The 52243-nt window shown below is 45.9% G+C and overlaps 4 protein-coding genes across 7 annotated transcripts; 3 read left to right on the forward strand and 1 right to left on the reverse strand.

Moving 5' to 3' along the window:
* Nucleotides 1-1756: 1756 nt before the first annotated feature.
* On the reverse strand, nucleotides 1757-39961 carry LOC129708800 (transcription factor ETV7-like). 3 transcript variants are annotated; one of them, XM_055654786.1, is made up of 9 exons: nucleotides 39828-39961; nucleotides 23994-24117; nucleotides 19389-19553; nucleotides 16930-17067; nucleotides 10071-10235; nucleotides 8130-8357; nucleotides 2998-3140; nucleotides 2287-2387; nucleotides 1757-2147 (listed from the first exon to the last, which is right to left on the reverse strand). In XM_055654786.1, the coding sequence occupies exons 2-9, from the start codon at nucleotides 24100-24102 to the stop codon at nucleotides 2033-2035; spliced, it is 1164 nt and encodes a 387-aa protein (XP_055510761.1). In that variant the 5' UTR covers nucleotides 24103-24117; nucleotides 39828-39961; the 3' UTR covers nucleotides 1757-2032. The 3 variants fall into 3 exon arrangements, with proteins under 3 accessions (XP_055510761.1, XP_055510760.1, XP_055510758.1); XM_055654785.1 differs by lacking the exon at nucleotides 39828-39961 and adding an exon at nucleotides 29342-29534; XM_055654783.1 differs by lacking the exon at nucleotides 39828-39961 and adding an exon at nucleotides 29342-29521 and having other exon boundaries at nucleotides 23994-24120.
* On the forward strand, nucleotides 29613-39891 carry LOC129708987 (coagulation factor V-like). Its single transcript, XM_055655115.1, has 2 exons — nucleotides 29613-29763; nucleotides 38572-39891. Exon 2 carries the CDS (start codon nucleotides 38656-38658, stop codon nucleotides 39889-39891), a length of 1236 nt encoding a protein of 411 aa, XP_055511090.1. The 5' UTR covers nucleotides 29613-29763; nucleotides 38572-38655.
* LOC129708803 (uncharacterized protein YxbB-like) lies at nucleotides 39892-45268 on the forward strand. 2 transcript variants are annotated; one of them, XM_055654789.1, is made up of 3 exons: nucleotides 39892-40321; nucleotides 43002-43114; nucleotides 44807-45268. In XM_055654789.1, the coding sequence occupies exons 1-3, from the start codon at nucleotides 39892-39894 to the stop codon at nucleotides 44828-44830; spliced, it is 567 nt and encodes a 188-aa protein (XP_055510764.1). In that variant the 3' UTR covers nucleotides 44831-45268. The 2 variants fall into 2 exon arrangements, with proteins under 2 accessions (XP_055510764.1, XP_055510763.1); XM_055654788.1 differs by having other exon boundaries at nucleotides 43002-45268.
* A 321-nt stretch (nucleotides 45269-45589) lies between these two features.
* LOC129708802 (arsenite methyltransferase-like) lies at nucleotides 45590-51788 on the forward strand. The gene is made up of 2 exons (XM_055654787.1): nucleotides 45590-46105; nucleotides 49357-51788. The coding sequence occupies exons 1-2, from the start codon at nucleotides 45670-45672 to the stop codon at nucleotides 49554-49556; spliced, it is 636 nt and encodes a 211-aa protein (XP_055510762.1). The 5' UTR covers nucleotides 45590-45669; the 3' UTR covers nucleotides 49557-51788.
* Nucleotides 51789-52243: the final 455 nt, after the last annotated feature.

Below are 52243 nucleotides of genomic sequence, written 5' to 3' on the forward strand. Positions count from 1 at the left end.
GCCAGCTGCAGCATGGAAGGCAGAAGCCACAATCACTTAGGCCTGTGTTTAGTTTAGTTTAGTTTAGTGATTCGGCGTGGAAACGTATTCGCAAGTCCGCGCCGACCAGCGATCTCCGCTTACTAACACCATCCTACACACACAAGGGACAATTTACAATTATACCAAGCCATTTAGCCAACAAACCTGCAGATCTTTGGAGTGTGGGAGGAAACCGGAGCTCCCAGAGAAAACTCACGCAGGTCACGGGGAGAACGTGCAAGCTACGTACAGACAAGGACCCATAGTCAGGATCAAACCTGGGTCCCTGGTGCTGTAAGGGAACAACTCTACCGCTGCGACACCATACCGCCCTGTGGTTGTGTGAGTGAGGGGTGTATGGGTGGAACCAGGTGTTGGTGACTGGGAACATGGTGAAATGTGGTGCAGTGGACCACATGTTGTCGTGGTGGTAGAGTTGTTGCCTTATAGCGGCAGAGATCCTGGTTCACTCCTGACTGCGGGTGCAGTCTGTGCGGAGTTTGCACGTTCTTCCTGTGGCCGCGTGGGTTTTCCCCGGGTGCTCTGGTTTTTTCCCAGAATCCAAAGACGTTCAGGTCTGTAGGCTAATTTGGCTTTGGTGAAATTGTAAAATTGTCCCCATTATGTAGGTTAGTGAATGGGGTGATCGCTGGTCGGTGTGGACTTGGTGGGCTGAAGAGCCTGTTTCCGCACTGTATCTCTAAAAGTCTATAAAAGTCAAACTGTGCAGCCAAAGGGAGTGCAGTTCAGTACACGTCTAGAACTAGACACAGACATGGTTAGATGTGTGATGGAAGCAGGAATTTGAGGCAGAACCTGGGGCTGGTGACTGGAGTTTACATGTAACATAGAACAGTAGAGTATAAGAACAAGGCCCTTCGGTCTACAATGTCTGTGCCAAACATGATGCCAAGACCATCACATATCTACTTGCACATAACCAATATCCCTCCTTTCCCTGCATATTCATATGCCTATACAAAAGCCTTTTAAATGCCACTAACATATCTGCTTCAACCACCACCCCAGGCAGCACATTCCAGGCTCTGGTGAATCGTGTGACTGCTGGTGCCTGTAGCTGCAACATTGATCAACCAACCACCTGCGTGTCTTCCTTTACGTTTCCGTATCTGGTTGCGTTTCCTATCGGGCTCACTCTTCCTGTTGCCCTTCCTCCCACCAGTGGGCGGGTAACCAGCGACATGCCCGATCAACATGCGAGTCTCACCGCTGACATTCTCACTGAAAGAGGAAGCTTCGCCTTCAAGATCCCCTTTTGAGGAGGGAAGTCCACCACCAAGATCCGCTATTGAAAAGGGAAGTCTCATCTTTGAAATACCCGTTAAACAGGGAGTCAGATAACGACTCATGGAGTCATACAGCGTGGAAACAGGCCCTTCAGCCCAACTTGCCCACACCGACCAACATGTCCCATCTGCCTGCGTTTTTGGCCCATATCCCTCTAAACCTATCCTCGTCATCCAGTGTCAAGGGTTATGGGGAGAAGGCAGGTAAATGGGATTAGGAGGCAGAGATCAGCCATGATTGAATGGCGGAGTGGACTCGATGGGCTGAATGGCCTAATTCTACTCATGGAACATGTGAACTATCCAAGTACCTGTCTAAATATAAACCAGCATCCTTCCTATATTTTCTCTTTGAGAACCCTCAGTTCCAATGATTATGGCTGTTGCTATAAATACTGGGTTGTCTGGCAGAATCAAGATAGATACAAAGTATTAACATTTTATTTGCCATTTCCCTTTCAGAAATGTTACAGCAAATTTCTCAATTTAATTTATATTATGCCAGTGCATAGACTGATGTAGTGCTAATATTTACAAAAAAAAATCACAATCCCTCAATGCAGGGAAAACTTCACATTAGTACCATTGGAGAGAAAAAAAGTTTGTTTTGAGCTGGTGTGGCCATGATTAAGAGATTTCAATCAGCGGGGGTGGGAACTGGTCTTGTGTCCCGGGTTCTGCAAAGAGTCGCCCACGTTTCATTGTCATGGTGACAGTTCAAATGTGTCCTCTTTGAAGTCTATTCCATCCTGCTCCTGCATCTCCAGTTGCTCCAACCTGTCGGGTTTATGGATGATTTCCTCTGGAGACTTCAGGAACCTGTTTAAAGATACAACAGCCAGATCTGGTTAGGACCATCGGTGGGGCATTTCAAAAAGTGGCCACAGCTACTATAGGAATAAAAAGGTGCAAGCCCTCGATCGAGATGGCCTGAGATGGGGCACACAAGCCCACCCACCTGAACAGCAGCTTCTGGCCAGGTTCCTTCTTGATGATGTTGAGTTTGTAGTAGTGGCGCAAAGCTCTTGACATCTTCTCGTAGGTCATGTTTGCTCGATTCTGCGTGGAACGGAAAATAAAATCTTTAAAAAGAGAGACTGTAACTCCCTGATCATAATCACTGTCTCACTGTCATATTTTTCACGGTTTTGAGTACTGACGATGATGTCAAGAGCCATTTAGCCGAGTATAAAGAAAAGGCGCAATGGTGCAGATGGTAGAGTTACTGCTTCACAGCTCCGGAGACCCAGGTTCAATCCTGACCACCGGAGCTGTATGTGCGGAGTTTGCACATTCTCCCTGAGATGCAGATCAGCAATGATCAGCGTCTTACTGCCATACACCATGGACACAGGCCCTTCAGCCCTACTTGCCCATGCCTTGCTCATGATATAGACAATCAGGTCCCAGGATATACATGAAATGGCATAGTCATGTTCCCAGGTCACATAGGCTGACTGTGCCATACTGCTATTGACACATTTCTATTAGACATCTTTAACTAATTAAATGCCTGAAACAAATGGCTCATCGGGGAAGGTTGGAGAGGTATGGTTTAATATTTAAAAGTTGTCATTTTACATTAAAACCCGGTCATAATCCGCTTTAATAAGGAAGCCACAATCCTCTTGGAGATGGGATTGTTCACCAAAAAGTTCAATCTGCTCACCTTGTGATTCCCCCAGAGACTTGCCAGTCCATTGGGATCCACCACCCGAAAAATCCTGGATTCCTTATCTTCCCACCTGATGTACTTTTGGTATCGATCGTCGGACAGTAGCTGATAAACATAATCCCAGAGTAGCCTGCAGTCTGCACAAGAATCAGTATCATTAGGAACTGGCACCAGCTCCAGCCAATCTTCCCAATAGTTTCCCCTGCTACCCAAAGCCCATGTGTTATTTCAGCTCATTACGATGGAGGATCCGAAAACAGGAACTTCCTACTTTCATCAGTTTCGAAAATTCAAGGGCTACTTTATCAAGTAAAAAATCAAGTCTCCTTTATTCTTACACTTACTTACACACACACACACACACACACACACACACACACACACTGTGAGTTAACATCAAGTCAAATCTGCCTCCCTATCACACAGGTACACACACAAACTTACGCACACACACGCACAGCGTGAACTCAGATGATAATGTCTTCCACACTCTTCATGTAATGCCATGAGTCATTCACATCAACACAAACCCAAGCAGGATTCACATCATATACATCGCACATGCGGTGGGGCAGAGCAAATTTTGCCAGATCTGTTATGGACTGGTTGGCCTGAGACTGTGCTGCATTTCCCAGGGGAAAGGTGGGTGGTGAAGACCACACATCTGCACCTGTGGGATTGTCTGGATGTAATGGGGGGTTTTACCTGTTCATCGATGTTCTGAAACATAATAGTTTCAGTAACATTTGCATTTATATAGCACCTGGGAGGCAGAAAAATATCCCGAGACATTCCAAAGGATTGTTATGAAACAAGATTTGACACCGAGCCACAGGAGGAGATATGAGGGCAGTTGGGCAAAGTTTGGTCAACGAGTTATGTTTGTCCAGATGCTTCCAAGATGACGCTCAACCCTGGCGACCATTTGCGTGCTCACCACAGAAGAAGATCTATAATCACATCGTACAATTGCTCCACACTTTTAAATCTCTGCACTCAATTATAATCGTTCCGCTGACTGGTTAGCACCCATCAAAAGCTTTTCGCTCTGTACCTCGGTACATATGACAATAAATGAAATGAAATGAAATGATTCAATTTATTGTCATTGTCAGTGTACAGTACAGAGACAACGAAATGCATTTTTAGCGGTGTGCCCGCGCCTGCCGCCGTAATTACATTCCATTACAGGCAAAGGTGGGTGAAGTGTCTTGCCCAAGGACACAACGACAGTATGCACTCCAAGCGGGATTTGAACCGGCTACCTTCCGGTCGCCAGCCGAACTCTTAGCCCATTGTGCTATCTGTCGCCCTCTAAACTGAACTAAACTGAACTAAACTAAACTAAACTGGACTTGTGAATGTAGTTGCACAGGTTACAGAGTCAGAAGATCATCTCGGGGTAATCCCTTCCATCGAGGGGATTTATCGCAGTCGCTGCCTCAAAAAGGCTGGCAGTATCATCAAAGACCCACACCATCCTGGCCACACACTCATCTCCCTGCTACCTTCAGGTAGAAGGTACAGGAGCCTGAAGACTGCAACAACCAGGTTCAGGAATAGCTACTTCCCCACAGCCATCAGGCTATTAAACCTGGCTCAGACAAAACTCTGATTATTAATAACCCATTTTCTGTTATTTGCACTTTATCAGTTTATTTATTCATGTGTGTATATATTTATATCATGGTATATGGACACACTTATCTGTTTTGTAGTAAATGCCTACTATGTTCTGTGTGCTGAAGCAAAGCAAGAATGTAATTGTCCTATACAGGGACACATGACAATAAACTCACTTGAACTTGAACTTTAAGAAAGCAGCAAGAGTGTGAACAATTTACTTCAACCTCAGGCAGTTGCCAAGGAGAGGCTTACAGTTAGAGGTAGGAGCGCACAATGATGGCATTTGTCTTTGCCATTTCGCTGTTGTCACAGCTGAGTGCGCCAGTACATATCAGCGTTCCCTGCGATAGAAGATGTGTGTGTGTTCTCATTGTGCGAGACAGGAAACATAAATTTGGATGTAAAAGACAGGGAGGGAATGAGAGAAGGAAGATGAGGAAATGAAAATTAGTTTCAGTAACATAAAGAAAACAAGAATTTGGTCTGCTACAACTCTGGTTTTGATGCTCCTATAAGAACAACCTTGCGTTATACATTGAGTAAAGGACACAGTGCTGGAGGAACTCAGCGGGTCAGGCAGTATCTCTCGACGGAATGAACGGGCAACGTTTCAGGTCGTGACCTTTCATCAGACTTAAGCCTGGGTCTTCAGACTCAAGAAGGGTCCCGACCTGAAGCATCGCCTGTCATGGTCCTCTGTTGATGCTGCCTGACCCGCTGAGTTACTCTAGCACTTTGTCATTTGCTTAAGGTTCTAGGATCTACAGTTCGTCGTGTCTTGCATTAAATGTTGCTGTTTGTGACTTCGGGATGTCCCAAGGTTTGTCTCATCAATGAAAGATACCAAAGTGATTACTGAAATGTGAGAAATATGCCAATCAATTTAGACCCAACACATTGTCACAGGAAGTAATGTTTGTGTCGAACATGATGCCAAGTTCAACTGATCTTCTCTGCCTGCACATGATCCATATCCCTCTATTCATTGCACGTGCATGCGCATATCCAAAAGGCTCTTAAACGCCACTACTGCATCTGTCTCCACCACCCCTGGCAGTGCATACCAGGCCCCTACCCCTCTGTAAAAATACTTGCTCTGCACAGTTCCATTAAACTCTCACCTTATATCTATGCCCTCTACTGTTGGACATTTCCACCTTGGGAGAAAGGTTCTGTGTCTACCCTATCTATGCCACTTATAATTTTTGTATACTTCTATTAAGTCTCCCCTCAATCTCTGACGTTCCACATAATTCTTGGACTTCATTCACTGAGGTGAGATGTGAGATTGGCTGATCATCCAAATTCAGTACCCCCTTTCAGCATTTTCCCCATATTCCTTGATTCCTTTAGCCCTAAGAGCTAAATCTAACTTTCTCTTGATAACATCCAGTGAATAGGCCTCCACTGCCTTCTGTGGCAGAGAATTCCACAGATTCACAACTCATGGCTGACTAATGACCCCCCAGTTATTGTACGAGCAAGAGGTTGAACAAACACACCTCATCACTTGAGTAGATTTCTGCCAGGGCTGCGGTTTCCTTGGATAACCAATGATGAAACGGAATCCAATTGCCAGCTTCACACTGTCACGCTGACTAAGCAGGGGAGAAATCAAACCTGGGACTTTCCTGCAATTAATGGGCTGGTTTTCAGGTTATTTTCTGAAACTGGAAACCACAACCTCACACTTTTGTAAATGAGATTAAAAATATGAGCAGAAGCATAGACACAAAGTGTTTAATTTAAGTTTGGTTTAAAGATACAGCATGGAGACAGGCACTTAGGCCCATCAAATCCGTGCCGACCATCGACCTCCGTACACTTGCGCTTTCCTACAAACATAGAAACATAGACATAGAAAATAAGTGCCATTTGGCTCTTCAAGCCAGCACCGCCATTCAATAATCATGGCTGATCATCCAAAATCAGTACCCCCCTCCAGCTTTTTCCCCATATCCCTTGATTCCTTTAGCCCTAAGAGCTAAATCTAACTCTCTCTTGAAAACATCATGTCAATAGACCTCCACTGCCTTCTGTGGCAGAAAATTCCACAGTTTCACAACTCTCTGAGTGAAAAAGTTTTTCCTCATCTCAGTCCTAAATGGCCTACCTCTTATTCTTAAACTGTGACCCCTGTTTCTAGACTCCCCCAACATCGGGAACATTTTTCCTGCATCTACCCTGTCCAATCCTCTAAGAATTTTACATGTTTCTATAAGATACCCTCTCATCCTTCTAAATTTCAGCGAATACAATCCCAGTCGACCCATTCTTTCATCATATGTCAGTCCCGCCATCCCGGGAATTAACCTGGTGAACCTACGCTGCACTCCCTCAATAGCAATAATGTCCTTCCTCAAATTTGTAGACCAAAATTGCACACAATACTCCAGGTGCATTGTCATCAGAGCCCTGTACAACTGCAGTAGGACCTCCTTGCTCCTAAACTCAAATCCTCTCGCAATGAAGGCCAACATGCCATTGGCTTTAGTCACTGCCTGCTGTACCTGCATATTTACTTTCAGTGACTGATGTACAAACACACCCAGGTCTCATTGCACCTCCCCTTCTCCTAATCTGACACAATTCAGATAATAACCTGCCTTCCTATTCTTGCCACCAAAGTGGATAACCTCACATTTATCCACACTATAATGCATCTGTCATGCTTCTGTCCACTCACCCAAACTATCCAAGTCACCCTGCAGCCTCATAGCATCCTCCTCGCAGACCACACTGCCACCCACCTTTGTGTCATCTGCAAACTTAGAGATGTTACATTTAATTCCCTTGTCTAAATCGTTAATATATTGTAAACAACTGGGGTGCCAGCAGCAAACCTTGATGCACCACACTAGTCACTGCCTACCATTCTGAAAGGGACCCGTTAATTCCTACTCTTTGCTTCCTGTCTGCCAACCAGTTCGCTATCCATGTCAACACCCTACCCCCAATACTATGTGCTCTAATTTTGCACACTAATCTCTTGTGCGGGACCTTGTCAAAGGCTTTTTGAAAGTCCAGATACACCACATCCACTGGCTCTCCCTTATCCATTCTACGTGTTACATCCTCAAAAAATTCCACAAGATTAGTCAAGCAAGCTAGGGCCAATTTACAATCTTTACCAAACCCAATTAATCTGCAAACCTGTACGGCCTTGGAGTGTAGCAGCAAGGGGTGAACCCAAGCGTCATGGGAAGAACATGGCGTTGCAAGGCAGCAACTCTACCACTGCGCCACCACACTGGAGTAACTCAGCGGGTCGGGCAGCATCTCTGGAGAAAATTGATAGTTGTCGTTTCGGGTCGGGAACCTGCTTTAGACTTCATTTTCTCCAGAGATGCTACCTGACCCGCTGAGTTACTCCAGCATTTTGTGTCTACCTTTGGTATAAACCAGCATCTGCAGTTCCTTTACTATTCCATTAATAGAAGCTTGTTAGCCACCAATTTTGCCGCCTCTAAGTTGCCCCTCCTTGTGGTTGAAGCCCTCACCTGCGATCCTCCCGTTGGCGGGGGCTTGCGGCGCGGGAGGTAACGAACGAGCCGCGGAGTTCCTCGTGACCTCTGACCTGCTTGAGAGGTTTAGTGGTTCTTCCCAGTGGTTGCTTCTGCCCGGGGCGGTGTTGCTCAGCTTGTTGGGGGAGACCTGCATCGGTGCGTACGTGGTGGCCAGGGGGCTGCTACTCGCCACAGCGCTCACTATTCGAGGCACTCTCCAGTCTAGGAGGAGGAGGAGGAGGAGAATGAATGTAAGTTCCTTAAAGAGGTGGGGACTGTACTTGTCCCACAACCCTTTTGCTCCATACTTCAGGCAGGAGATGCTTCTTTTCACTTCAGGTCAAATGAGTTCAATGTTGTCCCTTATGGATGGGTAGCGCACTGGCTAGATAATCCGGACCATATCACCCTATCAGGACACAAGTACACATCTCCTGTCCACTCCCAGCAAGTGTCACCACCAGAGATAGACACAAAAAGCTGGAGTAACTCAGCGGGACAGGCGGTGTTACCACCAAGTAAATCAGTGAGGCAGTGGCGGTAAAGTTTAGTTTAGTTTATTAATGTCACATGTAAAGTAAAAAGTTAATGAGCTCTAGGAGCAGAATTAGGCCATCATGGCTGATCTATCTTTCTCTCTCAATCCCATTCTCCTGCCATAAACTCCGACTCCTTTACTAATCAAATATCTGTCAATTTCCACCTTAAAAATATCCATTGACTTAGCCAAAGCTTTTTTGTTGCATGCTATCCAGTCAGTTAAAAGACTATACGTGATTACAATCACGCCCTTCACAGTGTACGGATACAGGGTGAAGGGAATGATTTACTGCAAGATGAAATCCAGTAAGGTCCGATTAAAAATAGTCCGAAGGCCTCCAATGAGGCAGATGGCAGGTCAGGACTGCTCCCTAGTTGGCGATAACATGGTCTGGTTGCCTGATAACAGTTGTGAGTAAATTGTCCCTGAATGTGGAGGCACTTTTGTACCTCTTGCCTGATGGGAGAGGGGAAAAGAGGGTGTGACCGGGTTGAGAATCTTCCTTGATTAAGCTGGTGGCCTTGCTGAGGCAGGGAGATTGGTTGGTGTAATGGACTCACCAACAGCCTTTTAAACTAATATATCATAAAAATATATTTAATAAATACTAGACAGAGTGCAGACCTGCGGTGGGGGGGAGGGGTGGCTGCGGCTTCACACACACACTAACCACCCCCACACACACGGGGGGGGGGGGGGGGGGGGGGGGGGGGGGGAGGGGGAGACGGGGTGGGCGAGGGGGAGACCGCTGGGTCTCGTTCCCTCAACGTTGCGGGGGGGGGGGGGGGGGGGGGGGGGGGGGGGGTGGGGGTGCGGCTTAACACACACACTAACCACCTGCATATGGAATTAGCAGATTTTGTATTTATAAATATAGAAAAATATAGAAATGTATGCAAATGCATAATGGAATCCCTTTTTCTACAAAATCAGATTTATTATATAAAGTCTTGTACCTGTATTTGGTTCTATGACCCGAGGAATAAGGCTAACTCAAAGATCCTAACACAAGTGAGGTTAAAACAGCCACATGTAAATATTTGGACAATCCCTGAAGTAGCTATATATTAATTAGTAATAATGGATTTGACATTTGGATAATATTTTGAAATTTGTATTTAGCTTAATTTCATTACATTTAAACCAGGGTAAAACAATACCAATTACTACAACAAAAATATCAATAAACAGCAGCCCACTAATTCCAGTATTTTGTTTTTGAAGTGGCAATTTGAGGAGAGGTTTTAGCAGTTGACAATCTGCCTTGGGACAGCCCACCTGGGACTACTCTGGGATTACACCAGCATTTTTGTGTCTATGTACAGTAACTATAAGTTTTTTTACAGCATGAATCACAGTTGTCTCAGTATTTAAGCGTCACCTTTAAAACGTACCTGTGTGGAACTGGAACCTCTGACTTGGCACAGTGTTATTCTTTTCTCTTTCGTCCCAACAGATCCCAACTGGAGAATGAACGGATGAGGAGGGACAGTGGAATACAGTGGGGCTGCTGGATACATATCTGGATGATGGGATCATTGGCGTAAGTTCTTGGATATCTAAAATAACAAGCACAGAGAATGGGAGATCTTTGCAAATCACAACAAAAAGGAAGTTGTGCTTATTTATGAGATTTGACTCTGCTAACATTCGTCTTCCCATTGAAGACTTTAAAATTAACTCCAAGAACAATCAGTCATTTCATGCTCGAACCAAAACAACGTTTAAAGCATGCACTAAGGATCACCGAACTAAACTGAGGGGCCCAATTAAATTAGCAAAGCAAACAGGGTGGCACAGTGGCGCAGCGGTAGAGTTGCTGCCTTACGGTGCCAGAGACTCAGGTTCGATCCTGACTACGGGTGCTGTCCATACGGAGTTTGTATACTTTCCCTGTATAAACCCCCATGGGTTTTGTCTGGGTGCTCTGGTTTCCTCCCACCCTACAAAGACGTACAGGTTTGTAGGTTAGTTGGCTTTGGTGAAAATTGTAAAATTGTCCCTAGTGTGTAGGATAGTGTTAGTGTACTGGGATTGCTGGTCGGCACGGACTCAGTGGGCCGAAGGGCCTATTTCCATGCTGTATCTCTAAACTCTATAGAAAAGTAGGATCAGACATAAACAGGCCCATTCTAAATCTACCAGGTGGAGTTCTAACTGCTCCAAAACACTTCCTGCCACCTTTTCAAGGCACAAAGGGATACAGGATGCATACATTAATCATGTCAAAGCCATTCACATTATAAGAGAACGCAATTTATAAGCACATTCTTAATAAATAAATGTATGGGTTATTAGATATTTAGGACCATGACTGTCATCCAAAACTCATCACTTTTAGTTTAGTTTAGGTCATTATTGTCACGTGTACCGAGGTACAGTGAAAAGCTGTAGTTTGCATGCTATCCAGGCAAAGAAAGACTATACATGAATACAAGCAAACTGTCCACAGTGCACAGATATAGGATAAAGGTACAACATTTAGTTGAAGATATAACATTGAAGTCCAATAAAGTCCAATTAAACATAAGGTATCTAATGAGGTAGATGGGAGGTCAGAACTGCAGATCATTGTTAGCTGGGAGATAACAACAAAGCAGTCACCTTCTCCCAGCTAACAATCATCTATTCTACATGTTCCTTGATCTCCATCCCCTTTGTTCTGTTTTCACACCTTACACTTCCTTATCTATGTATCTCCCTCTCCCCTGACATCAGTCTGAAGAAGGGTCTCAACCTGAAACGTCTCGAGAGAGATGCTGCTTTTCCCGCTGAGTTACTCCAGCATTTTGTGTCTATCTTCAGTTTAAACCAGCATCTGCAGTTCCTTCCTACTCATTAGGGTAATTATTCCTTTTCTAAATTCAATTTACTCAGACTGAGCAATGGTATTCCAGGAGTGTGAGCAGCCCGAGTGTGGTGCTCTCTAGAGTGTAATATGGAATGGCTGTTCCTTCAATATCTGACTCTACCATATGTCCAGTACCCAGTGTGTCGACTCCACAAATTTGCCCATTTGCGTCTGAGCCGTTTGGGAAATAACATTTCTATTGTCTATTACTTTCTTCAGAGATTTGCACCCCCAGTTTATATGGCCCACTCTCTGACAATTACAACGCAGGGCCATCTTTAACCTTCACCCTGCGCTTGATACAACACCCAGAGCAATCCTATTGCATTAAGCACTGGTCCAGTCCCACTGGTATCATGCCAAGCCCATGTAGTATGGATGCAGCCAAGCCACAGGCAAGAGCCCGTCCCATCCCATCGTTGCTATCTCCGCTTGCAGCTCAGATCCCTGACATTTTTAAGCATCACCTTCACACTGGTGGCCTCAGAATCAGAGGACTTACGTTTGAACAGAGATGAAGAGGCATTTCTTTAGCCAGTGTGCATGTCTATAGGCAAGACTCCAGAATTCTTTAGTTTAGTATAGTTTGGAGATACAGCACGGAAGCAGGCCCTTCGGCCCACCAGGTCCGTGCCGACCAGCGATGCCCACACATTAACACTATCCTACACCCACGAGGGACAATTTTTAAATTTAGCCAGCCAATTAACCTACAAACCCTTTGGAATGTGGGAGGGAACCAAAGTTCTCGGAGAAAACCCACTCAGGTCACGGGGAGAACGTGCAAACTCCGCACAGACAGCACCTGTAATCGGGATCGAAACCGGGTCTCCGGTGCTGCATTCGCTGTCAGGCAACAACTCTACCGCTGCGCCAACGTGACTTCCCTCAAGAATGGTGGAGATCAGATCATTAGATATAGTTAAATGGAAATAGATAAATATATCCTCTGAAGAAGGGTGTCGACCCGAAACGCTGCCTTCTCATGTTCCCCTGTAATGCTGCCTGACCTGCTGGGTTACTCCAGCATTTTGTGTCAATCCTTGGTAAACCAGTATCTGCACTTCCTTGTTTCTAGATAACTATTCGAAAGATTGTGGGATCGAGGATTATGGCGGAACTGGCAGAGGAGATGAGTTGAGGCCTGCCATGAACATATTGAATGGCGGAACAGGGTCAAGGGGCCGAGTGGCCTGCTCCTGCCCCTAGTTTCTTGTAAATAAGGAGGTAAAACATGCACTTTGGCCTCCCTTTGAGATCTGTCAGTCAACGACCGTGCAAGCTTAGAACAGTTCTGCAAAGGATAGGTCAAAATCTCATTCTCTTCCCGTACCTTTGTTTACTGAATGAGTCACCTTGACAACAATCTCAACTTCCTGGTAAGGGTGGAACTGACAAATGTAGGGATGGGCAGAACTGGTTGGGTCAGGGGTGGGGATTTTGAATGGGGCGAGAGAAGTTTCCAGCAGAGAAATCCACCAGCACTTAGAAAGAAGCAACATGATGTTTAGCTTATAGTTTAGTTCAGAGATACAGCACAGAAACAGGCCCTTCGGCCCACCGAGCCCGCGCCAACCAGCGATCCCCGTACACTAACACTATCCTACACACTAGGGACAATTTACAATTTTACTGAAGCCAATTAACCTACAAACCTGAACGTCTTTGGAGTGCGGGAGGAAACCAGAGCAGCCGGAGAAAACCCACACGGGTCACGGGGAGAACGTACAAACTCCACACAGACAGCACCTGTAGTCATGATCGAACCCGGGTCTCTGGCGCTGCAAGGCAGCAACTCTACCGCTGCTCCACCGTAATGTCTGGTGGCTCATTTACTTTCAGCAGCAACCACTGGTTAAAGGGTCTGACAACTGCACAGGAACGGTTCAGAAGCCATTGTCAAATTGCAGTATTTGCTTCTCAAAAGTCCCTGTAAATTTTTCTGATGGATTACTGAGCTTGTGGTTTTTTTTTGCAAAACATGATAAGCAGGTCTGTATTTCGTCCAGGCCTGACTGTTCACAATCCAATGTGCCAGAATGTAGATAGACGACTGCCAGCCAGCGTGGGGTGTGTTCTCTCAACCACCCCAGGTGTTTGCCAGGGTTATAGTCCGTTTAGTCTAATGACACAGGAATCTTTCTAAAACTCCCTGATATCAAACAGCACCAGCCACACATCAGAACTGCATTCCAAGTGCTACGCACTGTACATTTCCACACTTGCTCTGCTGAAGGCATCAGCTCCTGGAAGCCCTGGCACAATGCCTCCAGATACACACGTGGGGAGGAACTGCAGATGCCGGATTACACTGAAGATAGACACGAAGTGCAGGAGTAACTCAATGGGTCAGGAAGCATCTCTGGAGAAAACGGTTAGTTGATGTTTCGGGTCGAAACCCATCTTCAGTCTGAAGAAGGGTTTCGACCCAAAAAATCACCTATTCCTTTTCTCCAGAGATGTTGCCTGACCCTCTGGGTTACTCCAGCATTTTGTGTCTAACCTCTAGATTCATGCTGTCTATTACACATAGACAAGTAACTTACCCCAGGAACATAACTCAGCTTTATATGAAAAGCATTTTGGAATTTGCGTCATAGAGTCATGCAGCACAGAAACAGGCCCTTCGGCCCTACTTCCCCATGCAGACCAAGGTGCCCCATCTACTCGAGTCCACGTTTGGCCCCATATCTGTCTAACCCGTTCCTATCCATGTACCTGTCCAAATGTTGTTATAGTTTCTGCCTCATCTATCTTCTCTGGCAGCTCATTCCACACACCCTCTGTGTGAAAATGTTGCCCCTCAGATTCCTATTAAATCTTTCCCCTCTATAGTCATTGAATCAAACTGTAAGGAACCAGGTTGAAGAAGGGTCCCGGCTTGAAACATCCCAGAGATGCTGCCTATGTCTATCTGTTTGTGTTTATGTCTATCTTTGGAATAAACCAGCATCTGCAGTTCCTTCTTATGACAAAGAACTATTGCATTTGGACAACTGCATGTGATGTGCACGTGACAAATAAAATGTACTTTGACTTTGACCATGTCTATGCCAACCAGTTGGCATCCATCCGTATTAACCCCATCTTCCAGCACTTGCCCCCTCGCCTTCTAAGCCAGATGGTTTAAGTGCAGATCTAGATACTTCTTAAATGCTCCAGCTGGTAACACATGGTAGCAGGACTTTTCTTAAATTCTTTGGTAGGCAAATAAGCTTGGTTGGAATTTCCAACCATTTATGCATTTTAAATATACAGAACGGTGGCGCAGCGGTAGAGTTGCTGCCTTACCGTGCCAGAGACCTGGGTTTGATTCTGACTACTGCCGCTTGTCTGAATGGAGTTTTGTATCTTCTCCCCGTGACCACTTGGGTTTTCTCTGAGATCTTCGGTTTGCAGGTTAATTGGCTTTCGTAAAAGTGTAAATTGTACCTAGTGTGTGTGTGGGATAGTGTTAGCTGGTCAGTGCAGACTCGGAGGGCTGAAGGGCCTGTTTCCGCACTGTATCTCTAAACTAAACTAAAATGCAAACATTTTTTTGTTGAGCAATTAGATGATCTTCCAGAACAGCATCATATTTCACATACCCTTATCATATAGGAGGCCATTTGGCCCGTCAAGATTATGGATAGGATGTTTCCAGTGACGGGAGAGTCTAGAACCAGAGAGCACAGCCTCAGAATACAAGAACGTACCTTTAGAATGGAGAAGGAATTTTATTAGCCAGAGGCTGGTGAATCTGTGAAATTCATTACCACAGACGGCTGTGGAGGTCAAGTCAGTGGGTATTTTTAAAGCAGAGATTGATGGGTTCTTGATTAGTACGAGTGTCAAAGGTTACAAAGGCAGGAGACTGGGGTTGAGAGAGATAGATCGGTTGTGATCGAATGGCAGAGTAGGCTCAATGGACCAAATGGTCTAATTCTGCTCCTGTGTTTCATGGTCAACTTGGATTATGTACTGAAGATAGACACAAAATGCTGAAGTAACTCAGCGGGACAGGCAGCATTTCTGGAGAGAAGGAGTGGGTGATGTTTCGGGTCGAGATCCTTCTTCAGTATTACTCTTGGGAGTGGAGCCTTAATGAGTTTCTGATTCAGAAGTGAGAGGCTGAAGACAATAGACAATACTTGCAGGAGTAGGCCATTCGGCCCTTCGAGACAGCCGATCAGTGATAATCGCTGATCATCCCCAATCAGTACCCCCCCCTCCTGCCTTCTCCCCATATCCCCTGACTCCGCTATCTTTAAAAGCCCTATATAACTCTCTCTTGAAAGTATCCAGAGAACCGGCCTCCACCGCCCTCTGAGGCAGAGAATTCCACAGACTCACAACTCTCTGTGAGAAAAAGTGTTTCCTCGTCTCCATTCTAAATGGCTTACCCCTTATTCTTATAAGTGTGGCCCCTGGTTCTGGACTCCCCTAACATCGGGAACAAGACATTGATAAGAATGTGTAGGAAGGAACTGCAGATGCTAGTTTACACCGAAGATAGACTAAATGCTGGAGTAACTCAGCGGGTCAGGCAGCATCTCTGGAGAAAAGGAATATGTGACGCTTCAGGTCGAGAAGAAGGGTCTTGATAAGAATAATACATATGGGGTAAATTTCTCATCTTCGTGTGAGCAGCAACAAAACATCGTTTTAAAGAGAAAGCCACACTCCTTCAGTTCCCTGTGTGGGTGTGGACACAACGTCATCCACATGAGATTATCTGAGTTGGACTTTGACATCAAAAGTGAAAGTCTCATTTTTGTTTATGTTTTCAAAAGCCCCCAATTAAGTAATTTAATTAACATCAACGGTGAGGAAATGCATGAAGGAAATGCTATCGGAGAACTTGGAAATCATAATAGCACTGGACAGAGTTAACTTGGACTCTAGTTCAATTTAGAGACTCAGCATGGAAACAGGTCCTTTGGCCCACCGAGTCCACATCAACCAGCGATCCCCGCACACTAATACGATCCTACCTATCCTGGGGACAATGTTTTAAACATTATACCATGCCAAGCCAATTAGCCTATAAACCTGTACTTCTTTGGAGTGTGGAAGGAAACCGGAGCTTCCTGGAGAAAACCCACGCAGGTCACGTGTACTAACTTTGTACAGACAACACCCGTAGCAACCATGCCGTCCTAGACTTATGTGAAGGAAATCTTGTTTGAAAAACCTGTTTGAATGCTTTGATGTAGCAACCTGCACAATAGATAAGAAGGAAAGAGTTGGTGTGGTGTATTTAGTGTGTAGGTGAGCCGAAGGGGCCTTTTCTACGCTGTATCTCTAAACTAAAAACTAACGTAATAAACCATTACCATAATGAATAGATGCCTGTTTTCCCAGCAGCAATAGGATGGGTGAACCATGGCTAATACAGATATAAAAGATAGACAGGATCTTACCTTCAAAGATGCTGTGTAGAGATGCAGATGCACGAGGGGTACGCATCGCCTGTCCTGCAGGTGGGGTCATGAAGGGATTCCTCTGTGCAAAGCTCCTGCTGTGATTAAACCGCTGCAGTATTTCATATAGCACATCTCCTGAAAGAGGATGGAAGCCAAACCATTTGAAACAGCAATTTATGGATTATTCTAATTTTGTCAACCGTAAATTACATTCGTTTTTTGCAGATCTTTGGAGAAAATAATTTTAGAAAACTATTTAAACTGTCCATTCGTGTGAACCTACAAATTAAAAGTTGGGCCGGAAGTAGAGGGTGCACATTGGGGATTTATCACAGTGGCGCAGTAGTAGAGTCACAGCGCCAGAGACCCGGGTTCGGTCCTGACTACAAGCGCTGTCTGGACCGAGTTTGTACGTTATCCCTGTGACTGCATGGGTCTTCTCTGGGTTCTCTGTTTTCCTCCCACATTCCAAAGACGTGCAGCTTTGTAGGTTATTTTGCTTCTGTAAATCGTCCCTTGTGTGTAGGATAGAACTAGTATACATGTGATCGCTGGTCGGCGTGGATTTGGTGAGCCGAAGGGCCTGTTCCCACACTGTATCTCTAATGCTAAAACTAAAAACAATATATCACCTTAACTTGCCTTCTGACCTGGCACTGCCTATTGGCACTTAAGTCTCAAAAGACATTTACCCGATCTATTCCTCACAAGGTTTTATACACCTCTATAAGATCACCTGCTCACATTCTCCTGCCCTCCAAGGAATACAATCCCAGCCAACTCAACCTCTCCCTACAGCTCAGGCCCTCGAGTCCTGGCAACATCCTGGTATATCTTCTCTGCACTCTTTCCAGCTTGACAACATCCCAGGGAAATCCATGGGTCACTGGAAGAACATGTGTACTCCACACAGGCAGCACCCAAGGTAATGATTGGGTTTATTTCAGCTTGTCCGTGTCCACAGAGATTGCTTGTGCACCACAGAGTGGTTATTCCCACATTCCCGAGAAATCGAAGACTAGCAATGCACAGCTGCTTACTCACTTCCAGGTTTTATCCAAGGCTTATTTACATAGAAACATAGAAAATAGGTGCAGGAGTAGGCCATTCGGCCCTTCGAACCTGCACTGCCATTCAATATGATCATGGCTGATCATCCAACTCAGTATCCTGCACCTGCCTTCTCTCCATACCCCCTGATCCCCTTAGCCACAAGGGCCACATCTAACTCCCTCTTAAATATAGCCAATGAACTGGCCTCAACTACATTCTGTGGCAGAGAACTCCAGAGATTCACCACTCTGTGTGTGAAAAATGTTTTTTTCTCATCTCGGTCCTAAAAGACTTCCCCCTTATCCTTAAACTGTGACCCCTCGTTCTAGACTTCCCCAACATTGGGAACAATCTTCCTGCATCTAAAATGTCCAACCCCTTAAGAATTTTGTAAGTTTCTATAAATCCCTCAATCTTCTAAATTCTAGCGAGTGCAGCGAGTATTCAGAGTTTAGTTTAACAAGCCCTTCGTTTAGTTTAACAAGCAAAAAAAACCACAAGCTCAGTAATCCATCAGAAAAATTTACAGGGACTTTTGAGAAGCAAATACTGCAATTTGACAATGGCCTCTGAACCGTTCCTGTGCAGTTGTCAGACCCTTTAACCAGTGGTTGCTGCTGAAAGTAAATGAGCCACCAGACATCACGGTGGAGCAGCGGTAGAGTTGCTGCCTTGCAGCGCCAGAGACCCGGGTTCGATCATGACTACAGGTGCTGTCTGTGCGGAGTTTGTACGTTCTCCCCGTGACCCGTGTGGGTTTTCTCCGGCTGCTCCGGTTTCCTCCCACACTCCAAAGACGTTCAGGTTTGTAGGTTAATTGGCTTCAGTAAAATTGTAAATTGTCCCTAGTGTGTGTAGGATAGTGTTAGTGTACGGGGATCGCTGGTCGGCGCGGACCCGGTTGGCCGAAGGGCCTGTTTCTGTGCTGTATCTCTGAACTAAACTATAAGCTAAACATCATGTTGCTTCTCTCTAAGCTTAGCTTATAGGAAACAAGCCCTTCGGCACAGCAAGTCCGCGCCGACCCCATCCACTAGTTCTAACATACACACTGGGGACAAATTACAGAAGCCATTTAACATACAAACCTGCACGATGGGAGGAAAACGGACCAACCAGAGAAAGTCCACGAGGTCATAGGGAGAATGTCCGAACTCTGTACAGACAGCACCCGTAGTCAGGATCGAACCAGGTTCACTGGCGCTGTGAGGCAGTGGTTCTACTGCTGCGCCACTGTGCCGCCCCTTTGTTAAGATCCTTTAAAATCAGGGGAGCCGAATCAATTCCAGCCTACAACTTGTTGACCAAGAAAAGACACAAGATTGCTGGAGTAACTCAGCGGGTCAGGCACCATCCATTTGTGTTGTAGCCACCGTTCCAGTGAAATGCTGTGTTATTCATACCTGCACCGGGAGAACGGTATCGGAAGTCATCCTTGGTGAGTAGACAAAGTGCCTTTCCGTTCATTTCGAACTTGTTTTCTTCAATGAAATGCAGTGAATACTCTCTCTCTGCCCACTTCAGCCACTGTGCCACGTCAGTCTTGCTCCAGAGTGAAGGCTGGGACTCTGTCACGGACCAACAGCACAATCAACGTTAAACAATCCAGTGACTGGCTCAAATCCATTTGCAAACACCCGTGTAAATGTAGGACCCAGATCAGAAAAGGAACCATGGAGTCATGCAGCATGGAAACAGGCCATTCAGCCCAACTCATCCATGCCGACCAAGATGCCCCATCTAAGCCAGTCCCATTTGCCTGCATTTGGCCCATATCCCTCTCAACCACCTCCTAACCGCAGGAGATGCAACACCTATCGCTATACCCCCTCCCTTGACTCTGTCCAGGAACCCCGACAGTCCTTTCAGATTAGGCAGAGGTTCACTTCACCTCCTCCAACCTCATCCACTGTATCCATTGTTCAAGGGCGTGGACTCTTATACATCGGTGAGACCAAACGTAGACTGGACGATCATTTCGTTCAGATCATTCGCTCAGTCCGCGTGGACCTACCTGATCTCCTGGTTGCCAAACCCTTTAATTCCCCATCCCATTCCCACATTGACCTTTAAGTCCTAGGCCTCCTCCATTGTCAGAGTGAGGCCAAAAGCGAATTGGAGGAACAGCACATCATATTTCACTTGGGCAACTTACAACCCAGTGGCAAGAATATTTGCATATCTTTCATTGATTTGTCCTATATCTCTTTACATCACCGTCTATAGTCCTTGTTTCCCTTCTCCCTGACTCTGTCTCCACCTGAATCGTCACCTGTTCCTTTTCTCCAGAGATGCTGTCTGACCCGCTGAGTTACTCCAGCCTTTTGTGTCTATCTTCGGTTTAAAACAGCATCTGTAGTTCCTTCCTACATATAGATAAGAGATGGTCTTGGCATCTTGTTTGGCATGGACATTGTGGGCTGAATGGCCTGTACTTGTGCTGTATTGTTCTATTTTCTATGTAAATTAAACTAAACTAGACTAGTGCTGAATCCATTTCACTTGCCCTTCCACCTGCTAGCATTTCACATTTAAGCCACTCATGGTGTCCTGGTCTTGGCTCTGACTGCACTCCCTCCAAGGAACCACCGCTTATCCCACATGTGAAGTTGGATACTGAGCCGAGATGTGGCCGCCCCCTGCCTGATCCTTCCAATTCATCTAGTGATCATCGCCCCTTCTTTGCCTCTGATCCTTTAAGCTGTAGTGTATCCTCTTTTAGTTTTAGTTTTGGAGTTGCAGCGTGAGACAGGCCCTTCGGCCCATTGCGGTCTAACCCTACAGATTAGAGACAACGTACAGAAGCCAATTTTCCATAAACCTGCATGTCTTTCGAGTGTGGGGGGAAACCGGAGCACCCGGAGAAAACCCAGGTGGTCACAGGGAGAATGTACAAACTTCATATAGACAGCACCTGTGGCGAGGATCGAACCCGGGTCTCTGGTGCTGTCATATAGTTCAAACTTGGAGTGCACTGTCCTGGGCAAGACACTTCACCCACCTTTGTGAGGATGTTGGCAACACCGGGACGCTCTGGTGCTGTAAAGGGAGATGCAACTCGTTGTACTACTGGACCAATTGTCATTTCATTTTTTTTTCGCATTTCGTGCTGCACTACTGGACCACCTCTCGAAATGAAATGTGTCGCCCACGTAATTCCCCAACCTCACGCAGATGATACCCAAGCTCCAAAACCTGAACCCCTCCAGCTGATGATATTTTCCTCATGTTCGTTGTGCAGCACTTGAGGAGTAACCACGTTTAATCAAACTTTAACATGCCCTATGGCAAAACATTTGCATACAATAACATGCACACACAGTACAGGTTTGATTATGCAGTGGGAAGTGCACTCTAGTTTACACATCATGACACAGCAACTAGAACCTGCTCGACTACCTTCAACGTGGTAAAGTGCCCTAAAGCACTTCCAAGGAGCTTCGTCAAACAAAATTCCACTCAGAGCCAGATAAGGAAATAGGGGACAGGTGTCCAGAACATTATGTAGGTGTTTAAGAAGGAACTGCAGATGCTGGAAAATCAAAGGTAGACAAAAATGCTGGAGAAGCTCAGTGGGTGAGGCAGCATCTATGGAGCGAAGGAAATAGGCAACATTTTGGGCTGAAACCCTCCTTCAGACTGAAGTAGGTAATTATGTAGCTATTGGCTTTAAGATGCTTTCTAAAAGGAAACAGAGGTAGGCAGTGAGAGAGGCACAGGCGTTTAAGTAGGAATTTGTTTTTGTGGTTCTCTCTCTCTCTCTCTCTCTGTGCCCTATCTTCTACCTGCTTCTTTTGCCACGTCCGCCCATAGTAGTTTCCGTTTCAGTTCCACTCATTCCTCCCCCAAATGGAGGAATTTAACTTATCTTCTCTCTTAAGACAGACACAAAAAGCTGGAGTAACTCAGCAGGGCAAACAGCATCTCTGGAGAAAAGGAATAGGTGACGTTTCAGGTCGAGACCCTTCTTCAGACCAAAAAGTCACCCATTCCTTCCCTCCAGAGAAGCTGCCTGTCCCACTGAGTTACTTCAGCTTTTTATGTCTATCTTTGCTTTAAACCAGCAACTGCAGTTCCTTCCTACACTTATTTTCTCTCTTCCCCAGATGTGCAGTAGGGTCTTCAACCTAGAATGTTGATTCTCTAGATGCTGATTCTCACAGATGCTGGCCTGCCCTGCTGACAATTTTCGGCATTTTTTATCTTTTTTTCCAGATTTCCAGCATCTGAAGATTTTTTTATTTTCACTTCCAGAGTCCAACGTTTTCATCTGCTACTGGTGGTGGAGGAGTTAGATGTGGGGCTGAGCAACAGGCCAGAGCTGGGGAGCAGCACACTCATCATGTGAACACAGCAGACACGAGGAACTGCAGATGCTGGTATACAAAAAAGTAACAATGCAAAGTGCTGGAGTAACTCAGCGGGTCGAGCAGGGTGTGGGGAAGGCTTTGTCTCACCCCCACCTTCACTTCCAGCTTCCTGCACCACAAGGAAAGGCAGCAACTGCATAACAATTGCAACTCGGCAACACAGTGGGCTCCACTCTGGGATACACATCGCACCGACCTCCTACGTCCTTGCTGAGTCTAAATCTCAGAATTCTCCAACCAAAAGCAATAGACAATAGGTGCAGGAGTAGGCCATTTGGCCCTTTGAGCCAGCACCGCCATTCAATGTGATCATGGCTGATCATCCCCAATCATTACCCCGTTCTTGCCTTCTCCCCATATCCCCTGACTCCGCTATTTTTAAGAGCCTTATCTAGCTCTCTCTTGAAAGCATCTAGATAACCTGCCTCCAAAGCATCCAAAAGCACCATGCAAGTATCTCCACACATGGACTGCTGCAGTTCAAGAAGGCAGCTCACCTCTACCTACTTCAGGTCTATTAGCAATGGGCAATAAACTTTTAGCGTGGCTAGTGGCACTCGCATCCTATATGTGAATATAAAATGTACTATACATATAATAAGAGACAGAGGATACTTGATCTTTATTTTTGAATTTGCCATAATGTTTTTGGCATTTTTTAGACTGGAGCAATTGTTACAGGTATTAGTACAGTACTGACAGAGATATATGGTTTCATCAGTCTGACAAAAGGTCCAAACCCGAAACATCACCTATCCATGTTCTCCAGAGTTGCTGCCTGACCTGCTGTGTTACTCCAGCACTTTGCATTCTATATGCCAAAACATCACGATTTAAAAACAGTTTCTAACCACATGCAATCCGAATTCTGAACACCCTATGACAACATCACATAGCCACCTCGTGCATGTACTGTATACTGTTTGTTGTTGTGTTTTTATGTATTCATGTTATGTTTGACGGGAATCAGCCTACTGTATAACATCCTGTACTGAACCTGAATTCCACCAGTTTGACTGTGTGGTCATTAAATAATCTAATCTAATCTAATCTAATATGGTTTCAGGAATGGTTACACTAAGGACTTTAAGCTTTTTGCGCTGGTATTGGGGTTCTTAAGTTATTGAATTTGTTTTTGTTTATTCCGTTATCTATGAGCACTGTGTTGATAGGCCCATTAAGACCAGTAAGGTCCTTACTTACTTCTGCAAGCAAGAATTTAATTGTTGTGTTGTCAGTAGATTCTTAAGTTATAAGAGCAGAATCAGGCCATTCAATGATGGCTGATCTATCATTCCTTCAACCCCATTCTCCCCATAACCTCTGACCTTCAGCCCATTGAGTCGAACCTCTGACACCCATATATAATCAAGAATCTGTCAATCTGCGCCTTAAAAATATCCATTGACTCAGCCTCCACAGCCTTCCGTGGCAATACATTCCACAGAAACACCACCCTCTGACTCAAGAAATTCCTCCTCATCTGCTTTCTAAAGGTGTGTCCTTTTATTCTCTGGTCTTAGCCTCTCCCACTAGTGGAAACATCCTCTCTATCCATGCCTTTCACTATTTGGTAATAGATATGACAATTAAACACTCTTGATTCTTCTACCGCAAACCCTACACGATGGTACTCACTCAGTTTCCGGGGCAAATGGATGAGGAAGTCCCGAGGACTGCTGTACACAGCAGTAGGGGGTCTGGTCTGAAATGGAGGGGATAGTTCGGTTGAGCTGCGGGGAGACATGGTACAACCTGGCTCCTGCTGGCAAAAACAAAAATCCAAATCTGAAGAAAACATCTGCAGTTCAATAAAACAAATCAAATGCAATTTTAAGGAACCTGTCGTTACGACACTAGTATCACACAATGGTACAGCTAACAGAGCAGCTGCCTCTCAACGCCGGATCAATCCTGACCTCGGGTGCTGTCTGTGTGGAGTTTGCATGCTTTCTCTGTAACCTTTTTTGTTTCCTCCGAGTGCAACATTTTCCTCCCACATCCCAACGACGTGCTGGTTGGTAAGTTAGTTAGCCATGCACATTGCCCTGATATGTAGATGAGTGGTAGATACTGGGGCAAGTTTATGAGAAAGTGGGAGACCAAAGGAAATGGGATTAAAGTAAATTGCTGACATCAGGATACTTGAAAACTCTGAATTCCTGCAATGCAAACTTCAATGTGATAACATTCTACAAACATATTTCATGATACGTGTATGATACAAACAGAGCAATGTAAATGTGGCTTTGTAGAGGTCCTATCATATTCCCTACACTGCCCTAACCCGTACAATGCCAACACACCTATTTCAAAGTGTTATCCCTGAATTAACACGAGTACAGAGAAAGATTGTGTTTTGCAGGAATTTATTGTATGTAAATTGTCCGTCGTGGTTTCCACATGGAACGGAGGGCTGAGGTGAAGAGCTTTATCCTGTGAGGTGATTAAACAGTCAGACACAAAATGCTGGAGTAACTCAGCGGGTCAGGCAGCATCTCTGGAGAAAAGTGATAAGTGACAGATTGAAACCCTTCCTCAGACTCCACGAGTCTTCTGAAGAAAGGTCTCAACAGAAAAGGTCACCTGTTCCTTTTCTCCAGAGATGCTGCCTGTCCCGCTGAGTTACTCCAGTATTTTGTGTCTATCTTCGGTGTAAACCAGCATCTGCAGTTCCTTCCTACACAGTTAATTAAACAGGTTGGTCTCGTACTTGCTGAGTTTACAAAGATGAGGTGAGATCTTGCTTAGATAGAAATTCTCCTTATGGGACTTGAACTGCAGATGCTGGTTTACAAAGAAAGACACAAAGTGTTGGAGTAACTCAGTGGGTCAGGCAGCATCTCTGGAAAACATGGATAGGTGACAATTCAGGTTGACACCTTTTTTCAGTCTAAAGAAGTCCCCAAATCATTTTTTTTAATGATTTTCTCTTAGTTGCTATGTTCTGAATTGGGAATCACAGTCTTAAAATAAATTGCTCATTACTCTGGACAGAGATAACAAAATATTTCTTCACTTGGAGTGTAGTAAATCTTCAGTACTCTCAACACAAGATCTGTGAAGGCTTCGTCACTGAGTATATTCCATTTTATGGCATATTTTATTTTCCCCTCTTGACATTAGGAGGCCATTCGGCCCATCAAATTTAAGGCAGCTCTTACAGCGCTCCCAGCAACTTCCACATTTCCCTGTAGCCAATTTTTTCTCACCTGCCCATTTAACTCAATGTCACAGCTGGTACATCTGCTGCCTCACAGTGCATGAGAACCGGGTTGAACATTAACCTTGGATGCTGTCTGTGTGGAGTTTGCACATTCTCCCTCTGACAGTAGGGAGTGGATGAGAAAATAGGATAACATCGGGCTAGTCCAAATGGGTGATCGAGGGGGGCCAAAGAGCCTGTTTACATGCTGCATCTCCAAACTAAATTCCAATGTGGTTCTTTTACCATCCACTCAAAGCCAATAAAACAAGGAACCAGCACATCTATGGGATGCAGGAGGAATCCAGTGCACCTGGAGAAAACCCACACAGGTCACGGGGAGAATATACAAACTCCACAGAGACAGCACCCATAATCAGGATCAAATTTGGGCCTCTGGCGCTGTGAAGCTGCAGTTCTAGTAGCTGTGCCACTGTGCCACCCCTGTGCATTCTCATTGTGCAGGAGGCAGCACTAATACAGCAGACAAAGAGTAGGCGAGGGTGCCAGAGAAAATTTGGAACAAGGACTGTTCCAAACAGCCAAAGTCAAGTACTCCACAGTTAAGGCCCATAGAAGTGTCCATAACTACATCGTTGATATGTACAAAGTGGGAGGAATAGAAAGAGAAATTGTTGAGCAAAGGTCTAGGAGAGTTTACAGGGCAGGTCTACTGATAGATCTCGTTCAGTTTGCTCTCACCTCCTGCAAAATCGGAGAACCTCCAAAGTGACTCCAATGCACAGAATGGGCCAAAATGTTTGGACCGAATATGATGCCTGGTTAAACTAATTTCATCTGCCTGTACATGATCCATATCCCTCTATCTCCAGCATTCCCTTGAGCCCATCTTAAATACGCAAACATCACTTTCATATCTGCCTCCATCACCACCCCAACACAGTGTAAAAACACTTACCTTGCACATCTCTGTTAAACCTTCCACCTCTCACCTTATACCTGCGCCCTCTAGTGTTGGACATTCCCACCCTGGGGAAAAGGTTCTGTCCAAAGATCTTCAAGAGGAGATCTTTGGTTCTGTCTACCCTATCCATGCCTTTCACAATTGTATATACCTCTATCAAGTCTCACCTCAACCTCTGACATTCCAGAGAAAACAAACCAAGTCTATCCTATCCTGTAGCTGCCTCTTTCAAACAATATTGTAACCCCCCACCCCCCTATCAAGTTTTTTCCCAGCTCAACCTCTGACATTCAAATATTAGAGAGCAGTCCTGAGCCAAGTCTTAATTGGAGATCCGAACTTTACCTGTAGACTGAAACCCCCTTAGCATATGTGTATGCTGTGAATGGTTGCGATTGTAATCACCTATAGTCTTTCCGCTGACTGGTTAGCACATGACAAAAAGCTTTTTGCTGTACCTTGGTACACATGACAATAAACTAAATAGCACCTTCTCCAAAGCCTCCACATCATTCCTGTAATGGGGCGACCAGAACTAGGCACAATATTCCAAAGGCAGCTTAACAAAAGTCCTATGGAGTTGTGTCATGACTTCCTGACTCTGCTATTCAATGCCTCTATCAATGAAGGCAAGCATAACATATACCATGTTGTGGTTATATAGTATTTCCAGCATCCCCGGTAGGTGGGTGAATGGAAGATCAGGTTTCAGGCAGACCAAGTTGCCTGACACTCCGAGATGAGGGAGTTTGGGGTGGGGAGAGGGGGGGGGGGGGGGGGGGGGGGTGTGGGGGTGGAGGTGGCGTGGAAGTGGGGTTGGGGGGTGTTGGGTGGGGGTTGAGGAAGTTAGAGGTGGGTGGGCGGGGAGAGGGGGGTTGAGAGGAGGTTGCCAGTTGTTGAAAGGGGGTTGGGAGGAAGGTGGAGAGGTCAAGGGACTTGGGGTGGTTGGGTGGGGAGTGGGGGCATTGGAAGGGGTGGAGGGATGGTGAGGTTAAGGGTGTTGGGAGGGGAGGTTGAGGGAGTTAGGGTGGTTAGGAGGGTGGGGTTGGGGGTGTTGGAAGGGGGTGGAGATTCAAGGGGATTGGGACGGGAGGTTGTGGGGGTTTTGGAAGGAAGGGGGGGGGTTGAAGATTGGGGGGTGAAAGAGGTTTGGGGATGGGTGGGGAGGGTTTGAGGGTGGTGGTGGTGGGCAAGATAGTGTGGAGGGAGAGTGTGCGGGGATGTTTGTGGGTGGGATTGGGAGACTGGGTGGGGGTCATGAGGGTTAGCTTCCCCACAAGAAATCCTCGCCAAGGGACATATAGAAGTTGGGAGGTCATGTTGCAGTTGTATATGACGTTGGCGAGACTGCATCTAGAATATTGTGTTCAGTTCTGGGCAGTTAGAGGAAAGAAGGTACACACAAATGCTGGAGAAATTCAGCGGGTGCAGCAGCATTTATGGAGCGAAGGAAATAGGCAACGTTTCAGGCCAAAACCCTCTGAAGGCCTGAAGAAGGGTTTCGGCCCGAAACGTTGCCTATTTCCTTCGCTCCATAGATGACCCGCTGAGTTTCTCCAGCATTTGTGTGTACCTTCGATTTTCCAGCATCTGCAGTTCCTTCTTAAACACAGTTATAGGAAAGATATTGTCAAGCTTGAAAGGGTTCAGAAAAGATTTACGAGGATGTTGCCAGAACTAGAGGATGTGAGCTATCGGGAGAGGTTGAGTAGGCTGGATCTCTATTCCATGGAGAGCAGGAGGATGAGGGTGATCTTATAGTGTACAAAATCATGAGAGGAATAGATCAGGTAGATGCACAGAGTCTCTTGCCCAGAGTAGGGGTATCGAGGACCAGAGGACATACATTCAAGGTGAAGGGAAAAAGATTTAATAGGAATCCGAGGGGTAACTTTTTCTCACAAAGGGTGATGGGTGTATGGAACAAGCTGCCAGACGAGGTAGTTGAGGGTGGGGCTATCCCAATGTTTAAGAAACAGTTTGACATGTACATGGATAGGACAGGTTTAGAGGGATTTGGACCAAACGCAGGTATGTGGGACTAGTGTAGCTGGGACATTGTTGGCCGGTGTGGGCAAGTTGGGGCAAAGGGGCTGTTTCCACACTGTATCACTCTCCTGACTCTGGCAGAGGGAGCATTGAGGGGGGGGGGGGGGGGGGGGGGCGGAGGGCGGGCCAAATGGCCTCCTCCTGTACCTATTTTCTAATATCTTAAATCAGACAGTGGTCCCAGTGGATCAGACAGGGGGAGAATGAAATCAGTCGGGGGTGTCCCCAATGGGAAGGGGGGGGGGGGGGATCAAATGGCGGTGGGGGGAGGGGAGTAGGAAGCAGACGAGGGTGTCCCACAAAGAGGGGGTAATAATAATATGGGGGCATCTGAAAATGTGGTTCCAAGGAAGGAGGTAGGACGATATCAGACGAGGGCGAGTCCGAGGAGGGGAAATAAGATGGGGGGTGAGGGGTAGGGCAAGTGGTCCGTGGAGGGGGGGGGGTAATGACCAAACAAGGGGGCACAGGGCAAGTGGTTAGCAGGCTTGTGGGGGGGGGGGGGGGTCAGATAAGCGGTCCGTGGGGGGGGGGGGGGGGTCTCACCAAAGAGAATTTAAGGAAGGGGGGGAATTGGATAATGTTGTCGGGTGGGGGTCAGACTGGGCGACGGGACAGAATAGGGTTAGACTGGGGGTGATCAGATTGGGGGACGGGACGGAATGGGGCTTAGACTGGGGGGGGGGCAGTGGGTAGAAATCCCGGGTGAAAGGGTTAGGGGACCCTGGGGCGCGGGGTGAGTGGGGGCTGCGGGTCCCGGGCGGATCGAGGCGGGGTTGGTGCCGCGGGGGGGGGATTACCTCTTACCTTGAGCCGGGGAACTGACTCACAGTCTGTCATGGTCCTTCCACAACTTCCAGCAGCGAACAAAAATAAATGAAGTTATCGGGGGCTCCCCGCTCGGCTCCGTAGCTCCCCTCTCGAATAACCCGGGGCAGCGACCAGGGCAGAATGGGCAGTTAGGAGGGAGAAGGTGCGAAGCCCCGGCTCTGGATAGTCACATCGCCCGCAGCCCAATTCTTCCGGGAAACAAAATCGAAAGCACCGGATCTGGAGAAGAGGCGTGTGAGAGAGCGACACTTCCTTGGGGAACGACACTGAACCATTCAACAGGTAGAGCAGGTCACCCAGAGCTGAACAAGGCGAGCGCCAATCCCCAGCCTCGGCGAGCTAAGTTTGCAACTTGTTACCTAAGCCTGGACTGAGAAAAATACTGCCTCTTCGAACAGGTAACGCGGCGTAAGTAGTGCATTTTATACACACACATATTATAGATACATACATGCACACACATATATATATAATATATATATATATATATATGGGTACACATACACATCGACCCACATACACACACATATAAAACCCATATACACACATATATATAAATATCACATGTGTCTAAAATATATATGTGTCTATACATTTATATTTGTGTGTGTACATATGTGTGTGTTTGTCTTTAAAATGAATTACTTTTAGTCCAAGCGGCCAGCTCGTTACCCGTTCTCTCTATCTATCTATAAATATATATATATATATATATACTAAATATATATTATTGACACACACGCTTATGTATAATGTCGATATAATATATATTAGATAGATAGATAGATAGATAGATAGATAGATAGATAGATAGATAGATAGATAGATAGAATGATCTTAGTGTTTAACTAACACTACGTGGGTCTTTTCACCATGTGTGATGTTTTCAGAAATAGAACTTTAACTGTAAGAACATTACTGGTGGGGAACTAGGAAGGGAAATGGAAGTAACAAAGCTCCACTCATTTTTGAAGTGAAACCAGAAGTTGCTGACAAAGGAGAGTTGAGGGTGTGAATTTTTTCACAGATGCGAGAGACCCGCAGCCTCTCAATTCCAGGGACCCGGGTTCGATCCCGGCCTCGGACACTCTTCATCCTTGCCTCCATCTCTTCCCTCCCCCACCCCCACCCCGGCGTGAATTTCACCTTAATTGGTACATGTGACAATAAACTGGCCTTGAAGGCGCGTGTTTTTGCGCTGTATGAACTGGAGAATGTTAGTGATAAAAAGACACAAAGTGTTGGAGTAACTCAGCGGGCCAGACAGCGTCAATGGAGAAAATGAATAGGTGACGTTTCGGGTCGAGAGCCTCCTTCAGACCCGAAAGGTCGAAACGTCGCCTATTCCTTTTCTCCAGGGATGCTGCCTGACCCGCTGAGTTACTCCAGCATTTTGTATCCGTCTTCGGTTTAAATCAGCATCTGAAGTTCTTCCCTACACAAAAAGGAAGCGGAGATGGCTACCTACTGATAGTAAATAATAAAAGGCATGCCCGGGAGATGTGCAGATAAAAGCAAGGGAATTAAATGCATGCCTTTGATAGTTACCAGCAGCAAGCAAAATGGCCCCTTTGTGGATTACAGGAGACATTATTAAATATCAAGAGATCTTTGGACAAGTACATGGAAAGGAAAGGTTGAGATGGATATGGGCCAAATGCAGACAAGTGGGACTAGCTCAATAGGCAACTGGGTTGGCCTGGACCAGCAGAACTGAAGAACCTGCCTCTGTTTGAGGCTGTTTGACTAAAGTAGCCAGGAACAAAAACTTCCTGATAGTCATTCAGTGTGGAAACAGGCTCTTTGGCCCAACATGCCCACACTGACCAACATGCCCCATTGCACTAGTCCCATCTGCTTGCGTTTTGCCCATATCCCTTTAAACCTGTCCTATCCATGTACCTATCTAATTGCTTCTTAAATGTTGCAATAGTACCTGCCACATCTCCTCCTCTGGCAGCTCGTTCCATACACCCACCGGCCTTTGTGTGAAGAAGTTACCCCTTAGATTCCTATTAAATCTTTCCCCTTTCACATTAAACCTATGTTCTCTGGTTGTGATTCTCCTACTCTGGGCAAGAGACACTGTGTGTATTCAAAGTATTCAAAGGTTTTTATTAGTCACATTCACATACACCGAGGTGTAATGAAGTGAAATGCTTTTTGCCATTTTGCAGTACACAAAAAAGAATACAGACATAACACCAATGAGAGTCTTAAACACAAAGAACATCCCCCCACAATGGCTCCCACCATGAGGGAAGGCACAAAGTCCAGTCCCCAACCCCAGTTCACCCATAGTCGGGCCTATTGAGGCCTCCACTGTTGCCTCTACGGAGGCCCGATGTTCCTGGCCGTTCTCGCCGGGTGGTGGTGCTCTGGCGTCGGGAGAGTCCTCACAGCGGCCTGGGAACCCTGGAACGGCCGCCTCCGCACTCGAAGCCGACAAGGCCACGCCGGATGGAGCTCCACAACTGGCGATGTCGTCGCGAGATCCCAGGCTCCCGGTGTAAAGTTCGGCGCCGCCACCTGCAGCTGGCCGCTCCACAGTCCCGCAGCTCCGCGATGTTGTTCCCGGCGGTCTCAGCTCACTGGAGCTCCAGCGCGGCGACCCAGGCAAGGCATCGCCCGCTCCACGATAGCGCTCCAGCGCTGTGCCGCCGCCGAAGCCGAGGTTCTGGGCGGTCCGCGACAGGAAGCGCCGCTCCAGGCCCGCTGGTAGGCCGCGAGGACGGGTCGAAGCTGCAGCCCGGAGAAAAGCTGCCTCTCCGACCAGGTAGGGACCCTGAAAGGCAGTTTCCCCCTTCCCCCCCCCCCCCCCACACAAAAAAGTCTAGACCTCCAAACAAAACACTTTAACTAACTAAAAATAAAAATAAAACGGTGAAAAGACAGACAACTGCTGGCAGGGCAGCCGTGCACAGGACAGCGCCCCCTGACATATATCGGATCTATTCCTCTCATGATTTTATACACCTGTATAAGATCACTCCTCATCCTCCTGCGCACCAAGGAATAGAGCCCTAGCCTGCTCAACCTCTCCCTGTAGCTCAGACCCTTCAGTCTGGGCAACATCCTCGTAAACCTTCTCTGTACCCTTTCCAATTTGACAAAATCTTTCCTGTATCATGGTGCCCCAGAACTGAACACAATACTCTAAATGCGACCTCACCAACGTCTTACAGCATGTATTTCCAACCTCTTTATGATGATGAGATGTGTTTCAGAATACTTTGAAGGACAACCAAAAAATTGATGAATAAAGGCAAATAGGAATATGGAAGAGCCCACCGCAATGTTTTGAGAATACGGCAATGTCTAGACTTTGATTGTGCCAGACTAATAGATTTTCTGAGCGACTGGACGCTGCTCCTGCTAATACCCAAACACACTATTATTTTACTTTTTTATGTTACACAATGGTTGAATGAATGTTCTCGTATCTCTGCTGAGCTTAAAGGGAGCTGCAAGTAAACAAGCTCTCTGGATCCTGGCTCTGACCATTAACCTACATGTGTTCCTGGAGACACTAGAAACTGCAGATGCTGGTTTGTCAAAAAAAAAACCCACTTGTGCTGGAGTAACTCAGCGGGTCAGACAGTATCTCTGGAGGACATCTCTCCCCCGACTAGTGTTAGTCTGAACATCTGCAAATTAACCCTCCCTCACCTGTGTACGGCTATCACTTGCCTGGCTTTGTCCCAACCCCAAAAGGTCACAAAGTATTGGAGTAACTTAGCAGGCCAGGCAGCAACCTTGGAGAACATGGATAGGCAACGTTTTAGGTCGAAACCATCTCACCCCCATCACTTTTCCAGCTTTGTCTCCTCTGCCACAAACAGTCTGAAGAAGGATCTCAACCCGACCCGAAACGTCGCCTATCCAGGTCCTCCAGAGATGCTACCTGATCTGCTGAGTTGGTCCAATACTTTGTTTTGTTCTTAAGCTGTGTTCCTGATCCCTGGCCTGTCTTTAACTGGATTTGGCTGCCCATCCAATCCATGTTTCAGATCCTTGCCAGGGCCACAGTCTTGAACTTCTGACCCTCATTCTAGACTAATGCGGAAGCCAAATGCCAAACCATTGGATTTTACCACCAGTCAGGTGGTGGATTGCTGGAGTTCTACTGTAATGATAAACAGAAAAACAAATCACAGAGCTTCTGAAAGTGAAAATGAAAGGACTAGTGACGGGGAATGTGGGTCTCTTACAGTTATAGACAGAAGAATGTTCGAAGGTTCGTAGGTTCAAAGATATTTTATTGTCCTGTGTCCCAATTAAGGTACAAACTCGATTTATCATACAGTCATACTGGTGAATATGGAATTAAACAACTATTTTGAGTCCGTTTTGATTAAAATATATGAAATATGAAAAATATGAATTCTGAGCAAATAAAATAAATATAATAGTAGTAAAGGACTAATAAACCCCAAGGATCTGCCCATCTACACCATAGACTGCGGGAGGAGATGGAGATGGAGGCAGTGAATGGTCTGGTTATCATGATCCAACATTCTACGGATTCTGGAGTGGTTCTTGAGTGAAGTGAAGCAAATGTGATCCCACAATTTAAGAAAGAAAGTAGAAGGAAACAGGGAGCTACTGATATGTTGGTCTGACATCAGAGGGGGGGGGGGGGGGGGGGGGGGGGGGGGGGGGGGGGGGGGGGGGGGGGGGGGGGGGGGGGGGGGGGGGGGGGGGGGAGTCAGTGTCAGAGGATTTAAAGGATATGATGTCATGACACATTAAAACAATTATATGATGGATTTATGAAAGGAAAATCAAGTTTGATTAAGAATCAGGAGTCCCTTGAGTAGAACTTCTGGATATGGTGTATTTGGAGTTTCAGAAGATTTTCAATAACGTCCCACACACGACATAAAGAAGCTGGAGAAGAGAACTTCGAAACATAGCACAGGAACGGTCCCATTATCCACAATGTCTGTGCCAAAAAAGACACCAAGTTAAATTAACGTATCCATGTTCTCCAGGGATGCTGTCTGACCCGTTGAATTGCTCCAGCATTTTATGTGTCTTTCCTTGGTAAACCAGCAAACCTAAACTAATCTCCTCCACCCACATGTGATCCATATCTCTCCTTTCCCTTCATTGCTAAGTGCCTATTTACAGTAAAAGCATTTTAAAAGCTGCTCTCCTATCTGTTTCCACTACCACTCTTGGCAGTGTGTTCCAGGCTTCCACCACCCTCGTTGTAAAAAAACAACTTCCCCCCCCACATTTCCCTTAAACCTTTCACTCCTCTGACCTTAAAGCTATGTCCTCTGGCCTTTGATATTTCCACACTGAGAAAAAAAATCCTGGTGCATGATTTGCAAGTGCAGCATGTTGCAACATAACACCCCCACTTCTAAATTCAATAGGTAGACACAAAATGCTGGAGTAACTCAGCGGGACAGGCAGCATCTCTGGAGAGAAGGAATGGGTGACGTTTCGGATCCCGCTGAGTTACTCCAGCATTTTGTGTCTACCTTCGATTTAAACCAACATCTGCAGTTCTTTCCTGCACATTCTAAATTCAATACCTTGACTGATGAAGGCCAATGTGCCGAAAACCTTCTTGACCAACCTACCACTTTGGTTGAAGGCTGGTACTTGTTTACAACCAATGGTTCCAATTACGGTAACTCCAATTGAAGCCTGGGTTAAATTGGGACTATGGAACCACACATACAGGGTAGCACAAAAATAGACCACTCAGCCCAATGGGACCATGTCAACATTCAAGCAGCTACCTTTTTGCACCATTCCTACCCTAACTCATTTTATTCACCCCACATTTCCATCAACTCCCTCCAGATTCTACCACTTACCTACAAGCTAGGTCCAATTTACATTGGCTAACTAACCCAGCAACCTGCACACATTGAAGGTGTGGGAGGAAACCGGAGCATCCATTGAAAACTCAAATAGTCACAGGGAGCGCACGAAAACTCCACGCAGTAAGCACCTGAGGTCAGGATTGAAGTTGTCTCAGTGGAGTTGTGAGGATGTGGCTCTTCCACAGTGCCACCCATGTTCCAGTAAAATTATAGTGACATGTAGCATGTCTACAGAAAATGGGTGGACAGGGAACTGGTACCAAGTTTAATAACTATTGAATAAGAAAAGAAAATATAAACACAGTATAATGTGAAAACATAATAGCCTTGTTAAATTAGCAAATGGCAAAAAATGGTGGAGTTACCGACAGTAAAGAAGGCCGTGAAAGGCTGTTTATTCACAATGGCGGTCTTGGGCTATTTAATTGATCAGCAGAGAGAAATCTATGTATAGATCACGTATAGTCTTTCAGCTACTAGTTAGCATGCAACAAAAGTTTTTCACTGTACCTCGGTACACGTGACAATAAACTAAACTAAACCTAATCTGTGGACTGGGGTGAGCTGTGCAGATGAAGAGAGTGGGTGCCAGCAACATTCAGACACAGTTTCAGACACAGCAGTGTGTGGTGGTGTGGAAGGCTGTAATTTGTACCAAGATTCTGATTCAGCAGCGGTGTGAACCAGGGTTCCATAATGCAGGGGGCAGCACGGTGGCATAGAGGTAGATTTGCTGCCTTTGCAGTGCTAGAGATCCGGGTTCGATCCTGACCATGGGTGCAGTCTGTATGCAGTTTGCGTGTTCTCCCTGTGCCAACGTGAGTTTTTCCCGGGTGCTCCGGTTTCTTCCCACACTCCAAAGACATACAGGTTTGTAGGTTAATTGGCTTCAGTAAAGATAGTGCAAGTTGTATGGAGATCGCTGGTGGGTGCAGACTCAGTGGACCAAAGAGTCTCTTTCCATGCTACATCTCTAAACTAAATTAAACTAAATGAGGAACCTTTGCAAAGATGAAGCAGTGCCATGTTTTTGTTTTGACTTACTAAGGTGGAGCTAGGGTGGGGTGGGGTGGGGGTGTTAGCTGAACACAACCTTGTCCTCATCAACAGGGATGCTGTAATGATGATCAACTGCTTCAGGTTTCTTGGCATCCATATCACCAGCAACTAAACCTGATCACTTCATACTAATGCAGTGATCCCCATTGCCGGAATGAGGCCACACGCTAACTGGAGGAACCGCACCTCATATTTCGCTTGGGTAGCTTACAACCCAACAGTGTGACATTGAATTTACAATTTTATCTAACTACATAATCCTCCCCCTCTCCCTTCTTCCCCCATATACCCCCCCCCATCATTTATCCTCCTGCTCTTATTTTGTCTGCTGCCCCCCCCCCTTCCCTGTGCTCCAACTGAACATGCACATATTTCTCCTCTCCTCCTCTCCTTCCACCTACAATCCTTCCTCTAGCTTCACAATTTGCAACTCTTCAATCCTTTTGTCTCACACCTCCTGTCTTTCCATGTCTAGCCTTTGTCCAATCATCTGCCTTTCAAATACCCACCTCACCTGTGTTGGCCTAATTTGGATTTCATTCAGGCCATTCAGCTCTGTCCAAACAGGGACATAAAGATTTATTCTCTAGCTCCCCACAATGTTCTCCGATATATCTAATCAGAACTGGAGGATTTATCTATCTTCATACACCTTAGGACGTCCAGTACCTCCTCAACTGTCTTCAAGGCATCTCCATGAATTGTCCCAAAGTTCCCAGTCTTCATACCTTTGTCAACGGTAAATATTAATTGAGGACCTTGCCCATTTCTTGAGGCTCCACACATAGGTGACCACTTTGGTTTCTCAGGGGCCCTATTCTCTCTCTAGTTACCCTCTTTCCCTTAATGTACATAAAATCTCTTAATATTAATTGCCAGAGTTGTCTCCGGGTCACTTTTTGCCCGCCTTATGGATTTACATGTCTGGTTATATTCAATTTGTGTAAGAAAGGAACTGCAGATGCTGGTTTAAACTAAAGATAGACAGAAAAAGTGGAGTAACTCAGCAGGACAGGCAGAATCTCTGGAGAGAAGGAATGGGTGACTTTTCGGGTCGAGACCCTTCTACAGACTACTGAACTCGGTCTAGCTGAGTTACTCCAGCTTTTTGTGTCTATATTCAATTTGTGACTGACAAAAGCCTAGTTTTACTTTCAAAGCCAGGTGACTGAATTTCTGTTCATCTTTTACCTGCAATAGTTTTCTTTGTTCAATTTCTACCCACGACCATAGGAGAACGGTTCCCTGATTTGATTGTTGTAGATGATTGTCTGTAAACAACAGCAGCACCCAGAGGATTTCCAGGGAAGTGGGAGTAAAACACAGCCAGAAAATCACAGCAGTGAACAATCAAATGAACAAGTCATCTCAGCGGCTTCAACACAATGCTTGATCAGAATGCAGCAAAGTGCATCTTTTTCATGTTAAGTTTTGCCCATTTAATATTTGATGAGCTTGTTTTGTTAACTAACCCTGTAGTTTATCTTTAACTTTAGTTAGAACCTTTCAGGCTTGTTCAGCAACATTTTGTGCTGAGATTTTCCTTTGCTCTGCACAAGAAAAGCAACAAGGCGGGCTGCTGTTCAGCACCTGAGCCAGAATAGACTATGTCAATGGACCAGGAAGAGGAAAGGTTTGTGGCTAGGACTTTGCAAGCTCAGTACAGCCAGGGAGCCTGTGGTCAGCAGTATAAAATAGCAGCAGAATGGAACCAGTGTAAGTGGGTGCCTGATAGTGTCAGAGAGACCATCATCCACCCATTAGCATTGATTAGTCATTGAGTCAGTCATAGAGCCATGCAGCACGGAAACAGGCCCTTCAGCCCAATTTGCCCATGCTGATCAAGATGCCCCGTCTATTCTAGTTCCACCTTCCCGCGTTTGGCCCATATTCCTCTAAACCTTTTCTATCAAAGTACATATCCAAATGTCTAGTTGAGGCTGGGACTATCCCATAATTTAAGAAACCGTTAGACAGGTACATGGACAGGACAGGTTAGGAGAGATATGGACCAAGTGCAGGCAAGTGGGACTAGTGAAGCGTAGACATTGTTGGCTGGTGCGGGCAAGTTGGGCCGAAGGGCCTGTTTCCACACTTTATCACCATGACTCTATGACTCTAAATGTTATTACAGTATATGCATAAACGACCTCCCCAGCAATTCATTCCATGTACCCATCACCCTGTGTGAAAAAGTTGTCCCTCATTAAATCTTTTCTCTCTTCCACATTAATCTCAACCCCAACACATTTTTAAAATTCTGCCCACATTCTTAACAACTCTACCATTCATCTACATATTCAGGACCTGCTGACTTGCACAACTTTGGAGGAGAAAACAGGAGGACCTTGATGGGCCGATGGGCCCGTTCCCGTGCTATATGATTCTATGTCGCCTGGAATATCAGCCTGCATTGCAACAAATAAGTGTGAGCAATGGTGTTGGTATCTGATACAAACCTGTAGCAAGAATTATTCCCACTTCCTCTGCTTCTGCCCTTGTTTTGTCTCCATTCCAGATCCCTCCCTTCCTGCCCTCTCTGCTCTCCTCCCTCCACTGCCTTCCTTGCCATGCAGTTTTTCTCTGCTCCCCTGTCCTTTTGCACACAATCTTCCCCTTCACCCGTTTCCCCTCTCTCTTCACCATCTCCATCCCTTTCCGTCTCCCCATTGCCATTTCCTGATCTTCTCAATCCCATTTCCTCACACTGGATCCTCTTTCCTCTTGCCCTACACCTTTGCTCATTTGCCTCCATCTTGCTCCATTTCACGGAGTCTCCTATCTCTTCCTCTACCATACTTCTCTACATTTTCACTCCCTCGTCCCCATCTCTCTTTCTCTCATCCATCTTTATACCCCTCTCTCTCTCTCTCCCTTTTCTCCTTCTCCCTCACTCCTTTTCCTCTCATCTCTCCCTCATTTTCCATCTCTCTCTCATCTCCCGCCACCCTTCTCACTCCTCCTTTCTCTCTAATTTCTAATTTTCTCTCTCCCCATCTCATCTCTCACCTTTCTCTCTATCTTTTACCTCTCGCCCCCTCCTCCCAATACCACACTTCTTTCTCCCATTTCTCCCTCTCCCACCTCAGCTCGCTCACTCCCACCTCTTTCTATCTTTCTCTCTCTCTCTCTCATAGCTCCCCCCTTGCTCTCTCTCCCTGTCTCACACATTATCTCTCCCTCGTACTCTCTCTCACACACTCACTTTCTCCCTCTCTCTCACACACATCTCTCTCCCCGCCTCTCCTCTCTCCTCCATTCTCCCCGTTTCTCTCCCTCTCACATCTCCTCTCACGTCTCCTCGCTTTCTTTCTTTCTCTCATACTCTTTTACACTCTCTCTCTCTCTCACGCACACATATCATCCTCTCTCTCCCACTCTTATTCTCATTCTCCCTCTCTTTCACACACAAGTCTAAAGCATCTAGAAACACTGCTACTCGCTTCACTTCCAGACCACTCTCACTTTCACCTCAGTGACAAGTCCCTCAACCAATCGGTCGTGCAAGTTGTGTTGGGACGTTATCTGGCTTTGGTGTTGTCGACGAGGCTGCCACTCACCCGGCAAGGACTGTTGTGCTGTGCAGCGGCAACAGGAACAGTGTGGTGTAGCTCTGTGGTTTAAATGTTGGTCGAACGGCTCACACGGCAGCTGGGGAAACCCACTCGCAACCTGTGGGGTTGGTTGGTCAAAAGATTTCTTGAGAGAAACAGATTCTTAGAGGCGAGTGCCGTGAAACTGTGCGACATACAGCCCGAGAATGTGGTTCTGGAGCTGGGCTTCGGTCCGGGGCTGGGGTTGCAGGAAGCTGCCCGGCGTCTAACACAGCCCGGGGGGAAACTGTACGGGCTGGATATCTCGGAGTACATGTATAATACCGCCAGCGAGCGGCTGCAGGCGGACATCCAGTCGGGGAAGGTGACTCTGTTTCTGGGCAGCGTGGAGCAGATCCCTTTGGCGGACAATGCGGTGGACAAGGTTTATCACTGCAACTGTTACTACTGGCCTGACCTGCGAGCTGGGAGCAGAGAGATCCACAGGGTGATGAAACCAGGTACAATGTTTACCGAGTCAGCCGAAAGCCGAGAGATTCCCAGAAGGGTTGAAGGAAAGCTGGAGAGCAACAGGGGAGATATTGTGCACAAACTGTGTTTCCAAAACACTGATGCATCTAGCTGAATGTCGATTAAACATTTATTACAAACCACAGTGGCGCAAATGGTAGAGCCACTGCCTGGTAGCACCGAAATCGGGTTCTATCCAGATCTTGAGTGCTGTCTGTGTGGAGTTTGCATATGCTTCCCGTCACAGAGTGGGTCAGAAGTAGGGTCTCGACCCGAAACATCACCTCTCCATGTTCTCCGGAGATGCTGCCTGAACAGGGCCGGATTTAGACGAAGAGAGGCCCTAAGCTGTTCCACTTGTGAGGCCCCTCCCAATCCTCCACCCCCACGACTAGAGGAAAGATGGTCCACCAGATTGACACCGATTTGTGGCCGATGAGATAAGGGGCTGGAAAGCTGCGCTATTTGTTTATTTATTTATTGCCAGTGCTAGTGTCGAGTTATTGGCTTATTATTGGCTATTATTCTGAAATGGTGGGCAAGGAAAATTACTGAAGGGTTGTTTAGAGACTACAGTGCGTTGTGACAGCATATGTAAGAAAGGCCTATGGCAGAGTGAAAAATATTATACACCTTACAGGGCTCTCTTAATTTTTTTCTCTGTTGTCAGCCGGGCAACCTCAGCAGCTTTTTAAGTTGCCAAATGGCAGTTTAGGTGGTCATTTAAGACAGTTTGCATGACGCGTGCGATAATGTGCTCGGACGAAGTGCGTAGTTACCAGTCAGAATTATGCTCAATGAAGCATTCACATATTATTTCTGCTTCAAATAAAGTCACAAACTAAACATATTCACCAAACAAGACATGATTTATACCACAATGACATGCAGCAAAATTATAATACAGTATCTCAACTCTTTCTACACGTTGCAATTAATGCAATTTCTATTATTTCTTTCCACTTCCAAACAAAAATGTGGTTGGATTATTCAGCGTATGATCAACCTCGGTGAGACCAAACACAGGCTTGGCGATCGCTTCGCACAACACCTCCACTCAGTTTGCAATAACCAACCTGATCTCCCGGTGGCTCAGCACTTCAACTCCCTCTCCCATTCTGAATCTGACCTTTCTGTCCTGGGCCTCCTCCATGGCCAGAGTGAGGCCCACCGCATATTGGAGGAGCAGCACCTCATATTTGCTTGGGTAGTTTACACCCCAGAGGTATGAACATTGGCTTCTCTAATTTCAGGTAGTCCTTGCTTTTCCTTCCTCCTTCCTTCTCCTCCCCCCCCCCCCCCACCTCCCCCCCCCCCCCCCCCTCTCTCCACCCTCTGTCCCCCCCCCCCCCCGTCTCCCCTCTAGCCCTCCCCCTCTCCCTGTCTCCCCTCCCGCCCCTCCCTCCCTCCCCCTCTCCCCTCCCACTTCTCACATCCTCTCACCCTCCCTCCCCCGCTGCGTGCTTGGGGGGAGGTTAGTGTGTGTGTGACGCCGCAGCCCCCCCCCCGCAACCGCGTGTTGAGGGGACGGTTTAAGACTGAGGGCATTTAAACCATCGGTGCTCAGGCAGGTTTAAGTTCTGCCGCATTCCATGCAGGGCTCGTTTTTTAAAAATTCGATTAAAGCTGCCTCAACTGGGGAATAAAGTAGGAAAAACTAGCTTTGCATGCAAGCTAGTGTGTTTTTGTTTTCTGACTTACTAACGCTATGAGACACATGTTGGAAGAGGCTTTGAGTGAATGCAGTTTATTTTGTAGATGGCAAACACTGCAGCCGTGGTGCATCTATGTCGGAAGGGCTGAATGGTGCATTTGGTGGATGGGGTGCCATTGGTATGGTCTCATTCATACTGGATAGTGTTGACCTTTTAAACCACTGATGAAACTATGTACTCATCCAGGCATTCCTGGCATGCTCCTGACGTGCCCTTATTGAAGGTTATCTGGTGGTGAATCATTTACTGCAGAATACCCAGTCTCTGATCTGCTCTTCCCACAATGTTTATGCAGCTGGTGTAGTTAGCTAGTCAGTTCTTGATTTGGGTTTATTCTTGTCACAAGAAGTAAGACACAGTGAAAAAACATGTTTTGAATGCTTTCTAGGCAAATCATACCATACACAAGTACGATCAAACCATGCATGAATAAATCAGATAGTGCAAAAGGCAAATAAACTGTTCAGCTCCCACATTTCCACCAATATGCACACTTGATTTAAGTTTTACCAGAGCAACTCCATGCCATATGTGGTCAATGTCAAGGACAATGCACCTCATCTTTTGAAATTTAGCTTTTGTCTCTCTTTAGATTTTGTACCCATTTGTCTTTTAGACCAAGGCTTTGATAGGCTCTGTAACCAAGTTCCTGGCAAAATCCAATCCGACTAATAGTGAGTAGGTGGAGCAAAAAACCCCTGCAGAAAGCAGAAATACGAGAGAAAAATACGAAAATGGTGGAAACGTTGAGCTGATAACCCAGTATCAGTTGGTGTACCCTAGGCCACTACAAATGGGACTAGCTTAGTTGGAGTATCCTTGATGGGTCCATCGTGTTCCAGATTCTGCAATATATTTCTGCCTATAGTGTTACTTCCGTGTTAATAGCTCTTATCATTGAAATCTCTTCAACGCTTCCAATAAAACCGAATATTTATTTATTTGCATTGGCCAGGAGCTTTGATGGTGACTGCCTTGCATCTGGAATACCTGCAGAAGTTGATTGCTGCCGGACTGTTGAAGGGGACAAAATGGCGCCCTGAGCCATATATGGAGGCGCTCCGTGAGGTGGGATTTGTTGACGTACGCATGGAGGAGCAGAGATTCAGAGGAGAATCTTTTCAGGCAATCTTCGCTGCAGCAAAGAAGGCCTGAGTGTGATGTTCCCCTGAACCATTATATTTCAGTAACCTGATGATTCATTAGTAATGTGAATGCATTGTGGAACACAATCACTTCCACCAATAATATTTACATCACCATTGACTTAAATTTAATATGTGCAGAGGAATTTTACAGTACTCCTTAGTGCCTCTTTTGTGAATCTATTCAATAATTGACTGTACAATTCTCTACTGCAAACAAATAGCAGCAAATAGGTATGTGGCCTAACTGCAATGTGTAGGGATGGCTGCAATAAATCTATCTGCCAGATGTTGAGGATGACTAGCGGAGTAGACCCGATGGACCGAATGGTCTACTTCTGTTCCTATGGATTATGAACTAACGCTAACAATCTTTTCACCAATATCTTGGTGAAACCCCTCAATAATATAGAACCTTCAATAGGATAAGAAGAGTTTAGCCAGGCAACTCATGGGCAGTATAAGACAGAGAGTACTGCAGATGCTGGTTTACACCGAAGAGAGACACAAAATGCTGGAGTAACTCAGCGGGTCAGGCAGCATCTCTGGAGAAAAGGAATCAGTGACGTTTTGGGTCAAGGCCTCTTGCTCCGTGGACTGTTCTATCAGTGCGTAAAACTTAGAGCTGCATGTTAAATCTTGATTTAATGTTTTTAATAATAAACCAAATGTTAACAAATCCAGCCCGCGTTTATCTCAGGCTGGTTGTTAATTACCAATTTGCTGTCATTTATTTCCATCATCTAGAGTTTGGACTGTTCCAATGTTCTTAATATTAGATGATCTTTTTTAACCCAAGAAGAGAATATCCTTGGTCTATTTGGTGAACCTCATTCAACGTTAGGCCATTTAAAAAAATACGAAAAGACAGACAGCCCGCTTTGTATGTAATGACTACAAACACGAATCGAGCATGAATAATATGCTGACTTCTCTCGGATGGGATACCCTAGAGTTCCGCAGAATCAGGCCATCAAATCTCCCATCATCAGAATCACTTATTGCAATTTACAAGGAGATTTACAAAATCACGCCATCAAGTCTCCCATCATCCCAGAGCACCAACTACCATGAAACAGGACAAAATAACGGTCCCTACGTCATCAACTCACTAAATTTCAATAAACTTTGCTACCAATATTCCCTTTACCCAAGGACGATAAGGGAATGGAATAGGTTGCCACCCAACACACGCTCCGCTCCCGATGTTAAGTCATTTAAAAAGGGGATTGAGCAACTAGATCTCCTCGACATGGTCAAAAAGGCCCACTTCAAAATTTAATCACCACTCTACTCACTCCGACCTGCACGAGATAACCACTGATGAGGTGTTTGCGCAGTAACCAACCAGACTGTTGGCGCGACTGCCATCATACGGCACCCCTGGTGGTAGATGCTGCCTGATCCGCTGAGTTACTCCAGCACTTTGTATCTAACTTTGGTATAAACCAGCATCTGCAGTTTTTGTGTCTCTACGTTTTCCTGTATGGTTCCAGTGTTTACCTTCTGTCCCCACCTACTGCCCAGATCCAGTACAAATGGATGTTATTGCCCATTGATGATACTATCCTGGTATCTTTTATTTTTAGGACAATTCCTTGATTTCTATTTCCAGATACGAAAATATGATACCCTTTGAATGGTTTGAGGAATCTGATATTACAACAAAAGAACACAACACAGTTATGCAAGAAAGAAGGCTGATCACTCTATCCATCAGTCTGAAGAAGGTTTTCGGCCCGAAACGTTACCTATCCCCTTCGCTCCCTAGATGCTGCTGCACCCGCTGAGTTTCTCCAGCATTTTTGTGTACCTTTGATTTTCCAGCATCTGCAGTTCCTTCTTGAACACTCTATTTAGTCTCTTCCCACACTCTGATGTTCCCAGATAGAATAGCTCGGTAATGATCATTCATTTTAATTTAAAAATGAAGATCGTTCATTTGCCATTGTCTGTTGTGCTGTTGCAAGTAAAATAATTTCACTATCTGGGACATATGCCAATATGACCGCTGAACTCTTACTACGTTGGAATTTCACTATTTTGGACACATGACAATAAAACACTCTTGACTCTTGGCGTGTTGTTGTCGGTCGCCACTGGCTTCACTCGTCTCGCATTAACTTCAGTGACAAGACCCCAACCAACGGACTGGCTCCTTTCCGCGTGTAAATCGAATTTGGACACATCCCTGCCTTGGGCGTGCAGGGGTGGGCGTGGGTCGTATGGCAGGGGTGGGCGTGGGTCGTGCGGCAGGGGTGGGCGTGGGTCGTGCGGCAAGGGGTGGGCGTGGGGTGGGTCGTGCGGCAGGGGTGGGCGCGGGTCGTGCGGGGCGTGGGTCGTGCGGAAAAGGGTGGGGCGTGGGTCGTGCGGCAAGGGGTGGGCGTGGGTCGTGCGGCAAGGGGTGGGCGACTGGGCGTGTGTTGTGCAATTGCAACGTTGGTGTGCTGTGCAACGCTGGTGGCTGAAGTTGGAGAAATGTTCGCTGAGTGGTTCTCGCGACAACTGGCCAAACCTACCCACAGCTTGTTGGGATGGGTGGCGAAAAAGTTATTTGAGAGGAATAACAGATTCCTGGAGGAGAGTGCCGTGAAACTGTGCGACATACAGCCCGGGAATGTGGTTCTGGAGCTGGGCTTCGGTCCGGGCCTGGGGTTGCAGGAAGCTGCCCGGCGCCTAACACAGCCCGGGGGGAAACTGTACGGGCTGGATATCTCGGAGTACATGTATAATACCGCCAGCGAGCGGCTGCAGGCGGACATCCAGTCGGGGAAGGTGACTCTGTTTCTGGGCAGCGTGGAGCAGATCCCTTTGGCGGACAATGCGGTGGACAAGGTTTATCACTGCAACTGTTACTACTTCTGGCCTGACCTGCGAGCTGGGAGCAGAGAGATCCACAGGGTGATGAAACCAGGTACAATACTAGATCCGCGTGATCACTGTGTTCATCGACCCGCCACTACCCATCTACGCATCCTGTTTACTGGGACTTGGACTGGGTGATTCAAATGCTCGTTCAATACCATTACCACAGACTGAGAGTAGACACCTCATGTTACTCAACAACGTACCTCGGTGACTGCCAATCCCCCCCCCCCCCCACACTTATTATTATTTATTCAAATCGTTTGCTATGTCGCTCTTCAAGGGAGATGCTAAATGCATTTCGTTGTCTCTGTACTGTACACTGACAATGACAATTAAATTGAATCTGAATCTGATATGTCAGAGGGTAGTGTCTGTGGAATTCATTGCCACGGAAGGCTGTGGAGACCAAGCCAATGAATATTTTAAGGCAGATATTGGTCGATTATTGATTAGCACGGGTGTCAGGGGTTATGAGGAGAAGGCAGGAGAACGGGGTTGAGAGGGAAAGATAGATAGATCCACCATGATTGAATGACGGCGTAGACTTGATGGGCCGAATGGTCTGCCCAGCTGAGTTACTCCAGCATTTTGTGTCTATTTTCCCTATAGGGGGGTTGCACGGAAGGTTACTGGGTCATAGGGCTCGACGCACGGAGCCGCTAAATCCAACTGGAAGACATCCGTCATTTCCGGTATATGTTATTAATGCTAGAAACGCGTACTTTCCTACCTGTTAAAAACCGCCAAAATGTTGATTTTTTGCGCTGAAAAATTTGTGGGAGTCGGGGTAAGTGTGAGAGACATGTACCCAGCTTCAGAATTCCAAACGTGAAGCGAAATGAAGGTATAGGGTGATTTCACGAAAGGTCACTGGAGCGTAGATCCGCACCCACGTGACCGAAAATCTCAAGTGGAGGACATGCTATACATCCGGTACATGTTAGTGAATGGGAAAGGACGCACTTTCCCACCCGTTAAAAACATCAAAAACGGCCAGTTTTTGAGCTGCAATTTACTGTGCCAGTCGGGGTGACCGTGAGGCACAGCTGCCTAGATTTTCAGTCCAAAAAAAAGATAGAAACTAAGGTAAATTAAAGAGGGAGCTGAAGGTGCCAATCCAGCGGAAGTGAACAGCGGACATTTGCCGTGGAGATTTAAAGGTCCAAAATATCGGGAATTATCGCGGTTGCTCGCTGCATTTCATCAATAAAGATAAAAAAGTAAATAATGCCTGACTTTTGATGAAATGCAGCGAGCAAACGCGATAATTCCTGATATTTTGGATCTTTAAATCTCCACGGCAAATGTCCGATAAGCATTTCCGCTGGATTTGCACCTTCAGCTCTCTCTTGAATTTACCTTAGTTTCTATCTTTTTTTTGGACTGTAAATTTAGGTAGCTGTGCCTCACGGTCACCCCGACTGGCACGGTAAATTGCAGCTCAAAAACTGGCCATTTTCGATATTTTTAACGGGTGTGAAAGTGCGTGTTTTCCCATTCACTAACATGTACCGGATGTATAGCATGTCCGCCACTTGAGATTTTCGGTCACGTGGGTGCGGATCTACGCTCCAGTGACCTTTCGTGAAATCACCATATAGAGAAGCGAGAACTGAAGGGACAACAGCTGCTAAAGTGCTTGGTAAACATTGAAAATATTGGGAATTATCACGTTTGCTTACTGCATTTCATCAAGTAAGGCATTATTTGTGTTTTTTCTTGATTCCTTTGGTATCTAAAAATTCTCAGAAGTGATAAATCTGGCTGTAAAATTTTCTTCAGATGCGTTTTCTTTTTGTATGTAAAAACCTACTTGGGAACCATGGGCAATTAAAAATAATTACAGCCAGATTTATCACTGCTGAAACTTTTTAGATGCCAAAGTAATCAAGAAAAAACACAAATAATGCCTTAGTTGATGAAATGCAGTGAGCAAACGGCCAATGTTCGCTAAGCACTTTGGCTGTTGTTGTCCCTTGAGCTCTCGGTTCTATCTACCGTCATTTCTCCTCACTTTTAGAATTGTGAAGTTGGCTAAATGTCTCTCACGCTTATCCCGATTTCCATAATTATTTACAGCGCAAAAATTAACAATTTCGGCGGGTTTTAACGGGCCCGCTACACTGGAAACAATGGTAGGTGCCCACCTGCAGTTCATCGCGTGTACTCCATTTGGAGTAGCCTAGCAACAGTACGAGTCATGGGTCGTGACCCGACTGCCGTGAAACCTCCCTATAACATGAACTTATGTCAACTGGGAAACAATATAAGCAAGAGAGGTTTTCCGTGCACAGTGAACTTATTTGAGGGAGCAGGGCTGTAGATAGAACATTTAGCCATGCTCCAGGCAAAGTCCCATCACCACCACCACCTCTCCCCATCCCTCTAAGAACCATTGCTTTGCACACCCACAGTTTGAGTCATTGAGTCGTTCAGCGCAGAAACAGTCCATGCCGATCAAGTTGCACTTCAGTCCCACCACTGGAATCTACTCCAGTCCCACCAACCCACATTTGACCCATATCCCTCTAAACCTTTCTTATCCATGTAACTGTCCAATTGTCTTTTTAAATGCTGTTATAGTATTTTAAGGATCTACTTCATAGGGTTCATTTTGTGTCTATCTTTGGTTTAAACTAGCATCCATTGTTCCTTCCTACACATATTGTTTGCTCTACTGTGAAATCTCCTTAAGGTATGCCTACTTTGAAGAAGTTCTCCACCTCCCAACAAGAGTTCTGCAACACCCTCCCTCGCTGCCCCCTCGCTGTGATTTCTCCTGCTCTCCAGCTCTACAACCACGTTTTAACTCAGACTCGCTCATTCATTTGTTCTTTGCACCTTTTCATATCTCTAGTTTCCCGCCCCCCCCCCCCACTCTCAGTCTGAAGAAGGGTCTCGACCTGAAATATCAGTTATTCATTTTCTCCAGAGATGCTACCTGACCCACTGAGTTATTCCAACATTTTGTATCTCAAATTCTACCATGGAAGTTTGTGTAGGAAGGAACTGCAGATGCTGGTTTAAACCAAAGATAGACACAAAATGCTATCTCAAAAAACTCAGCGGGACAGGTAGCATCTCTGGAGAGAAGGAATGGGTGACATTTCGGGTTGAGACAATTCTTCAGACTATAAATCTGAAGAAGAGTCTCGACCCGAAACATCACCCATTTCTTCTCTCCAGAGATGCTGCCTGCCCCGCTGAGTTACTCCTGCATTTTGTGTATTTCTTGAAATTGAAGTTGCTTCATATACCTTCCAAAGTAACCGTGTGTTTCTACCTTTTATTCCACAGGAGCTCTCATGGTCACCACCTTGCACCTGGAGGCCCTGCAAAGGGTGGTTGCTTCTGGAGTGTTGAAGGATACAAACTGGCAGCCTGAATTGTACATGGAGGCTCTCAGTGAGACGGGATTTGTTGACGTGCGCATGGAAGAGCAGCAAGACAATGAAAGATCCTTCAAAGCCGTCTTTGCCACAGCAAACAAGGCCTGAGATTGCTATTATCAAAGCCATTATTATCATTAATAGCTTAATACTAAATGGAGCGTTGATCCTTTAGCTATGGATAAGTATTGTGGAGCACAATGACCTACAATTGTCCCAGATAGTTCAGAAACCAGTTGAATTATTTCAATTCACACAGTTTTGTTAAACTCTGCTTTGTTTTGAACATTGCTGCCCTTTTAGCCTCAGGTCCGCCTGGATGCATGGTCTTTGGAGCAGATGTAAGATCGGCCTTCCCGAGAGTGAATCTGCTGAAAGCTGTTGGACTGGATGGAGTGCCCAGCCATGTTCTCGGGACCAGGGAGGTCAAGCAGGCAGAGTTATTCACAGACATCTTTAACCTTTCACTACTTAGTTCTGAGGTCCTAACCTGCCGCAACAAGGCTACTATCATCTCGGTGCCAAAGAAAAGAGGGTTAACATGCCTTAATGACTACCATCTAGTGTCTCTGGCCTCCGCCATCATGAAGTGCTTCGAGAGTCTGGTGTTGATGCACATTAACCCCAGCCTCACTGACAGCCTTCATCCACTACAGTTTAACTACTTTTGCCACAGGTTTAAGGCTGACGCCATCTCACTGGCCCTACACTCATCTCAGGAACAGCGAGATAACAAGGATACCCACGCCAGACTTGTTTATTGACAATAGCCCTGCCTGCAACACCTTAATCCCATCCAAACTCATCGGTAAACCCCTGGACCTAGAAGTAAGCACCCCTTCTGCCAATAGATGCTAAACTTTCCGATGCATAGACCGCAGTCAGTGAGGATAGGTGACTATGCATCCTCCATAATAATACTCAACAATGTTGCCTCAAAAGGATGCACAATCAGACTCCCACTATACTTCCTATAACCCACAAGCGTGTGGCCTGATTTAGCTGCAAATCCACCCATATTTGCAGATGATACCACTGGATGGGCCAGTTCTCGAACAATGATGAGTACATGAAGGAGATAGAGAGTTTAGTGACAAAGTATCAGGACAGTAAATTCTCCCTCAATGTCAGCAAGATGAAGGGTTAGTTTTCAACTTCAGGAAGTGCGGTGAAGTACATGTCCCTATCAGCATCAACGGTGCCGAAGTGGAAATGGTTGAGAGCTTCAAGTTCCTAGGTGTAAATATTACCAACAAACTGCCCTGGACCAACCACATTGAAGCTACAGCCAAAAAGCACACTAATAACCATATAACCATATAACAATTGCAGCACGGAAAACAGGCCATCTCGGCCCTTCAAGTCCGTGCCGAACACTTATTTTCCCCTAGTCCCATCTACATGCACTCAGACCATAACCCTCCATTCCTTTCCTGTCCATATACCTATCCAATTTATTTTTAAATGATAAAATAGAACCTGCCTCCACCACTTCCACAGGAAGTTCATTCCACACAGCTACCACTCTCTGAGTAAAGAAGATCCCCCTCATGTTACCCCTAAGCTTCTGTTCCTTAATTCTCAAGTCATGTCCTCTTGTTTGAATCGTCCCTTCTCTCAATGGGAAAAGCTTATCCACGTCAACTCTGTCTATCCCTCTCATCATTTTAAATACCTCTATCAAGTCCCCCCTTAACCTTCTGCGCTCCAAAGAATAAAGACCTAATTTGTTCAACCTTTCTCTGTAACTTAGTTGCTAAAACCCAGGCAACATTCTAGTAAATCTAATGCCTCATTTGCCTCGGAAATGTGGCGTGTCTCCAATGGGTCTTACCAACTTGTACATGAGCACAGTCGAAAGCATACTGTCAAGCTACATCACAGCTTGGGTTGGCTTGTAACCCAGTCCATCACACAGACCAGACCTTGCTCCATTGACTATCTACACTTCACACTGCCTCGGGAAAGTCGCTAACAATATCAAGGAACTTTGGTCATTCCTTCTTCTCACCGAAGCTGTCGGGAAGAAGGTAGAAAGGCAAGAAAACACAAACCAGAAATAGTATTTTTCCTTTTGTTATCAGACGTCTGAATGGTCCTTCCATAAGCCAGCTACAATTTTCCAGCCTACCTCATCGCGGACATTGGAATTCTTCCCTCGAACTGTTATGCTACAATGCTGAGAAACTATATTTATACTGCACTCTTGTTGTTTTTCTCATCAACTGTTGTATGTGTATGGTTTGATTGTATTATCTGATTTGATTCAATGGCATGCAAACAAAAGCTTTTCACTGTATCATTGAACACGTGACAATAATAAACCAATACCAATACACATTAATGGGACAACCAGAACTGCACACAATACTCCAAATGTGAACTAACCAAAGTTTTATGAAACTGCAACATAACTTCCTTATTCCTATACTTAACTCTCCGGCCAATAATACCAAAGAATACCAAACACCGTCTTTACCAATCGATCTACTTTAGTTTAGTTTAATTTAGAGATGCAGCGTAGAAACAGGACCTTCAGTCCACCGAGTTCACACTGACCACCCGTTCACACTAGTTCTATGTACAAACAAGTAACTGCAAATGCTGGTTTACCAAAGAAAGACACAAATTACTGGGTCAAGCAGCATCCCTGGAGAATGTGGATAGGTGACATTTCAGATCGGGGCCCTTCTTCAGTCTGAAGGGTCCCGACGCAAAACGTCACCTATCCAGGGTCCCGACCTGAAATGCCACCTATCCATGCTGAATGAAAGAATTAATAAGTTTATTGGCCA

The sequence above is a fragment of the Leucoraja erinacea genome, chromosome 24, assembly GCF_028641065.1.
Source record: "Leucoraja erinacea ecotype New England chromosome 24, Leri_hhj_1, whole genome shotgun sequence".
NCBI lineage: Eukaryota > Metazoa > Chordata > Chondrichthyes > Rajiformes > Rajidae > Leucoraja > Leucoraja erinaceus.

Coding starts and splice junctions, on each gene's coding strand:
- LOC129708803 (XM_055654788.1), top strand. CDS start 39,892: ATGTTGGTCGAACGGCTCACACGGCAGCTGGGGAAACCCACTCGCAAC. Junction 40,322..43,001: donor CCACAGGGTGATGAAACCAG/GTACAATGTTTA, acceptor TGCATTGGCCAG/GAGCTTTGATGGTGACTGCC.
- LOC129708800 (XM_055654783.1), bottom strand. CDS start 29,374: ATGACAGACTGTGAGTCAGTTCCCCGGCTCAAG. Junction 17,068..19,388: donor ATACCGTTCTCCCGGTGCAG/GTATGAATAACA, acceptor ATCCTCTTTCAG/GAGATGTGCTATATGAAATA. Junction 2,148..2,286: donor GGCCAGAAGCTGCTGTTCAG/GTGGGTGGGCTT, acceptor ATCTTTAAACAG/GTTCCTGAAGTCTCCAGAGG.
- LOC129708802 (XM_055654787.1), top strand. CDS start 45,670: ATGTTCGCTGAGTGGTTCTCGCGACAACTGGCCAAACCTACCCACAGC. Junction 46,106..49,356: donor CCACAGGGTGATGAAACCAG/GTACAATACTAG, acceptor TTTATTCCACAG/GAGCTCTCATGGTCACCACC.
- LOC129708987 (XM_055655115.1), top strand. CDS start 38,656: ATGTCGCCTGGAATATCAGCCTGCATTGCAACAAATAAGTGTGAGCAA.